General features: G+C 43.2%; 1 protein-coding gene and 1 pseudogene across 1 annotated transcript in view; one reads left to right on the top strand and one right to left on the bottom strand.

The window, feature by feature from the left end:
• LOC147747596 (uncharacterized) overlaps positions 1-15,377 on the top strand; it is a 16,886-nt gene extending 1,509 nt beyond the window's left edge. The window contains exons 3-6 of the mRNA XM_086936335.1: positions 3,492-3,527; positions 9,730-10,167; positions 13,384-13,599; positions 15,040-15,377. Of these exons, the coding sequence (XP_086792461.1) occupies positions 9,730-10,167; positions 13,384-13,599; positions 15,040-15,324 (939 nt within the window). The 5' untranslated portion in view covers positions 3,492-3,527 and the 3' untranslated portion in view covers positions 15,325-15,377. The remainder of the gene's footprint in view (positions 1-3,491; positions 3,528-9,729; positions 10,168-13,383; positions 13,600-15,039) is intronic.
• Positions 15,378-23,482: 8,105 nt separating this feature from the next.
• On the bottom strand, positions 23,483-57,631 carry LOC147747595 (uncharacterized; annotated as a pseudogene).
• Positions 57,632-72,089: the final 14,458 nt, after the last annotated feature.

Here is a 72,089-nt window from a genome sequence, read left to right as displayed (position 1 = left end):
CTCTAACTGTGTTCCTCCCTCTGTCTCACTCTCCCTCTTTTCTTCCTCCTCTCTCCCTCCCTCTCCGTCTCCCTCCCTATCACCCTTCATCTCACTCCCTTTCTCTTCCTCTCCCTCCACTTCCCTTCCTTTACCTAACTTTCCCTTCCTCTCTGTCTTTGTACATAACTCTCCATTTGTCTCCCATTTACTCCCTCTCTATCTTTCTACATTACTTGCACACTAACTGGGTACACCAACACTCCGCCACACCACAACAAAATTTTCAAACATACATTCCACGAACAAGGACACTTTCACACACACCTTCTATTACATGCCTACTCACAATCTTTCTCTCAGGGGCAAAATTTAATGTTTACTAAGTGTCCAAGGACCGCATCGGTGGGGGCAGGGTCAGTGGTTAAGGCTCGGGGCGTCAGCAACAACATAAAACTGACCATGAGGTTATTCACAGTACCCTGCAGCCGAAGGCTTCGTGCACTGAGCCCTCCCGGCATAGACATAATTTTCTCGCTCTCTTTCTCTCTTCGTCTCCCTCCCTCTCTATAGTACACTAATCACACACACCCTGTCACATTAGGCAAAACACTGAATCTTACACTAATCACACACAGCCTGTCACATTAGGCAAAACACTGACTGCCACCCTTATACAACACGTGCAACTCCTACGCAATGTAACATCATAGCACTTCGCCACTACAGCACCAAACTTTCAGTCAGAACTTCTAATTGCACATTAATTAGCACGTAAACAGGCAACAGTTTACAACATTTACGCACAATGCATTCATTCGTACATTTCCTTGCACAGTTAGTAATCCAAGTTACAAGCTGACACACAGAAACAGCCACTCGTACAACGACTAGTATTACATTTTCACATGCACACATCCAATAACACATTATCCAGGATTAGCTGCCTACCCAAAAAATAATGGACCTTACACTTACTACACTAGTCACAGGCACATTGGAACATTAGGGGGAATAGTACAGTCATAATCCGTTCGCAACACTTCGCCACACCACAACAAATTTTTCATACACACAATCCACTATCAAAGGGACTTTCGCACACACCCTCTATTACATGGCTACTCACAATCTTTCAAGCAGGTGAAAAATGTACTGTTTACTTTGTGTCCAAGGACCGCATCGGTGGGGGCAGGGTTAGTTGTTAAGGGTCGGGGCGACAGCAACAACATTAAACTGACCATGAGGTTAATCACAGGACCCTGCAGCCGAAGGCTTCGTGCACTGAGCCCTCCCGGCATACACATAATTTTCTAGCTCTCTTTCTCTTTCGGTCTCCCTACATCTCTATAGCTCTCTCTCCCTCTCTATAGCTCCCCCTCCCTCTCTCCTGTGTTCCTCTGTTTCACTCTAACTGTGTTCCTCCCTCTGTCTCACTCCCCCTTTTTTCTTCCTCCTCTCTCCCTCCCTCTCCGTCTCCCTCCCTATCACCCTGCATCTCACTCCCTTTCTCTTCCTCTCCCTCCATTTCCCTTCCTTTCCCTAACTTTCCCTTCCTCTCTGTCTTTGTACATAACTCTCCATTTGTCTCCCATTTACTACCCTCTCTATCTTTCTACATTACTTGCACACTAACTGTATACACTTTCAATATTACACGCACACCGCATTCATTTTCATATTCAATGCAATATAGGAAGTAATCTAAGTTACACGATGACACACACACACATTTTTCGGTACGTCTCGCACTATTAACTCTTCACGCACACACTCACTCCCTCTCCATCCCCAACAACAATTCCAGCTTTTAAAACTAACAACAGACACATTCAAGTCCCACATCCTCAGCAATTCTAAACTATTTTCCGAATACAAATAACGACACTACTTTAAGGGTGTCTTTACTTTTTGAAGCCACACACACACACTCACCCTCACTTACCCGCAACGCCTCACCCTCTCCCTCACTCACACTCAACACCTCACCCTCACTTACCCTCAACGCATCACCCTCAGTCACCTTTAACAGCTCACCCTCACTCACCCTCAACGCCTCTCCCTTTCTCACCCTCACCCTCACTCACCCTCAACGCCTCACCCTCACCCGCACTCACCCTCATTCTCACTCACCTTCACTCACCCTTAATACCTCACCAACACTCAACATCAATGCCTCGCTCTACCTCACCCTCCCTCACCCTCAGCCTCACTCACTCTTACTCACCCTCATCCACCATCACGCTCATCCTCACTCACCCTCACTTACCTTCACTTACCTTCACTCACCCTCAGTCACCCTCAGTCACCCTCACTCAATTCCTCACCCTCACTCACACTCACTCAACCTCTCACTCAACACCTCACTCTCACTCACCCTCAACACCTCACTCACCCTCAATTTCACTCACCCTTAATTTCACTCACCCTCACTCATCCTCAACACTTCACCCACCCTCACTAGCCCTCAACACCTCACACACACACCCTCAACACTTCTCCTTCAACTCCTCACTCACCCTCACTCTCACTCTCACTCAACACTTCAACACCTCAGCCTCACTCACCCTCAACACCTCACTCACCCTCAACACCTCACTCACCCACAACACCTCATTCCCACTCACCCACACTCACCCTCATCCTTACTCACCCTCAGGTTCTCACCATCACTCACCCTCAATCTCTAAGCCTAACCTACCTTCACTCACCCTCAACCCCTCACCCTCACTCACACTCACTCACACCATCCTCACTCACCCTCATGCTCACTCACCCTCATGCTCACTCACCCTCATGCTCACTCACCCTCATGCTCACTCACCCTCAACATGTCATCCTCACTCACCCTCACCATTACTCACCATCAAACAGTCACCCTCACTCTCACCCTCACTCATCCTCAATACCACTCACCCTCACTCACCCTCATCCCCTCCCCCTCACTCACCCTCACCCTCACCACCTCACCTCAACAACACTCAACACCTCACCCTCACACTCACACCCTCAACATTTCATCCTCATTCACCCTCAACCCCTCATCCACACTCACCCTCTCTCTCCTTTTCTAGCTCCCCCTCCCTCTCTCTTGCCTTCCTCTTTCTCACTCTAACTTTCTTAATCCCTCTGTCTCCCTCTCCCTCTCTCTCCCTCCCTCCATCCCCGTCTCCCTTCCTATCACTCTCCCTCTCACTCCCTTTCCTTTCCTCACACCTCATCCATTCTCTGATTCAATGCAACACATAACACACACACACATTTTTTAACGTCTCTCAGTATTAACTTTTCACGCACTCACTCACTCTCTCTCTGTCCCCCTTTTCCTCCCACTCCCTCTCTCTCCCTCTATCATCTCATCCCTGCCTGTGTGCCAGCCGTGGCACATACACTCACAGCAGCACTAGAGCTCTTAACAGGTCTTTAAAAGACTAATTACCTGCTAATGTGGCCTTTATGGCAAAAATTCGAAAAAATGTATTCTAAACAAAATTTTTCTTTTCTCCTTTCAGATTATTAAAACAACAACAAAAGAAACAGAAGTTAAGGTAAATACTACTTTGCCACTTAGTTTAAAATTTGTTAAAAGTTCATACCTTACAGTCCCCTAAAAAATTTGTTAGTTCACAAACCTTCTTAATTTACATTTGTTGATAACAACATTTCAGTATAACTTATAAGATGCAGAAATGCTTGAAAGCAAGTTACCATCAAGGGAATAGCAAATTTAATAGCAAATCACAAGGTAAGCAATGCTTACCAAATAGTGCTTTTGCTGTCTTGCACAATTTATGCAAGCCAGTAACTACTTGGAACTCTAATGATCTGCATTATATAATGGACCGTGGGGACGCTTTATATCTCCAAATGCATTCTATTAACAAAGAAACACTTATGCATCCAGATGACCTGCCAAGGTATATAGACCACAATCAAGAGATATATTCACTTTTGCTACGGAATGCTTACTACGGTGATGTCCTTAAACGTTTTGATAAAGCCTACCCAGATATTAGCACAGCATTAAATGTTACTATTAATAAGCACTGTGGTGTTCTACTTTGTATGAATGTTTATGTAATAGCTATTTTCAAACATATGCAATCATACTTTGTATTTGATTCACATAGTAGGGACCATGAAGGCATGCCTCATTCAAACGGAACATGTGTTACAATTGCATTTAATTCGTTTGAAGGGCTAATTCAATATGTTATGAAACTAGCATATAACTTTACACATCAGGCTGAGCAATGTGTCCAATTTGAATTAACACCAATAGATATAAAAGTCATTCAAAGGAAATCCTTTACAAAAGCACTTACTGTGCACAAAAAAAATAGTCACCTGCCGCAAGAAAGAAAAATTTGGGTACATACTACTGAATGTACTCCTAATCAGACGATAACATCAACATCAAGGTCTTCTGATCATTTACAGAATACAAGTAAGGGAGGGAATAGCAATAGCAATCATTTAGCACAATTACCAGGTAATAGTAAAGCTATCCAGGGAACAAATAAACAGTCTCGGAAAAGAAAAAGGGATTCAAGTACATGTCCAACTACAGTTGTACAAAGTAAAAAAGTTAATACAGCTGAAGAAGATATTACCAACAGTCAACTAAGTGCTACTGATAATAACATACCCATCTTCACGCAGGCCCAAAGACAGAAACGAGGTAAACAAATCCATACAATCATTCGCAAATTCCACCGGGAAATATTGCATGGGCCAGAGTACATTTGTACTCTTTGCAATCAACTGTGGCATAAACAAACGTTGCAAAATATACGCAGTGTTAGCCAATCCGAAATTTTCAACAAGTGTAACATTAGTAACAAGAAAACAAATTTTATTTGTAAGACTTGCTATTATTACATTAGAAAAAACAAAATACCACCATGTTCAATTGTAAATGGCATGGGCTTCCCAAATGTACCAGTTGAATTAGAATTATATGATTTAGAAGAAAGATTAGTTTCACCTAGGATACCATTCTTACAAATTCGGAGTCTGCCACGCGGTTTTCAAAAATCATTATCAGGTGCAGTAGTTAATGTACCTGCAGATGTTATGACAACTGTTACCATTTTACCAAGGCAAATTAATGACGCCATGACAATCCCAGTGAAATTAAAAAGGAAATTAATCTATAAATCATATACACATTATGAGAATATTAGACCAAATACTGTAAAAAAGGCAGCTACATGGCTAGCTAAAAATAGTACAATGTTTAATGAATATGGTGTTACCATTAACCCTGACTGGGAGTATATACCTCCAGAAATAGAATCTCACAATGAGACTTCTGAGACAAACAATTCATCTGATAGTTCTGACAACATAGAAGCTGGGAATTTGGATACTATGTTAACAAATGAAACTATTACTAGTAATTCGCTGAATGTGTTAAGTTTCGCTCCAGCTGAACATAACACGCCAAGAGGTTTATATGAGGATAAAGATTCAGAGTTTTTGGCTTTCCCTACTATTTTTTGTGGTGAACGAAGGCCTAACAATAAGGAAAGACACATACCGGTACATTATAGTACTATTTGCCAAGCAGAGTTAAGGAGTTATGATAGAAGAGTCGCTAAATCTATTACTAATGTCTTTTTTAAACTGAAGAAATTACATATTAAGCAGATCCATGGTAAAATCAACATTTCCGTCAGAAAACATTTTACAGATGGCAATAAAATAACTGCTAAAGACATTAAATGTAATATTGCCAATGTTTTACAGTTTAATGAGGGGTACAAAATATTAAAAACTATACGCAGTTCACCTCCATATTGGGAAGGTTGCAAAAAAGATATTTTTGCTATGATAAGGCAACTTGGCATTCCCACTTTCTTTTTGACATTATCTGCTGCAGAAACAAAATGGCACCATTTAATAAATATACTATTGAGAGTTAGAAACTTAAAGGAATGTACAGAGGAAGAATTCTTAAACATGTCTTGGGAAACTAAAAGTAAATTAATACAAGAAGATCCAATAACATGTGCAAGACAGTTTGACTATCAAGTTAGGAAATTCTTTAATTGTGTTTTGCTGAATGGCACTAATCCAATTGGGGAAATAGTAGACTACTTTTACAGAGTCGAATTCCAACAAAGAGGTTCTCCACATATACATGCATTACTCTGGGTAAACAAAGCACCATTATATGGTGTTTCACCAGTGGAAGAAGTCAATAGCTTTATTGACAAATATATCACTTGTCAGAAGTCTGAGAACCCTGTTTTACAACCGTTAATAAATCTACAAAGGCATGGTCACACCAAAAATTGCAGACGTAAACAGCAACGGACATGCAAATATCAATATCCCAAATATCCAATGTCAAGAACGCTCATATTAGAGCCATTAACACTGGAGGAGACAAATAACCAATGGCAAGATAATATGAAAATAATACATGAAGCTATGAATAATACTACTTTTAATACACTTTCTTTTGAGGAATTTTTGGACTTCATTAAAATGGATGATAAAGAATATATTACTTCTATACAAACTAGCTTACAAAAAACAACTATTTTTTTAAAAAGAACACCAGCCGAATGCTTCATCAATAACTACAATAGTACTCTTTTAGAAGCTTGGCGAGCAAACATAGACTTGCAGTTTATACTAGACCCTTATGCTTGTGCAGTCTATATTATCTCATATATCAGTAAATCGCAAAGAGGAATTAGCAAACTTCTAGCGCAAGCTGCTAAAGAGGTAACAAGCAATAGTAATATCAAAGATCAACTTAAACACATAGGGAACAAATTCCTCAACTGCACAGAAATTAGTGCTCAAGAAGCAGCATATCTAATTCTTCAAATACCATTACGGAAAAGCTCACGATCATTTGTATTTATTAATACTAGCCGTCCAGAGAAAAGAACTTATTTAATGCGTGATATCGAAACTATTAATAACTTGCCCGAAAATTCAACTGACATTCAATGTGAAAATATTATTATTAAGTACTGCAAAAGGCCACAATCATTAGAGATGTGCACTTTAGCAGACTATGCGGCTAATTTCAACTATGTGAAGAAAAAAACACATGGGAAAGAAATAAATGATTGCGAAGATTTACTAGCAGAACAAAACTTTTACAGCTCAGATGAGGAAGAATTAGAAATAGAATGTAGTGACGGAAATAAACAACAACAGAAACATAATTATGATTATGCTTTAAATAAGCGCAGACAAGGGAAAATAATACGCTTTTGCAGATTTAGCAAAAATAATGAACCAGAAGAGTATTATAGAGAAATCTTAATGTTGCACTATCCATGGAGGGAAGAAGAAAAAATACTAATCAACAAGGAAACTTACTATGATAGGTATCTGGAAGTTAAAAAATTTGTTGACACACAACTAAAAATCTATAACAAACAGCATGGCGAACTTACAAACATTATTCATGAACAGTCTCATGAAAATGTAATTTCACCTCCTCTATCACCAACTGTGAATATACAGACAGAAGACAAAAATCCAGAACATAATAATAGATATGATTTGGCTCTAGATTTAGGAATTAGAACTACAACTGAAGAACAAAGCTCAACTAACGTTATTTTGCCCAATGAAAAATACCAACAACTTATGCAAAACTTAACGGAAGAACAACTTAAATTTGTTTACCATCACTTGCATTGGTTTAAAACTACTAGCACTCCATGCTATACTTTTTGCACTGGAGGGGCTGGTGTTGGGAAAAGTTTTGTAATATCTGCACTATATCAAACTTTACTACGCTACTATAACACTAAGGCCGGTGAAAATCCTGATAATGTTTATATCTTACTTACTGCTCCAACAGGAAAGGCTGCCCATAATATTAATGGCAAAACACTGCATAGCACTTTCAAAATACCTGTGTCGCAAAGTTTGACTTATAAACAACTGAGTCATGAACATAGAACTGCTCTACAAATGGAAATGATGCATGTTAGAGTTGTTATTATTGATGAAATTTCAATGGTAGGACACAATATGTTGAATTTTATACATAACAGGCTTCAAGAAATTAAATCATCTAATGAACCATTTGGAGGAATTTCTATTTTAGCCATTGGTGATTTTTACCAATTAAAACCTGTATTTGACAGATACATTTTTCAGGATTCTACACAAATGTATGGTCCTTTAAGTGCTAACTTATGGAAAGAACATTTTAAAATTTTTGAATTAACAAAAATTATGCGCCAAAAAGAAGATCTACAATTTGCTGAATTACTAAACAGATTGAGAGAAGGCAAGCATACTGAAGAAGATATTTCACAAATTAAGCAAAGGGAAATACAACCTGATGAGACTTTATTAGAAACAATTCCATATATCATGTCAACTAATCTAGAAGTTAATGAAATTAACAAAAAGGTTTTAGAACAACATTGCAAAGATTATCCTGTCTACATAACAGTAGCAAGCGATACTGTTAGTTCTGATTTGTCTGAAAGTGTGAAAAAAACGATTCTTAAGCAACTGCCCAAAGATCCACAGAAAACAATGGGCCTTTCACATACATTACACATTGCCTTACAACTTCGTTATGATTTAAGTTGCAATGTGGATGTCAATGATGGTTTAACAAATGGCGCAACTGGTGTTGTACAATTAGTAGAATTGATTAACAATACACCTATTATTGTTTGGTTGTTATTTGACAATCCCACTATAGGACAAACAACCAGACAACAATATAAACACTTATTTCATTCACAAATACAAAATACATGGACACCAATACATGCTATTGCTAGACATTTCCAATACACTAAGAAATTTATTACCATTATACGGAAGCAATTTCCTTTACGCCAAGCATCAGCACGCACTATACATCGCACACAAGGTGCAACTCTCGAACCACTTTATATACACTTTAATAACAGCAAGATTCATCATTTGCATTATGTTGCTATTAGCAGGGCAAAATCAATACAAAATGTCTATGTACACAATTTTGATGAACGTAAAATTGTAGTACATCCACAAGTTAATGAGGAAATGCACAGATTAAGGACAGAAATGCCACTTGAAATACATATCCCACAGTTACATACATACAGTGCACATTTCAATATCATTGCACACAATATAAGATCACTACAGAAAAATTTTTCATCTATGGTAGCGGATAGGAATATATTACAAGCAGACATTATTTGCTTAACTGAGATCAACACTACAAGAAATGCTACAGCTAATGATTTCACGATAGAACAATATCATCACATTATATTTGATAAATTTCATACATACAACACAAACCATGGAATGATTATGTACTACAAAAAAGATTTATTTATATTGCCTATTTATGAGACACTTGAAGGGATAGACATTTTACATTTTACTCTACAGATTGATGACACAGATTACCTTATTATTATTTTATACAAACCACCCCTAAAAAGTATAACTTCTCTTTTTGATTTCATCACAAATATTACTGATTTTTACCCCATGCACAAATTGATTATTATAGGGGATTTCAATGTGGATGTATCTCAAACAAATGCAAACAGCAAGCAATTACTTGGATTCTTTGAAACAAAATTACAATGTCAACAACTCATTAACAGTTATACAACTAACTACCAATCCATTTTAGATCATATATATACAAATGACCAACTACACAACTATGGTACTTTAGAATGCTATTACAGTGATCATAAACCAATATGGGTTTGTATTTAACATGTTATATCACATTTTCTATTTCAGATGATGTCTATTGAAGAAATAATGAACATTAATACTGATGACAACAAACCATACCAGAAACCAATAAGAGTTAATGTCATCAGCTGCTCAGGGAAAACTACATACAAAAATGCTAAACAAGAGCAGAAAATATTATTCCATTTGGCTTTAGCAGATAAAACTGGAACAATTAAATGTACTTGTTACCAAGAAAATTTATATGAGCAAACGAAAATAAACTGTGGACTACTGATACGAAACTTTATTCTCAAAAACAAAACAATTTTAATTACAAAACAAACTAAAGTAACCAAATTTCCCGCAATGACAATCGAGGAGGGCCTGATCCAACAAGCAAACAACATTTTGCATCCGCCTGCACCATCGGCTTCTCCCATCAAGGAAATAAAACGGGCAAGTTTAAAAAGCCTGATGACCGTTTCAGGGACAATAATTGCCGTAAGTATGAACACAAACAAGTTATCATGTCAACTAAAAAAAAACTATTGTCTTGCAGTGGAAAAGTTGGACTTATTAGTATTGAAAATGACATATCTTATGTATTTTTGCTTTTTCGAAATTGCAAGTCTAAATAGTCTGATGACTGTTTCAGGGACAATATGTGCCAGAAGTATGAACACAAACATGTCATCATGTCTACTAAAAAAATGCATAGTTGGCTTACACACAAATTACACATTTAGGGGCACGATGTAGGTAGCCCTTTAGCGATCCCAATCGGCCAAAAATACCGATTTTGGGCCGTTTCAGATCGGTAAAGGGCTATTGAGATGTAGGGGCACATTTTAGGTAACTTTAGCAAATTTGTTTAATTACCGAATCGGTACTTTTACAGATTCAATAAAATTAACTGAAATGTAATGTAGGTATGCAATTTACCTTCTGCACATGGCTTACACGATCGGTATTTTACCATGGAATACAAATCCAGGGTAAAATACCTATGGCATGTGACAGGCAGACCTGCCCTTAGGGCAGGTATGCTTGCCACATGGCACCTGTGCCTTTTTTGGGGGTGCCAGAGGGTGTCAAAGTGACACCCCCTGCACCCTTCATAATTCTTTAATTACAGATTCTGTAAATACCGAATCGGTAAGGCCTAATCATTCCTATGGGCTTCAAAGCCCATAGGAATGAATGGGCATTACCTATTCGGTATTTACCGATTCGGTAATTAAAGATTTGTTAAGGATTCTGTAATGAATCCAGATGTTGGTACCTACATACAAAAATGGGATTTACCTACATCGGGCCCTTAGGAACTTCACTAACAACCTCAAAAAAGCTTGCATTAGACACTCTTTCACACTATGTCTAAAGTAATAGTTTTGAGAAATATAATAGGCCAGTGCTTTGGGGTATAGTACAAATTCAAGTACTCTCCACAAAGCCAATTTTTACTAAAACAAAAATGCACTATGGTAGAAAGTATGTTCATTTGGGTCGTGGAATATAATACATTATATTACCAGTCATACAACGCACTACTACTATGTGTTTTTACTGTCACTATTTTGTAGAATTGTTCTTTTTAGGTTTACCAAAAGTACGCAAATACTGTCTTTACATCAATGCCTCACCGTCAGTCAACATCACTCAGCCGCACCACCCAACCCTCACTCTCCCTCAACATCTCACCCTCAACTATTTGATCTTAATGCCTCACTCAACCTCAATCTCACTCACCCGAGATCACCCACAACACCTCCTCCTCACTCACCCTCAATCACCCTCACTAGCCCTCCACACCTCCCACTCTAAAACTCTACCCTTCTCCCTCAAATACTCACTCACTCTCACTCAACACCTCAACACCTCAGCCTCACACTCAACATCAATCACTCACCCTCACTCAGCCTCATCCTTACTCACCCTCAACTTCTCACCCTCAATAACTCTCAACACCTCACCCTCACTCACCCTCAACACCTCACCCTCAACAATTCACCCTTAATGCCTCACTCAGCCTTAATCTCACTCACCCTCAATCACCCTCAACACCTCTCACTCAATCACCCTCACTCGCCCTCAACACCTCCCCCTCAAAAAGTCAACACTTCTCACTCAACTCCTCAGTCACCCTCACTCTCACTCAACACCTCAACACCTCAGCCTCAACATCAACACCTCACCCTCACTCAATCAATCACCCTCACTCACCCACACTCACACTCATCCTTACTCACCCTCAACTTCTCACACTCAATCTTTCACCCTCAACACTCCCTCACTCTCACTCACCCTCAACCCCTCACCCTAACTCTGCCTCACTCACACTCACCCTCATGTAACACCTCGTCCTCACTCACCCTCAACCCCACCCTCACTCACCCTAACCCTCAACACCTCACCCTCAATCACTCACCCTCACCCACACCCTCACTCATGTCATCAGGTCTACTAAAAAAATGCATACTTGCCTTACACACACAGCACACATTTAGTAAGTTAATTAACAATTAAACAAAAAACACGCCTTTTGAAAACTATAATATGGCAGCACTTTCCGGTATACTACAAATACAAGTACTCTCTACAAAGCCAGTTTTTTCTAAAAATATTGCTATCATTTAGGAAGGATGTTCATTTGGGTCGCTAAATATAATACATTATATGGCCATTCATACAACGCAATAGTAAGATGTATTTTGACAGTAAATATTTTATACAATGCTTAGTTTTTGTTTAGGAATAGAACTAAAAAAACACTGTCTTTACCTCAATGACTCACCCTTAGTCACCCTCACTCATTCTCAAAACGTCACCCTGACTCACCCTCAACACCTCACCCTTAACACCTCAGCCTCAACGCCTCACTCACCCTCAATCACACTAAACTACTCACCCTCACTCACCCTCACTAGCCATTAACACCTCCCCCTCAAAAACTTAACACTTCTCCCTCAACTCCTCAGTCAACCTCACTCTCACTCAACACCTCAGCCTCAGCCTCACCCTCCCCCTCACTCACCCTCAACACCTCACCCTCACCCAATAACTCACCCTTTCTCACCCACACTCACCCTCATCCTTACTCACCATCAACTTCTCAACATCAATCACCCACAATCTCTCACCCTCAACACTCACTCACTCTCACACTCAACTCCTCACCCGAAATAACCCTCACTCAGCCTCAGTCACACTCACGCTCATCGTTACTCACCCTCAACTTCTCACCCTCACTCACCTTCAATCTCTCACCCTCACCCTCTCACCCTCACCCTCACTCACCCTCACTTACATTCAACCTCACCCTCACGTAACACCTCATCCTCACTCACCCTCACTCCCCAACAACTCCTCACACTCAACACCTCACACTCAATAACTCACCATCACCCTCACTCATGTCATCATGTCTACTTAAAAAATGCATAGTTCACTTACACACACATTACACCTTTAGTAACTTCAATAACTAACTGGAAAAATTTTGAATTATACACTCTTCAAAGATAGCAGTGCGTTGGTGTATACTACAAAAACAAGTACGATCTACAAGGCCATTTTTTACAATAAACAATTCAATCTTTTAGAAAGGACGTTCATTTGGGACGTTAAATATGATACATTATATAGCCTTTCATACAATGCACTAGTAATATCTGTTTTTACTATCACTATTTAATAGAATGCTTTCTTTTTGTGTAGGAAGAGGACGCAAAAACGGTGTTTATCAATGGGCAAGATACCCCACTCAAATCCATTACAATAAAAGATGCAACTGATGATATAAAAGTGACACTGTGGAGAGAAGCGTCACTATTTAAAATACATCTTGGGAAATATGTGACCCTGACTCATGTCACTGTACATGAATTCAATTGCCAAAAAATATTGAATACAACGCGCCATAGCAAAATGGAGGTAAGCACAACAAACCAAACATTTTGCAATTATCTCTTTTCAGCCACTCTTGGAATTTCACCCAGTCTTGCCCTTTCAACAACTCTGCCCCTTCCACCCACTCTGGACATTTTACCCACTCGGGACATTTCAGCCACTTGGGACCTTTGACCCACTCGGGAGCTTTCACCCACTCGGGAGCTTTCATCCACTCGGGACCTTTCAACAACTCTGGCTCTTTCACACACTCTAGGCCTATCACCCAATCTAGACTTATCACCCACTCTAGACTTATCACCCACTCTCATACTCACTCACCCTCAACAACTCACCATCAACACCTCACCCTCATACTCACTCACCCTCAAATCCTCGCGCTCATTCACCCTCACTCACCGTCAACACACTATCACACTACAACAACAAACAAATACTTACCACCACAGCAACACTTCATTCACCCTAAACACCTCACCCTTAACTCCTCACCCACCCTCAATCTCAATCATCATCAATCACCTTCAACATCTCACACTCAACACCACTCTCATACTCACTCACCCTCACAACATCACCCTCATTTACCCTCACTTACCGTCAACACACTATCACACTACAACTACAAAAAAACACTTACCACCACAGCAACACTTCACTCACCCTAAACACCTCACCCTTAACTCCTCACTCTCACTCATCCTCAATCACCCTCAACACCTCACCCTCACTCACCTTCAACGCCTCACCCACACTCACCCTCACACTCAGCTTCTCACCCTCAGCCTCAACACCTCACTCTCACTCACCCTCAACGCCTCACCCTCAGTCAATCTCAACACATCACTCACCATCACTCTCACTCATCCTCAATCACATTCAACACCTCACCCTCAACACCTCGCTCACCCTCAGCCCCTCACCCTCACTCACCCTCAACTCCTCACCCTCACTCATCCTCACTCACCCTCAACACCTCCCCCTCATTCTCACTCACTCTCCCTCTCACTCACACTCATACTCACTCACCCTCAACACACTATCACACTACAACAACACACAAAAACTTACCACCACAACACCACTTCAATCACGCTCAACACCTCCCCATCAGCCCCTTACTTACCCTCACTCTCACTCATCCTCAAACACTGACTCACCCTCAATCTCACTCACCCTCAACGCCTCACCCTCACTCACCCTTAACATCTCACCCTCACTCACCCTCAACACACTATCACACTACAACCACACAAAAAAAATATTACCACCACCTATCACCCACTCTCGACCTATCACCCACTCAAACCCTATCAACAACTGGGACCCTTTCACCTACTCAGTCCATTTCACCCAATGTGTCCCTTTCAACAACTCTGTCCCTTTCAACCACTATAGGCCTTACACAAAAAATAAAGTATACAAATTTAAAAAATAATTGTTGCTTGTATTTTCTCTCAACAGGTAACAGCCCCACCAGAGGAAAAGATGGACATTCTAATTTATGGCGTTGAAAGCTCTACTGAGCAAACCAGTATTATCACAATAAAAGTGACAAACACAGACGAATTGCAATCCATGCCCATCGAAAACGAGATCTTAATTAAATGGTTTATGTTAGATGAGGAAGTTGACAACATCGGAGATGCCCTTGTCCATTTTTTGCCACAAACTTTTGAAGTTGTCTTTTGTAATGGGCAAATCATAAAGATTTTGAAAGAAAAAGACGATGAAATATTTTCTGACTAAATTTTGCATGTTGCCAGGATATCTTTTTTTTGTACAAAGTTAAACAATAAATATTTGTGATTTTTTTTACAAAATAAAAAAGTGTGTAATACAAATTTTACAACTTCTATGGTCATTTTTTCTATACGAAAGGCAAATTATAACTAAGACACTCAATTTATACAACATAGTCACACCCACATACAACATTCAGCCAATCCATTTGACATTACAAAAACATATACAAAATACACATACTTTGTAGCTTCCACGCACTACAGTATTAGGTATGAATGAGACTGTTGAGCTAAATACGCCTGTGCTGCTGCAGAGTTATGCTGTGTTGTTGAGCAATGTTACTGTGGGGGGCCGAATGTTAAGGTGGTATTGATGCGTGTTCCATTGGTGGACATCACAAAGTAGGTTGTTGGGAGAAGTGCAACTGTTGTTGGGATGAGTTATGCTGTGGTGGTAATAGTTGAACACTAACACAGCACAACTCATCATCAACACATCACAACAACAGCATTAGGAAGCACCACACTAACAACACTCATCAACACACCAACATCACTCTACACCACCACAACAGCATCATTCTACAACAACAACATACAAAAACACAAACACACTTACTTTACAATAACGAGTCACACATGCAAAACACTCACATTTGCCAATCACACCCTCACTCACACTCACTCACTCTTAACTCATCACCCACCCTAAATTACACTCACTCACCCTCAACACCTCATCCTCACTCTCCCTCAACACCTCATCCTCACTCACCATCAACACATCACCATCACCCTCACCCACCTTCACTCACCATCAACACCTCACCCTCACTCACCATCCACCCTGCACCCTCAAACACTCAATCACCCTCGCTCTCAACACCTCTCCCTCAACGCCTCACCCTTAACCCCTCACTCACCCTCACGCTTAACAATCCTCAATCACCATCAACACATCACCCTCAACGCCTTACCAACACTCACCCTCAGCCCCTCACCCTCAGCAACAACACGTCACTCTCACTCACCCTCAACACCTCACCCTCAACAACTCATCATCAACACATCACTCACCCTCACTCTCACTCATCCTCAATACTCTCAACACCTCACCCTCGATACCTCACTCACCCTCAGTCCCTCACCCTCAACTCCTCACCCTCAACACCTCACCCACACTCATCCTCACTCACCCTCAAAAAATCACCATCAACACCTCACCCTCATACTCACTCACCCTCAACACCTCACCCTCATTTACCCTCACTCTCCGTCAACACACTATCACACTACAACAACAAAAAATACTTACCAACACAGCAACACTTCACTCACCCTCACTTCACTCACCCTCAACACCTCACCCTTAACTCCTCACTCACCCTCAATCTCAATCATCATCAATCACCCTCTACACCTCACACTCAACACCTCACTCTCATACTCACTCACACTCACTCACACTCAAAACATCACCCTCATTCATCGTCAACACACTATCACACTACAACTATAAACAAACACTTACCACCACACGAACACTTCACTCACCCTAAACACCTCACCCTTAACTCCTCACTCACACTCATCCTCATTCACCCTCAACACCTCACCCTCACTCACCCTCAACGCCTCACCCACACTCACACCCTCACCCTCAGCACCTCACTCTCTCTCATCCTCAATGCCTCACCCTCAACGCCTCACCCACTCACCCTCAGCTCCTCACCCTCAGCCTCAACACCTCACCCTCACTCACCCTCAACGCCTCACCCTCAGTCAACATCCACACATCACGCACCCTCACTATCACTCATCCTCAATCACACTCAACAGCTCACCCTCAACACCTCACTCACCCTCAGCCTCTCACCCTCACTCACCCTCAACTCCTCACCCTCACTCATCCTCACTCACCATCAACACCTCCCCCTCAGTCTCACTCACTCTCACCCTCACTCACCCTCATACTCACTCACCCTCAACACACTATCACACTACAACCACACACAAACACTTACCACCACAACACCACTTCAATCACGCACAACACCTCCCCATCAACACCTTCCTTGCTCTCACTCTCACTCATCCTCAATCACCCTCAACACCTCACCCTCACTCACCCTCAACGCCTCACTCACCCTCATAGCCTCACCCACCCTCAACACCTCACACTGACTCACCCTCAATCTCACTCACCCTCAACGCCTCACCCTCAATCACCCTCAACACCTCACCCTCACTCACCCTCAACACACTATCACACTACAACCACACAAAAAAACAATTAACACAACAACACCACTCATCACCACTGCAGCAAACAAAGGTCATACAATCAAAACATGTACCCTTTTAACAGTCACTCACACAACAACAGCTATTAATGGCCACTTTCACCAGGCATACACACACAACAGTCATCAGTACTGCAGTACTATGTCTAAATGAGACTGTTGGTGTGCAAAATACGGATGTGGAAGTGCAGAGTAATGCAGTGTAGTTGCTCAATGGTACTGTGGGGCTGCAGAAAGATAAAGTGGTATTGCTGCATGTTGCATTCGTGGACATCAGTGATGCCATTGTTGGTAGAAGTGCAACTGTTGTGGTGCAAAGTTATGCTGTGGTGGTAATTATTAAACATCAACACAGCACCACTCATCACTAGCACAAAACAACACATCACAACTACAGCATTACTAAGCACCACACACTAACATGCCCACACGCTCACACACCACCACCCTCACACACATCCACACTCAAACACTATCACACATCCTCGCACACCCACTCACATTCTCAATAAGCCTCATACCCTCACGCTCGCCAACAATCACTCAACCTCACCCTCACACCGTCACCCTCACACCATCATCCTCTCACCCTCAACACCTCACCCTCAACACCTCACCCTCAACACCTCACCCTCACTCACCATCAACACACTATCACACTACAACTACACACAAACACTTACAACAACAGCACCACTCATTACCACTACAGCATTACACATCAGACAAACTACATACAATCCAAACATGTGCGCTTTTAACATGCACACACACTAAGAGCTAGCAATGGACACTTTCACAAGCCGTACACACACAACAGTCATCAGTGCATCCTTTCACCATGCATACACCCACACAAACAGCCATAAAGCCACGAATTCAACAGTCACACACACCAACTGGCCAAAGTGCACGCTGTAGAACAACTTTTGGTACGTTGCACACACAATCACAGCAATACAAGCATGCTTTGGTGCTATACAGTACTGCAGTTCTATGTCTAAATGAGACTGGGGGAGTTCTAAATACAGCTCTACTGGCAAAGAGTGATGATCTCATGTTGCTCAATTGTAGTGTGGGGGTGCCGAATGTTAATAATGTGCTATTGCTGGCGAAATGGACATAAGGGAGGCCGTGCAAGAGAAAATTACTACACACAAGGCAAGTGCGACCGTAAAACACGTACGGCAAAACGAAACTCAATCCATGTCAAAGAATAAAACTAAATAGCAGCCATTGATAACATACAAAACACACTCAAATGAGAGGAGCCAGACAGGAAATACGTCCTAGCAAAGCAAGACCGAAAAGAATAATTACAGTAACATCAAGAAAAGGAAATGCATAAACAAATGTATAAGAACTCATAAAGGCACTCTTTCATAATAAGGGAATAAAATTGTCATTACCTGTCGATCGTAGCAGCTCATTCCCTGAAATGAAGAAGTTATAAAAGAAACACAGCAAAAAAGAAAACATACACAGTGCATACATAATACTTTTAACTACAACAAGCAAAATAAATGAATAGCGGCGAAAGAAGTCACATACGGGTACAAATGACACAAGAAAAAGCTAAGTCAGAGGGAAAATAAACATCACAGTGCCACCTCAGGCGAAACGAAACTCCGGAAAATACATTCAAGGAAGACACTAGCAAAGATTACACAATGCATCCCGAACTATCAACTTAAACACGAGCCAACATTCGCATAAAGATCAAGAAATATTGCAAAACACAAGGAAAGTCAGCGCGAAATCACAACGGACGCAATGTCAAAAACATAATACATAATAAAATAAACATTGCTTTATGTAACATTTCGAAAAAAAAACATTTTACAAACATATATCTTTTACAACAGTACTAAAGAATATTGTAACTCGAAAATCGATAATACACAAGGCGCAATACAAATAAAACACTCATACATCCTAATAAAACATTATGAATAATACGTATATACACACAAGTATTAATACATTCAAATTCATGTAATCAATGTTAATAAATGTACATCTTACCAGTCCAACGACGCAGCAACAACGACGGAGGAATAACACACCTTTACCGCACGAACATTCACACCAATGTAGAAAACGCCCCGTTAACGCACGTCAAATGCAACGCTACGTCACACAACGTAGAGCTGCGATTGGCTAAAAATTACGTAGCGCTCAACATTACATCACCATCAACTAAAAAATAGAACGCTAACATCCCTTACGTAACAAACGTAAAGGGAATACATTGCGTAATACCCTTTACTACAACAGAAATAAAACACATTTTAAGGACATACACTAAATAATTTTACAAACGTATACACATACGAAAATAGTTTTTTTTAACATTATAATCAACATTAACACATGGGCGAGACTCACATATGCCAATCACACCCTCAGTCACCCTCACTCACATTCACTCAAGCTCACTCACCCTCAGCACCTCACCCTCACTCACCCTTAACAACTCACCCTCACTCACCCTCAAAATACACCCTCACTCACACTCAATACCTCACCCTCACTCACCCACAATACCTCACCCTCACTCACCCTCACCAACTCACTCGCACTCAGCCCCTCTTCCTCAACTCTTACTCACCCGCACTCACACTCAACACCTCACCCTCACCTTTACTCACCTTCACCCTCATTCACCCTCAACACCTCACCCTCAACAACGCAATCACTCACTCACACTCATTCTCACTCACCCTCAAGACCTCACACTCACTGACCCTCAACACCTCACCCTCATTCACCCTCAGCCCCTCACCCTCAACACCTCAGCCTTACTCACCCTCAACACCTCAAAACAATCACTATCCCTCACTCACACTCAGCCCCTCACCCTCAACAACTTAATCCTCACTCACCCTCACCCTCACCCTCAAAACCTCAACACAATAACTAGCCCTCACTCACACTCAGCCCCTCACCCTCAACAACCCACCCTCACTGACACAATAAACCTCACTCACAACACATCACCCTCACTCAACTTCAACACATCACCCTCAACAAGTCAATCACCCTCAATAACTAACGCTCAACAAGTCTCATCATCACTCAGCCTCAACACCTCACACTCACTGACCCTCTACGCTTCGCCCTCAATCTAACTCACGCACCCTCACCCACCCCCACCCTCACACACATTCACACCCTCAACATAACAAATCCTCACTCACCCTCACACACCCTCACTCAACATCATGGCTTCAACAACACCCTCACATGCCCCCACCCTCACACACCCCCCACCCTTACACACACCCAAACTCACACACTATCACACATCCTCATACACCCACACACATTCTCAATAAGACTCACACCCTCACCCTAACACACAATCACTCACCCTCACCCTCACACCATCATCCACTCACCCTCAATCACCCTCAACGTCACTCACCATCACTCACAAAACATCACCCTCAACTTCACTCACCCTCACACTCATTCACCCTCAACACCTCACCCTCATTCACCCTCAGCCCCTCACCCTCAACACCTCACCCTTACTCACCCACATCCTCAAAAACTCAACCACAATCAGCCTCCCTCACTCACCCTCAGGCCCTCACCCTCATCACCTCACCCTCACTCACCCTCACCCTCACTCACCCTCAACTACTCACCCTAACTCAACCACAACACATCACCCTCACTCAACATCAACACATCACCCTCATCAACTCAATCACCCTCACTCACTAACGCTCACCCACCCTCACCCTTACTAAGCCTCAACACCTCACCCTCACTCACCCTCAACGCTTCACCCTCAATCACACTCAGGCACCCTCAACCACCCCCACCTTCACACACCTTCACATCCTCAACATCACACATCCTCACTCACCCTCACACACTCACACACCCTCAATCAACTTCATAAGCTCTACCACACACTCACATGCCAACACGCTCACACACCCCCACCCTCACACACATCCACACTCACACAATCTCACACATCCTCGCACACCCACTCACATTCTCAATAAGACTCAGAGCCTCACCCTCGCCAACAATCACTCACCCTCACCCTCACACCGTCACCATCACACCATCATCCCCTCACCCTCAACACCTCACCCACACTCACCATCAACACACTATCACACTACAACGACACAAAAATTTACCACCACAGCACCACTCATCACCACCACAGCATGACTCAGCAGACAAAGGTCATACAATACAAACTTCAACGCTTTTAACAGTCAGACACAACAACAGCTATCAATGTGAAATATCACCAGGCATACACACATAACAGTCATCAGTACTGCTGTAGTAGGTATAAATGAGACTGTTGTTGTGTGAACAACACATGTGGTAGTGCAAGGTGATGCTGAGTTGTTGCTCAATGGTACTGTGGGGGTGCAGAAAGATAAAGTGGTATTGCTGCGCGTTGCATTCGTGGACATCAGTGATGGTGTTGTTGGGAGAAGTGCAACTGTAGGGGTGATGAGTTATGCTGTACTGGTAATTATTAAACACCAACACAGCACCACTCATCACTAGCACAGAAAAACACATCACAACAACAGCATTACTAAGCACCACACTAACATCACTCAGCAACACACCAACATCACTCTGCCCCACCACAACAGCATCATTCAACAACAACACACTATCACACTACAACTACACACAAAAACAATTACCACAACAGCACCACTCATCACCACTACAGCATTACTCAGCAGACAAACTTCATACAATAAAAAAATGGATTCTTTTAACAAGCACACACACACACACATCAATGTACTCTATCACAAGGCGTATATACACAAGTCATCAGTATTGCTGTAGTATGTATGAATTACACTGTTCGGTAGCTAAATGGGGCTGTGGTGGGGCAGAGTGATGCTGTATTGTTGCTCAATGGTACTGCGGGGGTGCAGAATGATAAAGTGGAATTGCTGCGTGTTGCATTCGTGGACATCAGTGATGCCATTGTTGGGAGAAGTGCAACTGTTCTGGTGCTGAGATATGCTGTGCTGGTAATTATTAAACACCAACACAGCACCACTCATCACTAGCACAGAACAACACATCACAACAACAGCATTACTAAGCACCACACTAACATCACTCAGCAACACACCAACATCACTCTAGACCAACCAAACAGTATCATTCAACTAAAACACACTATCACACTACAACCACACACAAACATTTAACACCAAAGCACCAATCATTACCACTACAGCATTACTCAACAGGCAAATGTCATACAAAAAAAAAATGTGCTCTTTTAACAGGCACATACACCAATAGATAGCAATGGCCACTTTCACCAGGCGTACACACACATCAGTCAGCAGTGCATCCTTTCAACATGCATACATGCACACAAACAGGCATCAGTCCACGCTTTCAACAGTCACACACACCACCAGCCAGAAGTGCACGCTTTAGGACATTTTTTTTTACCTTCAACACACAATTACAGCAAAAGAAGCATGCTTTGCAGCTGTACAGTACTGCAGTACTATATCTAAATGACACTGGGGGTGTACTAAATACGGCTCTAGTGGGCAAAAGTGATAATGTGATGTTGCTCAATGGTACTGTGGGGGTGCCAAATATTAATAATGTGCGATTGCTGTGTGCTGCAGAAATGGACTTCAGGAATCCCTTGGACAAGAAAAATACTAAATACAAGCCAAAACTGACCAAAAAACACGTACGGCAAAACGGAACTCAATCCATGGCAACAAATACACCGAAATAGCAGCCGGTATGAAAATGCACAAAAACAGTCTAATGCAAGAACGAAGTCAGAAAGTAAATTTCGAGCACAAAGACCTAAAACTATAATTACATTAGCTTTACAATAAGCAAATGCATAAACACAAGTATCAAAGTCACAAAGACACTCTTTCATAATTTAAAAAATTAATTGTCATTACCTGTCGATCGTAGAAGCTCATTGCCTGAAATAAAGAAAAGAAAAAAAAGAAAACATACAAATAGAACAGCATTCAACAACACCCTCACATGCCCCCACCCTCACACACCCCCCACCCTTACACACACCCAAACTCACACACTATCACACATCCTCATACACCCACACACATTCTCAATAAGACTCACACCCTCACCCTAACACACAATCACTCACCCTCACCCTCACACCATCATCCACTCACCCTCAATCACCCTCAACGTCACTCACCATCACTCACAAAACATCACCCTCAACTTCACTCACCCTCACACTCATTCACCGTCAACACCTCACCCTCATTCACCCTCAGCCCCTCACCCTCATCACCTCACCCTTACTCACCCTCACCCTCACTCACCCTCAACTACTCACCCTAACTCAACCACAACACATCACCCTCACTCAACATCAACACATCACCCTCATCAACTCAATCACCCTCACTCACTAACGCTCACCCACCCTCACCCTTACTGAGCCTCAACACCTCACCCTCACTCACCCTCAACGCTTCACCCTCAATCACACTCAGGCACCCTCAACCACCCCCACCTTCACACACCTTCACATCCTCAACATCACACATCCTCACTCACCCTCACACACTCACACACCCTCAATCAACTTCATAAGCTCTACCACACACTCACATGCCAACACGCTCACACACCACCACCCTCACACACATCCACACTCACACAATCTCACACATCCTCGCACACCCACTCACATTCTCAATAAGACTCAGAGCCTCACCCTCGCCAACAATCACTCACCCTCACCCTCACACCGTCACCATCACACCATCATCCCCTCACCCTCAACACCTCACCCACACTCACCATCAACACACTATCACACTACAACGACACAAAAACTTACCACCACAGCACCACTCATCACCACCACAGCATGACTCAGCAGACAAAGGTCATACAATACAAACTTCAACGCTTTTAACAGTCAGACACAACAACAGCTATCAATGTGAAATATCACCAGGCATACACACATAACAGTCATCAGTACTGCTGTAGTAGGTATAAATGAGACTGTTGTTGTGTGAACAACACATGTGGTAGTGCAAGGTGATGCTGAGTTGTTGCTCAATGGTACTGTGGGGGTGCAGAAAGATAAAGTGGTATTGCTGCGCGTTGCATTCGTGGACATCAGTGATGGCGTTGTTGGGAGAAGTGCAACTGTAGGGGTGATGAGTTATGCTGTACTGGTAATTATTAAACACCAACACAGCACCACTCATCACTAGCACAGAAAAACACATCACAACAACAGCATTACTAAGCACCACACTAACATCACTCAGCAACACACCAACATCACTCTGCCCCACCACAACAGCATCATTCAACAACAACACACTATCACACTACAACTACACACAAAAACAATTACCACAACAGCACCACTCATCACCACTACAGCATTACTCAGCAGACAAACTTCATACAATAAAAAAATTGATTCTTTTAACAAGCACACACACACACACATCAATGTACTCTATCACAAGGCGTATATACACAAGTCATCAGTACTGCTGTAGTATGTATGAATTACACTGTTCGGTAGCTAAATGGGGCTGTGGTGGGGCAGAGTGATGCTGTATTGTTGCTCAATGGTACTGCGGGGGTGCAGAATGATAAAGTGGAATTGCTGCGTGTTGCATTCGTGGACATCAGTGATGCCATTGTTGGGAGAAGTGCAACTGTTCTGGTGCTGAGATATGCTGTGCTGGTAATTATTAAACACCAACACAGCACCACTCATCACTAGCACAGAACAACACATCACAACAACAGCATTACTAAGCACCACACTAACATCACTCAGCAACACACCAACATCACTCTAGACCAACCAAACAGTATCATTCAACAAAAACACACTATCACACTACAACCACACACAAACATTTAACACCAAAGCACCAATCATTACCACTACAGCATTACTCAACAGGCAAATGTCATACAAAAAAAAAAATGTGCTCTTTTAACAGGCACATACACCAATAGATAGCAATGGCCACTTTCACCAGGCGTACACACACATCAGTCAGCAGTGCATCCTTTCAACATGCATACATGCACACAAACAGGCATCAGTCCACGCTTTCAACAGTCACACACACCACCAGCCAGAAGTGCACGCTTTAGGACATTTTTTTTTACCTTCAATACACAATTACAGCAAAAGAAGCATGCTTTGCAGCTGTACAGTACTGCAGTACTATATCTAAATGACACTGGGGGTGTACTAAATACGGCTCTAGTGGGCAAAAGTGATAATGTGATGTTGCTCAATGGTACTGTGGGGGTGCCAAATATTAATAATGTGCAATTGCTGTGTGCTGCAGAAATGGACTTCAGGGATCCCTTGGACAAGAAAAATACTAAATACAAGCCAAAACTGACCAAAAAACACGTACGGCAAAACGGAACTCAATCCATGGCAACAAATACACCGAAATAGCAGCCGGTATGAAAATGCACAAAAACAGTCTAATGCAAGAACGAAGTCAGAAAGTAAATTTCGAGCACAAAGACCTAAAACTATAATTACATTAGCTTTACAATAAGCAAATGCATAAACACAAGTATCAAAGTCACAAAGACACTCTTTCATAATTTAAAAAATTAATTGTCATTACCTGTCGATCGTAGAAGCTCATTGCCTGAAATAAAGAAAAGAAAAAAAAGAAAACATACAAATAGAACATAAACTTTGCATACATAACAATTTTCACTACAACAAGACACACACACAAAAAAATGCATCACGGCGAAAAAATTCACATACTGTTCAAAAAAACACAAAACTAAGCAAAATCACACGAAAATAACACATCAACGTGCTAACTCACTACATCACCCTCACTCACCCTCAACACCTCACCCTCATTCACCCTCATACCCTCACCCTCAACACCTCACCCTCACTAACTTCACCCTCAACACCTCACCCACAATTCAACACCCTCACTCACCCTCACCATCACTCACCCTCACTCAACATCAAGCCCTCACCCTCAGTCACACACACTCACCCTCAACATCTCACCCGCAATAACGCTCAACTTCAATCAACCTCAACAACTCACCCTCAATAACCCTCAACACCTCACCCTCACTCACCCACAGCACCTTACCCTCACCCTCACTCACCCTCAACACTTCACACTCATCTACACTCACTATCACCCTCAAATTCACTCACACTCACTCACCCTCAACACCTCACCCTCTTTCACACTCACCCACACTCACCTAAATGACCACTAAAAAACACCTGCACATGCTACAACACTCACACACCCCCACCCTCACACACACACGGCCTCACAAACAATTACACTTCCGCACACACCCACACACATTCTCAAAAAGTCTCACTAACTCACACTCGCCCACCATCATTCACCCTCACCATCACACCATCATCCCGTAATACTAACTCACCCTCAACATCAACACCTCATCCTCAACTACTCATTCAACACTCATCCTCAATCACCCTCAACTCCTCACCCATCTGCATCATTCACCCACTCTGCAGCATTCACCCACTCTGCAGCATTCACCCACTCTGACATTTTACTAATGTTAGCCCTTTTTCTTACACATAAAGAAATTTCAGAACGGAAAACAATGGGGTCGACCGAGTACTGCAGCACATACGTTAGACACAAAAAAAAATTAACATAATTGACCTAAAAGGATGCAAGGATGTTAATGAGTCTTCGGCCCAAAAACAAAATCTAATTCGTACGATATTACAACAATAATACACAAAGGAAACAATTATAAATATGTGTCAGTAAGGGAGAACGAGGATGTACAAAGACACCAGTGAAACAGCCAACTTTTTCAACGGACAATAAAGAATCACTATTCATCCGGAAAATGGGACGGATTAAAGACAATAGTCAACAGTTACACCAACAAAAACCGGACGCATACAACAATAGCACTTCTTCACACGGAATTCCATGTAATAAAAATATAATATAACTAAAAAAAACACATTCAGAAACAGTCAAATTTTTGTGAGGGAAACAAACAAGAACGATTCATCCGGAAAATGGGACGCATTCAATACAATAGTCTACAGTTACACAAAAAGAGATACGCATATCACAATTGCATTTATCCTGACAAAATTTGTTCGGATTGAAGAAACATATTACAAACATAGAACTATTTAGTCACAAAAAGCAAACGAATAACACATTACTTCACTGTACATGTCGTTCATACATTGCTAAAAATACTACAGTCAGCAAATACACAAACTTTCATTTCATACTTCAAGTACGTCACTAACAAATTATCCGACTACTTCACCATCACATACATAGATAATGCAAACACAACTTACATCAATATATTTAAACACATTTAGCACTTCAAATTAAACAAACACCTTATGTACGTCAAATTACCAACAAAAAGCAAAATAATACATTCCATTACTGTTTAAGAATACATATCACATCGATTATGCAAACACAACTTACATCAATATATTATAAAACACATTTAGCACGTGAAAAATATACAAACACCTTTTGTTCGTCAAATTAGCACAAAAAACAAATTAATACTTTACATTACAGTTTAACAATACATATGCTTTACATATCGCCAATAAAAAACAAATTTTTACGTTACATTACAAACATTTTATAATATTACGAGCTAAATAAATACATTTCGCAAATAATTAACTTTAACATACTATATATACTACAGTACATTACATTAAAAGAAACTTAGAATTACATTCTTACCTGTCAAACGACGCACCAACACCACAGGAACAAGAACACGCCTTCCGCGCACCAACATTCGCGATCTATGGGGAATTCCACAGTTGACGTATGCAAATCGGAACGCTACGTCAAAAACGTCGCGCTCCGATTGGCTAAAAAAAAACGTAAACAAAATACACACACAAGTCAAAAAAAAACTAGACCGCTAAACATAACAGACGTCGACGTGACGCAATACGTCGGCCATTTTAACATGAAAATAAAAAAGGGACTCCACATACACGTAAACACAAAATAACACACTTACTACAATACATACACACGTACATTACATACTAATATACACATTAAACAGAAGCCATAGAAAGGGGACATGTGACACCTTTTATTAAAAACAGCACATAACTTTTTTAATATTAACATAGACACACACTCATAACATCACCCTCACACAACAAAACAATCACACTCTTTCACACCCGCTCAATGACGCTAACACAACATCTCCCTCATACACCCTCACACACCTTCAGCCTCACACACACTTACTCACCCTCAAACTCACACACTCACACACTCACACACTCACACCCCCTCACCCTCACACCCCATCACCCTCACACACCCACTCACTCCCAATGACTCAAATTCACACTCACACAACCTCACCCTCACACACCGTCAAACACCTTCAGACACACTCTAAAAAAAAACTCCACACACACCCTCAATGACCCTCACACACACACACCCCCTCAGCCTCAAAAAACGTACCCTCACACAAACACGCTCCCCTAAAAATCAGCACAACACTCTCACACTCACAACACTTCAAACACTCTCTAACGCAAACAACTTCGCTCATCCTCACCCCCTCATACCCCCTAACACTCACCCCCTCACACTCATCCCCTCTACATCACCCCTCACACACTCACACTCACTCCCTCAACACCCCACCCTCACCCCCCTCACACCCCCTCATTCACCCTCAATCACCCTAACACACACTCACATTCTCACACACCCTCTCACACACCCCTCACACACCCCATCACTCACGCTCTCACACAACACCTCACACACTCCCTCACTCACACTCTCAAAAACTCCATCACTAACCCGCTCACACCCGCTCAGTCTCACCCTCACTCTCCCTTACACTCCCTTACCCCATCAACATCACTCACTATGCCTACCCTCCCATCACACTCACCCTCACCCCCTCACCCTCAAATACCTCATACTAACACCCCTCATACACAACACCCTTAACACTAACACCACTCACCCACACACTCTCACACACAACCTTCACACACCCGCAACATCTCACCCTCACTAAGACTCAAAGACTCACCCTCACTCACCCTCACTCACCCTCAAACTCTCACCCTCACCCTCACTCATCCTCACACTTATCTCCCTATCACTCACCCTCACCCTCACTCACCCTCACTCACCCTCAACACATCACCCTCACTCACCCTCACCCTCACTCACCCTCAACGCCTCGCCCTCAACACCTCACCTTCAACACCTCACCCTTAACACCTCACTCACACTCACTCTCAATCATCCCCACTCAACAACTATCAACAACACTCACCCTCAACAGCTCACCCTCAACACCTCACCATCAACACCTCACTCTCAACACCTCACTCTCAACACCTCACTCACACTCACTCTCAATCATCCGCACTCAACAACTAGCAACAACACTCACCCTCAACAGCTCAACCTCAACACCTCACCCTCAACACCTCACCGTCAACACACCACCCTCACTCACTCACGCTCAATGCCTCACACTCAAAAAATCTACCTCACTCAACTACCCTCAACGCCTCACCATCACTCACTCACCCTCAACACCTTACCCTCACTTACTCACCCTCACTCACCTTCAACGCCTCCCCTTCAACTGCACACCCTCACTCACCCTCAGTCACCATCAACCCCTCACTCACACTCAACACCTCACCCTCAACACCTCATCCACCCTCACCCTCAGTTACCCTCAACACCTCACCCGCAACTACTCACTCACCCTCACTCTCACTCTCACTCATCCTCACTCAACAACACTCAACTTCACTCACCCTCAACGCCTCACCCAACACCTCACCTTCAATGACCATCAACATCTCACCCTCACTCACCCACAAAACATCAGCCTCAACACCTCACCCTCAATCACTCACCCTCAAACATTCACCCACAATCACCCTCCCTCACCCTCAATTCCTCACCCACACCCTCAACACTTCACCCTAAACACCTCACTCATCCTCAACGCCTCAACGTCCCCCTCACTCACCCTCACCCTCACTCACCCTCAACACCTCACCATCAATAACCCTCAACACCTCACCCTCACTAACTCTCAATACCACAATAACACTTCCCCTCAATCACCCTCAATACCTCACCCTCACTAACACTAAAAAACTCAATGACCCTCACTCTTACTCTCACTCACACTCTACACTTCAGAGTCACGCTCAATGACACACCCTCAACACCTCACCCTCACCCCCTCAACACCTCACCCCCTCAACATCAGTCGCCCGCACCCTCAAACACTCACCGTCAACACCTCACACCCTCACCCTCAAATCCGCACCCTCAACACCTCAACCTCACTCACTCACAACACCTCACCGTCACTCACTCACCCTCAACACCTCACCCTCACTCACTCACACTCAATAACCCACAAAACCTCACCCTCAACACCTCACCCTCAACACCTCACCATCAACACATCACCCTCAACACCTCACACACAACACCTCACCCTCACTCACTATGACTCACCCTCACCCTCACTCACCCTCACTCATCCTCACTCACAATAACTCACACTCAGTCACCCTCACTCACCCTCGACCCCACACTCACCCTCACTCATCCTCACTCATCCTCAACACCTCACCCTCCCCCTCATCCACCCTCAACCCCTCACCCTAAATCACTATAACACTCTCTCATCCTCACCCTCACTCACTCTCACTCACACTCACCCTCAACACCTCACTCACCCTCAACACCTCACTCACACTCAACTCCTCACTCACCCCCACCCTCACTCACCCTCAACCCCTCACCCTCACACAGTGCTATAGGTCTCGCAGGATTTTTAGTTAAAGCTTTTACATTTGCTTATTGCTTTTTTGAATTGTAATTCTTTTGCATTGCCTAAAAAAAAAAAAAATGCAAAAGATTTACAACAAAAAACCTAATAACAATTCTAAAAGCACTAACTCTAATGCTGCGAGACCTATTGCATTTCTAATGCTTGTTCCTTTGGACTTTGAGAGGTGTAGTCCTCTAGGATTATCCCCTTTGACTTTTTGCTGAGTTTGACTTAGGCTAACACTTACACCCAGTATCTCAAGAAGACTCTTAACTGAGCTTCTAAAATCCTGACACCTTCCCACATTTTCCTGCATTTTCAATGTTTCTGTATTTCCCTGATTTTTTAGATTGTTAAAGGTTCTAAAGCATCCTTTTTAGTTTGGACTTTAATTTAGAGGATTTTAGACTTCACTCATGTATAGACGAGAGAATCAGAAACCCTTCTCTGAGCATTAAATTCTGTCATTGATCTTTTGTATTGCTGTAACTGAACTTCTTGTTTGCCTGATACTGGTACACCTGAACCTCATTATCCAGTTGTTATTCTGTATTTCCACAGCATGATATTAAGATTTGTTTACCTGAACTTGATTCTAATTTGTTATAAACCTTCATAACTATAGTCACTGATTCGGATCCTTCTTGTGTAGCCAAATGGGTTGCACTGTTAATTAAATTTCTTTGATTAACTGCTAACTCCCTTTACCTCTCAGTCAGCAGAAAAGTTTTTATCAGTTAACAAATGGTAAGAGGGTTGACACAGCACTGGATCACAGTCTGAACTCTGCATACAACCTACACACAACACCTATACAGTGAGCAGTCTACTTCATCTGCATCAGTCACAATTCTTTAAAATAGGCCTTCAGTGTTAGCCAAGAACATTTTAAAAATGGCTTCCTTTGGCAAATTGTATATGGTATGTCCCCACTGGCTTTCCTGGAAATTACATGCCCACGTTCTCAAGCCAGAGGAGTGGCATCAGGGCCCAGTAGCCTAATGAGGCCGCCAGTCCCCGTCAACTACTTTTACCCTACGACAGGGGGCCCTAATTATTTTTTTTTATTAATTGCTTCTATGCTTTATTATGGCCCTTTATGGTGCTAGGAGTCGGACCAATACTTGGCACCCTGTCGGTAGGCACGTGAGCTTTGTTCAATCTCCTTTACTTGATTAAACTGATAACACAATTTCATCCTTTCACTCGCCCCTTCCATTCCCTAACACCGTGTTCCAGACACCCGAGAATAGCTCCAGGCACCTCTTATTTTCTTCTCACTTGAAAGGCATTTCTTTCAAACCCATTCAGGTTCTTACTGTGGCTGCAGGTTAAGTGTTCGCTCTACAAATCTCCTTGAAACCCCTGATAAACCATATGTGCTAACGGTTTATTAACCAGATTTCCTGGTGCAGAGGTATAACACCTTTTGATTTATGTCAGCCTCAGTTTTTCTAGCCTTCCTCGTTAATGCACTGCTTAAATATGCTGGTAAGGTTATTAACTCCCACAAAACAAAAACAGATGCCTGTCTTGTTACAACATGAGACATATGATTTACATAGCACACTTGAGCTCGGCAGACGCCGATAATTTTAATTTGTGGTAGGTTTCCAACAGCCTGATCTGGATTTTGTAAGCACTGGAACACGCTGAACAAAATTAGCAGTTTGTGCTTGATATGATTAAAGATGCAATTCCCTTTCGGGTAGTAAGAAACGTTGAAATCTGTTTTTTTCATGTACGGATGTGCCTATTATGAGCACTAAAATTACAGTTTATAGGCTTCGTTGTAATAATGTTGTTGTTTTTCAGTCTGTAATCCAGAAATTCTGTTTCACTGTAATCACTGATGTAGATTGTGCCAGAGGAAAGCAGCAAGATGAAAAGTAATACATGTGAAATAGCCTTCACACTTTGCAGGAATGCAACCAGAGTTGATTGACAGATTTTAAAACTTGCCGCAACAAGGACAAGCATATTTCTGATATGATAAGAATAGTATTTCAGCAAAGGGTTATATTTGGGACGGGAGAGGTCCCCTGGATGGCCCTGAAGAGTGTGCACGCCTGCCCTTCCTTCTCAAAGCAAGTTTTTGATGCCTTGTTGACAGGCTGTGGAGGACTGAGTGTGGTGGATGCAGCGGATTATGGTGGCAGCACAGACCTTTTTACCTGTCATGTCAGGGAAACTTGCCTACTGATCACTGCAGCTTTAAATTGGCCTGTCAATCTCCGGTGACCAGTTCCTTCAGTTTATCCATAAGGCACATGGATTGAGAATGTATGATTACCATTAGTATGTTCAGTAGGATGTCCGTAGAGTGTGTGTGCTGTGCATGACTGCCAAGGGCTCATTTTGATTCCCTACATACGAGTGGTACCTAAGAGAGTGGGTGGAGCGAGCCAGCCAGACAGGAGTGTGAATTTCGGTGCTTCTCCAAATCCTTCCTGAGGTCTTTTTCAGTGGACCAGATCATACTGAAATAGCAGCACTGGAAAAGTCGATTCAGTGAAGATTGAGTAAAAACTTAGGGGCAGGTTTACAAGAACTGACGCATCTCTGCATTACAGCAGAGATGCGTTGGTTAATTTGCGTCACACAAAAAAACCCTTGCGCCGCCATGGATGCATAGCATTTACAATGCGGTGCACCTTGGAGCAAAGATTGACAGATGCGTGACTCATCTGTGGGCTTAAAGGCAATGCAGTGCTGCAGTTGTGTCACAAGTGCTATGCAACTCCAGCAATGGTTAGGAATGCCTTTTCCAATTATGCTGCATCACTCCTTACACCAGCTTCAAGCAGGCGTAAGGTTTTGACGCAGTGGCATCATAGAAGTGACGCAGTGAAATCTTGTAGATTTCACTGTGTCACTTTTACAAGGCTTTCTTACTTCGGAACGCCCACCCTGCATACATTATACCTGACGCAGGTATAATCTAGCGCAAGTCTTTACAACGTGACATATCCCCCTAGATGCATCACGTTGTAAATGTGTTGCAACGTGGTGCATTGTTTGCGACGCCGTTACATCACAAAAGTGGCGCAACAGCGGCGTAAAAGTGTCGCAAGGGGCTTGTAAATCTGCCCCCTATTAAGTAATTTTATGCTAAAAGACTATTCGAAATATTTAAAATGTTACACAGCCTTGAACACTCATGAGTTCACAAAAATACTGTACAGCCTACTTAAAGAAATGCTTAGCCTCACACTGTAAAGCTGCATACCTATTACAACCAACTATGATGAAATCAGTGTTTAAATTAACTTAAAAAACTGGAAAGAGCATAACCCATAAATTCCCAGAATCGTGATCAATTTAATTAATGTTGCTAATAAAATATATACAACTAATCGAGCAATTCATTAAATCAAGAAGACCCCAAATTGAGATTCTTCGATATATGACAGATCTACTGCTGTAAGTGCTACGAACCAGCAAATAGTTAGGGATGAAAAGATTGGCTTTGGTTTGTTTTAAAAAAAACTTTGGGATTTTTTTCATTTTTCACTAGAAAAGCAAAGCCATTTAGGAAGGATATTATGACTATCACAGAGCCTTGCAATAGAGGACAAAGTCGGAGTAATGTGCGTATGCCAATCACAAGGCAAGTATTACAAGCAGTAGGTGCAATGAACGTTTAATGAAATGTGATTTAGTGCAATAGTCTTAGTTCAGAATACTTCAGGTTCTGCTAGCTCCTGTATTGGTTGCTTGAAACTGGTTCCAAACAGGTCGCAGTTAATCTCTCCTCGCTAAGAATTTCTAAACCTACAAACGGTCTAGGCTTGCTTGATTTTATACACAGTATAGACTACCTTTTTGTTCAGCGTCAAATCAGAGGTAACAATTACATTGCCCTCGAAATGGTAATAGCCGACCTTGCCAGGATTTGAACCAGTTAGGTGCAGGTTGCAGATGGATCTCAGCTGTGAAAACTTAACTTGCTGGGCTATTGTTAGAAATGGGGGTCTCCAGTTTCCAATGGTTTGCACCTTTGTTAAAGTAGGGACCCTTGCTTCTAGTCAGGGTAAGGGAGTTGCGCCCTTAGACAACCCCTGCTTACCCCCTCGGTAGCTTGGCACGAGCAGGCAGGCTTATCTCAGAGGCAGTGTGCAAAGCATTTGTGCACACAGATGGTAATACAGTGAAAACACAACAAATGGACACCACACTGGTTAAAAAATATAAGTAAAATCCAACATACAGTAATCAAGATATCATCAAAAATAGATTATTCAAAACAATAAACCTTGTACCAACATATAGCTCCACCGAGAGCTATTATGGCTTGTGACAGATGAAAATCCCAAAGAACAGCGCCAACTGCGAGGTGCGTGGTGTCGGGCCCGGTGTCACACAGAACCAAAAGATCAGTACCTTGGTAAATGATGAAAACAAAGGTGGTGCACAGCGTCAGGGAGGTGATGCTTCAAACCTGTTCTCGGACGCTTGTTTCCAGTCCAGGGAGGACCTGGCCTGGCAGTTTGGGCTGGACTGTTCCTACTGGGCACAGGGTCAAGACTAATTTGAATTTGGCTGGGTCCAAATTGGAATGGCATGGTGAGCAAAAAACGATGGACTTAGGCCCAGATTGGTGTACTGGGGTGCATGTATGACATTGTTCTGCATTCTGTCCATCAATTGTTCTTTTCTCCTTGGCGCCGGATGGCATTGGTTCGTTATGACCACAGAGGAGGTGAGGAGTCGGTTCCTTACTGTTGCCGGGGAGGTGACGTTGCAGTAGCGTTGAAGTGTCGTTTTGGGAGGTCACACCCATCTAGTATTGCCTCCGCGATGTTATGTTAATGGCAACTTATAAAGTGCACATTCACCAGATGGTGTCTCTTAGTGCTGGGTTGCTAATACAGCCTTGGTCCATAGTTATTGATAAGCCTGTTTGAATAACCATGTCTTCAGTAGCTGTCTGAAACTGGTGTAGTTAGAAGTGGACCTAAGATCCAACGGCAGAGTATTCCAAACTTGAGGGACAATGACGGAATACCTACGTCCTCCAGCCCATTTTTTTTGCACCGAGGCACCACCAAATAATGTAGATGGCTAGACCTCAGATCTCTGTTAGGACGATACTTGCTGATCCGTGTTTTGACAAAGGCAGGACAGTTCAGATACAAGTCCTTAAAGGCCGTACAGCACACCTTGAACATTGTTCTCTGTGCGATTGGTAGCCAGTGAAGGTCCGTCGTCACTTTGGTGATGTGGCCATATTTAGGCAGATAATATATCAACCGAGTGGCCTGGTTATGGATTAACTGGAGCCTCCGCAATAGGACTTTGGGAAGACCCATGTAAAGAGAATTGGTGTAGTCAACTTTAGACTTGACTGTGGTTATTACTACTTAGGTCAGAGCCTCCCTGGTAAGGAAGTTCCTTATCTTTTTTGTGCACAGCAGTTGGCAGAAACTTGCCGATGTCATAGCTCCTACCTGCTGCTTAAACAATAACTCCTCATCAATGATGACCACAAGACTTTTTACCATCTTTTCAGGAAAGAGAGAGGGACCCAACTTGCTGGGCCAAAGTGATGGAATCCAATGGTCCACCTTACTTTTTGTATAACTATCTCAGTTTTGTCAGAGTTCAACTTCAACTGATTACAGTTCATCCAATCCCGGAAGAACAGCATAGTGTCCTGAAATTGTTGTCTAGACTTGGGGCTATCATTGATAGTGAATAGTAATTGCATATTACCAGAATATTTAAAGATGTTAATTTCCTTGTTCTTAAGGGAACCGACCAAGGGTCGGAAGTAGATATTAAAAAGGTGAGGAGAAAGAGAGGAACGATGATGAAGCACCGACGTCGGTGAGGTCAGGGCTGCGGTGTGGCAGAGAGGCTATGTGCTCAGTCCAAACCAGTTCTGTCCTTTTTGGCTCAACTTCCTGGCAGGTGGTGGAGACAGCATTGTGTAAGGCAGACCACGCCTATTCAGCTGCACACAAATCTCCTCCCACTACTCTAAATTCAGCCCAAGTCTATTCCGTCCAGCCTGACTAATTCAGGAATGGCAGGACACACCTCACCCCCCAGTGGCTGTCTTAGAGAATGCTCATCACAAGCCCCTGTGACTCCAAAGCCAGACAGTCAATCCACAAACCAGAGAGGCACCCAGGATGGTTAGGCAAGAAAATACCCACTTTCTAAAAATTGTATTTTAAAACACAAAATACAAAAATCAATGTTACTAAAAGATGCCTTTTTATATTCAGGCATACTAAGCTCCATGTTCCTACCTGGTCCCAATGGGAAGGTATACCCATAAAGATGTTATAAATGAACTCCCATTCTATCCTATGGGACAGAAGTCTTTCCACAGTGAAAAACAAAATACACTGTATTTCACTATCAAGACTTGTCACACAGACCAGCACATGTCCTAGCTTTCACATACACTGCACCCTGCCAAAATAGAGATACCGTTGAAATACCCTAGGGGTTTCTTACATGTAAGAAAAGGGAAGGGTAGGACCTGGCAAGTTGGTGCACTTGCCAGGTTGACATGGCAGTAGAAACTGAATGCTGACACTGCAGTGGCAGGTCTGAGACCCTTTTAAAAGGTTTCTTGCATAGGTGGCACAGTCAGTGCTGCGGGTCCACTGGCAGCATTAAGACTTGCAGTCCCTGTGCACACACAGAGCACTGTACAATGGGCTTAGTGGTAAGTCAAATAAGCCAATCATGGAAACACCAATACATAAGCACAATTTACATGGAGAGCATATGCACTTTAGCACTGAGCAGCAGTGTTAAAGTGCCCAGAGTCATAAAACCAACAAGAAGTCAGAAACAAGAGGCCAAAAAGCAAAACGTCTGGGGATAAATCCCACTGAAAAAGCCAGGTCTACCAGCTAGCTTACTAGCACTTGCTGTTAGTCAGTGATGAACAAAATAATCTCAGAATTGTGTACAAAATGCTGTTAGGATTCCTTAGTCTTTGTAACCACTGTCCCAAGGACTTGACTTGAACTCTGTGCATCACCAAATAACTTAACCACTGCTTTTTTCCATTGCTAGAATACATCTGGGATTGTGGTTTGAAAGAAAGAACCTTGGGTTTACATTGAACATTTTTCTGTGTATTACTGTGTCACACTGTTTCTGAATACAAAGCCATACCACCTCTTCCAGTACGCCTTAACCGCTTGATCAGGCTAGCATGAGAGTGATTTATGTGTATAACGAAAACTCTTGGCTAATCACTTACAGGGTGACAGCACTCACAGTGATGACAAACTAGTGGTAAGCAATAATCATTACTAAGGGTATTGCTCAGTAACCTCTAACGTCTGCAAGACATGGAGAAAGTGCTAACAGAAGCCATTCCAGTGAGTAGCTATACCTTGGATGTATCCTGAATCATATTGGTCACTGATATAAGAGCAGTGAGTGACAATGATAAGCCTATTGTGAGATATAAGTTAACTTGGCTCGTCATATTTGCAGATAATAGTCACGCCAAGGGATGGTTTGCGTGCTACCTTATTGGCAAGACAAGAATGTACCTTGGTGTAGGAAGCTGGTTCTGCATATACTATATCAAAGTAACGTGTAGTGTGTACAGATTCCAGTGGAACCCTAAAATGAGATAATACCTTAGTCTCTATTTGTGGCAGTGTGGGCGAGCAGTAAGGCTTTATCAGAGGTAGTGAAAAACATTTATTGTACGCAGTCAGGCAAGAAATGATGTCACAGAGTCAAAGACTGAATTCCAATTTGGTTGTGTAACATTTTTTATTTAGTTATATTTTATTTTCTAGAACCAAGCCAGGGATGGTACATGTAAGTATGATAATACTTTGCAAGATTTATGCAGTGAAATACAAGCTGAATGCAGTTTGATAGGTCAGCAGTCAAAATTACTTTTCGGTTACTTTGTAGATTACTCTGTATGTTACTTTTCAGATTACTTTTTTTAGTTACTTTTGCTGCTCAGTGTGATATACCAAAATATCACACTGGGACATTTCCTAGAAAAAGTAATTCAGTTTTTACACATATGCAGTTTCTTACGGTTTTCATACAAATCAACTCTTAAAAGATTTTGCACAGAAAAGCAGTCAATGCAATCCTATGGGAGAAAACAGTGTTATCGGTTTATAGGTAAGTACTTAGGTTTTGGAGTTGGTATTCTGAGTTTAGAACCAGGGTTCTCCCAGGGTCGAGGGTGCACTCTCAAAGCCACCTCAGCAGCATGAGGGCAACTGGGTGCAGAGTGCTGAGGCCCAATGTTACCCCATGGGGAATAGGGGGCCTCCGGTTGGTGGCTGCTCACGAGCAGGCCATAAGGTTGTTGGAGCAATGCCCTGGTGTTGGGCTCAGGGCAAAGGGGGATCCGGTTTAGCACACAAGGTGCACCCACAGCGGCACAGGGGTGGCCGGGTACAAGGTGCTGTTTTGGCTTCGGTGCCTTGTTGTTTTCAACAGGAGTTGCCGGTTTTGGATTTTGGCTACAGGCTCAGTCCAGGACATTTTCCGGAAGGAACCAACAGCTGGGCAGGTAAGTTGGGGTGCTCGGTGACGTAGTGGCACTTTGGGTTCTCTTCTCCAGGGCACCGGGTGGCTGGATACAGGGCTGTCTTTCAAGGTCGGATTTCACCTTACTGGGCCACTCATGGTTGGGTGGGTCTCCGTGCAGAGGCTGCAGGCAATGTCGGGGAGTCCTGGAGGGGTCAACCCATGGTGGATTCAGACTCTGCAGCACTGGGGAACCTAATTGAGACCGGTGGGCCTCTTGGACTCTGGCTTCGGGTGCAGTGGTGGTTCCAGGCGTCGGATTTCTTTGCCCTCAGCAGGCTCAGAGTTTTTCTTGGCTGTTTGTTTTGAACTGAGCTGCTTTTCACAGGAGAGCTGGTCTTTATTGAAGGCAGTCAGTCCTCCCAGGGGTTCTGGAGGTTGCTGGGTGCAGGACAAGGTGGCTTTTGGTGCAGAATCTCTGGAAACTGCAGACGGGCCTGTTGGGCTGGGGCCAAGTCAGTTTTTCTCTGCAGTCTCCTCTGCTGGGCATCTTCTTTCGTCCTTCTTCTTCGTATGTTGAGGGAATCTGCATTCTTGGTTAAGGACTGTCCCCTAAATGCTGTATTTATGGGGCAGGTTAGAGGTCTCGAGGTCAGTAGCCAATGGGCTACTGACCTTCTTAAGGTGACTATACAAAACTCTTTAAAAAACTCTTAAAATAAAGACTACACCCTTTGTGTGCTCACTCCACGTGGGGGAGTGGGCACAAACCCCAATCCTGATTGGAGAATGCCTGCCATCTGCAATATGTTGGGCACTGAAGAGTGGGCTTCACCTCACCTCCCCCACCTGAGGGGTGGGGTTGTCAGAGGTGGGCACACCTTCTGGGCTGTTCTAATTTTTCCCACCTGTCTTCCCTCCGAAAAGGAGGAGCGACAGGAAAGGGGCCTGCTCCTGATAGTTGGAGAGACTGGGGGTTGTGTTACAAAAACAGCAAGGCCCTTGAAGCTCCCCTGCCACAGAGTGTTCTTTCTGACCTGGGGGAGGTGTGAGCACTTCTACCCAGGAAGGGCTATGTTTCTAGGCTCAGGGAATAAAGGCTCCCACCCCAGGAGCCAGAAACATGTCTCATGGTGGCAGGCTGGTGTTTACCAGTCATGGAACCCACCAGAGGCTGGGCGTTTTTCAGGGGGCATCTCGAAGATGCTTTCTGAGTGCATTGTATAATAAATCCCACACTGGAATCAGTGTGGGTTCATTATGCTGAAACGTTTGATACCAAACTTCTCAGAATTCAGTAAAGCCATTATGGTGCTGTGGAGTTCGTAATGACAAACTCCCAGACCATATACTCTTTATGGCTTCACTGCACTTACAATGTCTAAGAATGGACTTAGACACTATAGGGGTACAGTGCTCATGCACCTGTACCCTCACCAGTGGTATAGTCCAACCAACTAGAGGGGTGTCTTACCTGTACCATAGGCAGTGGGTTGCAGGTATGGCACACAGGAATGTGTGCCATGTTGACCCTTCACTTTTCTCTGCACCAAAACACACAGCCTGCAATGGCAGTGTGTGTGTGTTAAGGTACAGGACCTCTAAGGGTGGACCAATATGTGCTGCAGGCCTTAGGGGCCTTACCCAGTCACAGTGCCCTTGGTACCCATGGTACCTTTTGCAAGGGACTTACATTTGACCACAGAGGTGCCAATTGGGAGTTCAAAGGCACAGTTTTGGGAAAGAACACGGGCCCTGGGAACCTGATTGGCAGGGACACATGGCACATCAAGTCAAAGTGCATCAGAAATCTGGCAAATATTGGGAGGGTTACTGCAACAGAAACCCAGCTTCCTACACTTTGCAAAAGGTACGTTTCTTTGTTGCATTATAGCAAGTCATGTAAGGCTGATAATGTTTCAATTCACAATTATTCTCACTATAACAATGTCAATCCAGCCAGTTGCTTAATGAAGAACACTACTTGAAAATGGATGCCCTAATTCAAAAATAGCCTAGTTAAAATAGAATAATGGAAATAACAAACCATCACCTTGGGGGTAGTGAACATAGGAGCAGACAAGAGGTATGGTGGTGGCACCATTGGAAATGCCATCAGTTCCATATCTGACAAGCGAGGAGAGAGATAACGTATCTTCACTTGAGAGCAAAAGGAGGGCAGATATGGAGGTATTCTGGGATGTGGGTGCCTATGGGGTCAATAGACTTATAAGCCCAGAGCTGGTCTCACTTGACCTCTTTGTTCCTGTGTGCCCCTACATCCCCACAACATCGACATTCTAACCTTCCCTCTAATTTTTCAGAAAAAAACTGAAGCAGGCTAAAAGGCTACTCAATAGCAGCCTAATACTACTTCTGCTATCTACCCAGGGAATCCTCCGGAGCGCCAACCACTTCTAGCACCCCCTCAAGGGGTCATCATTCCCCTTCCTTTATGGGCCTCAGCCCTTACTGGGTCACCTAGTGCACTCAAATATGATTGTGATACCTCCTCAAGATATGGAAAATCCAAATTCAGCTTCAGCTTCACCTGTGATTGCTTCCTCCCAGGACCATAGCTAGAATACTACTCTATTGAGTAATCTGGCATAGGGCTTACCATGGTTGTCACAATTGCCCAACCACATGAGCTCAGCCAATGCTACAGACTATAAAAACAGACTATACTATACTGTTTTTAATTGAGAATTGTCTCTACTGATTTAAGAACATTTTGACAATCTGAAGATATTTGATGATCTGTGAAGCGTCTGTATGACAACAAAGCTGTCGGATTGATTGACCTTGTGCTTTGGTCCACTATCCTGTGGCAATTATTTATCCCACCCACCATGAAGAATTAGTGTATCCCTGGGTTTCACTTTTTTGTCCTGATGAAGACCCCAGTGTAAGGTCTACAGTTGTAGTCTTGGGGTCGAAACGTCGACGGCTACTTTCTCTTACATCAGTTGACGCCAACCCTATTTTGGATATTGAGTACCAGCGTCATATACATGATAATTGTTTGACTTTTCGGAAATTAGTTATTCCATTGTTTGGCTCAGGGATCTGAAGCCAATTTACTTTTGTATGTTAAATTTGAAATAATTTGTGGTTGCACTAACTATTTATCTTTGCACATCCTTTTTCCCTTTTCACTACATCACGCTACTCTTTCCCTACACTCCCTGGGGCACTATGATGAATATGTTGTTATTATTGTCTCCGAATGTACAGTGGAGTCAGCTCATTGTGATTAATTAGCAGTGCGCTTTGACAAAATGATGTGCTTAATGGTATTGTGAATAAATTTGATAAATGTATCACGGTTCACTGGGACCCTCCTTTATGTATACAGACTATACTGAATCAGTAGCCAGTTACTCCCTTGCTCTGGCCCAAAGCCAAAATAAGTAAGCAAGGAATTAACAATGTTGGTCTTGTAATTCATCGGCGTCTTCTTCAAGCGATTGGAAGTCTTCTCCTTGGTGCTCGTACTTGGATGGTCCGTCTCTCAGGGACTTGTGAAACCAAAACAAACAAAAATAAATGAACTAGTCTTAGTTCTGGGTATAGGCGTCCTGCGGGAACCGGTGGTGAGGAGGTGTGCATCCGGCTGATAGGGAGTGTGGGGTGAAGGAAGGGCCGACACCAGGCAAGAGAGGCAAGGAAGAAGGTGCGCAGAGCTTCACAGAACAGTTCAGCCCACACTCATACGCTTCCCGACCCCATTGGTTGACACGAACTTCCCCGCCCCACTCCCTACTCCCCGAATCCTGGCACACACCTGTTGGAGCCATGTCCATCCAGGGCCGTGGCTGGGCGCAGCAACCTCCGGTTGTTCTCCTGTCGTCTCTGACTCACAGCAGCCAGGGCGCTTCCTCCTCGTGTCTTTAGCACTCCGGGCTTCCTCCGCTTCCTCCTTCAGGTCATGGACCCACCTCTCGCAGGTTTCTTGCCTCTTATCCGGATTTGGCCTGTAGTCGTCCGTCCCCTTGGGGGCCTGGCTTCTCTCGTCAATGGAGGAATTAAAGGGCCAGTCCAGGGAGGTACTGTGGTGATCCCGGTCTCCCAGGTTGAAGTCTGCATCAGGCCACTGGACAGAAGAGAGAGAGCTGGTTTGTTGAGAGGGTGATTTATGAACTGAATCGGGGTTCGTGGGTAGCTGATTCCGACACACCCCACTCCTAGAGTCTTCCCGCTCGTGGATGAACAGAAACGGGGACAGAAAGTCAGCGTTGTAATTAAGAGTTCCTTTTCGATGTCGAACGTCAAAAGCGAACGGCTGTAAGGAAAGGACCTAGCGCATCACCCGGGGATTGTTCCCTTTGTTCCTGCTCATCCACACAAGTGGAGTGTGGTCAGTATAGAGTGTGAACATGTTCCCCTCCAAGTAATACCTCAACTTCTCGATGGCCCATTTGACAGCCAGACATTCCTTCTTGAGGACAGGATATTGTTGTTCCCGAGGGAAGAGCTTATGGCTGACAAACAGGACGGGATGTTCCAACCCATCACCAGAGTTGGGGAAGAACCGCCCTGATACCAGCATCGGAGGCATCGGTCTGTAGGGCATGTGTGTTCCGGTGGAATGAGAACAGGACTCTGGGTAATGGCATCATTCAGATTCTGGAACGTTGCTTTGACTGACGAAGGTGGGGACAATAGAATATGTTTGGGGGTTCCCTTTATGAACAGATCTGTGAGAGGGGCAGTTTTGTCTAAGTACCGTGGGATGAACCTCTCAACAGACCCAGAAATGCCCAAACTTCTTTTTTTGTTGTAGGGAGAGGGCCCTCAGTGATAGCCTTGATCTTTTCTCTCTGAGGTTCGATGCAACCATTTCCCAATAAGTATTCCAGGTATTTCACTTTAGAAAACCCCATACAAAACTTTTTGGCGTTGATGTGGAGGCCTGCCCTTTTCAGCTCTTGGAATATTAGGTGACAGTGTTCCAAATGCTTTTCCCACGTGGGGCTGAAGATGAGGCCGAGGAGTACGTATGATGGGAATACAGGACTCTATTCATAAGCTTCTGGAAAATGGCGGGAGCCCAGTGTAGACCAAAGGGTTATACCATAAATTCAAAAAGACCGTCTGGGGTGGTGAAGGCGTTTTTCTTTTGGTCGGTATTGCGCAAGGGAACCTGCCAGTACCCCTTGGTCAGGTCTAGAGTGGTAATGTACCTGGTGTCTCCCAACCTTTCTATTAGCTCGTCGACTCGGGTAGTGGATATGCGTCCAGGTTGGAGATGGAATTTACCTGTCGGAAGTCTATACAAAATCTGATACTTCTGTCCGGCTTGGGGACTAGGACTATGGGCGACGACCATTCACTCTGAGAGGGGCGTATTACTCCCATCTTCAGCATGCTCTTAACTTCAGCCGATACTGCCTCCCTTCGGGCGGCCAGTATCCTGTAAGGTCGCAAGCGGACCACCTTACCGGGAGGGGTTTCGATACAGTGTTCCACTAAGGTGGTTTTTCCCAGAAGGTCTGAAAAAAGGGGTACGTGCTCCTAAAGCATGTCTAAAAGGGATTCCCGTAGCTGCACTGACAAAAGCTAATTCACTATAAGATGCTCTAGTGTACAAGTCTCCTCATTTGGGACAAGAGCAATCTGATTGGTGGTGGATGGAGGGCCTAGACATTTTTTTAGAAGATTGATGTGGAACGACTGTAACCGGTTAGGACTCAGCTGGATTCAGTAGGTGGTGTTACCAATGGTGTCCATTCGCTTTTTACTTTGGCTAATGAGGTGGGTAGGAGTACCAAGGCCCATTCACCCACCTGCAAGCTTCTCCACTTTTTTACTTTATCATAGTGCCGTTTTTGTTGTTTCTGACTGTTCTCGAGGTTGGCATGTGCTAGTTCTCTTAACTTCCCTAACCGTGACTTAAGATGCTGGGAATATTTGAGAAGCTTGGTGGTACTATTAGGATCCTTTTCCCAGGCTTCCTTGGTAATTTCCAACAGCGTCCGGGGTTGCCTGCCATATAACATCTCGATGGATGAACAGCCAAAGCTATTCTGGACCTGTGCCCTTATGACAAACAGGGCGAGGGGTAGGAGCCGGTCCCAGTGTCTTCCTTCATCTGTCAGCATCTGTCAGTTACGTCTGGGTTGGCTTAAATAAAAAGAAAGCAAGTAAACAATTTAATTATTTTAAAACTATAGAGAGTCTGGGACCGTACTGAAAGCTTAATAAGGAGGCCTCTTAAAAGGTGGGGGCCCTGGGCCAGAGCCCACTTTGCCAATGTCTTAGAACGTTACTAGCGCAATTACAGAAAGGGGGCTACTACGGCCGGATATATGTTGAATATTGGTGTAACTTCTAAAAAGTACATTTAACCCCTTCGCAGCTGGGCAAATTCCCATGTTGTGTTGGGGCGGGGGGCGCGCACAGCGCCCCTGTGCTCATGACGAGGTCAGCTCGTCATGAGCCACGGTGGTCGTGTGCTCATGACGAGCTGAGCTCGTCATGACCACACCAGTTTCTTTAGAACGTTCGCACAGCAGGGGAATTAGCCCAGCGTGAGGGCGTTCTAAAGGTCATGACGAGCTCAGCTCGTTATGAGCACACGAGCACCGTGGCTCATGACGAGCTGAGCTCGTCACGAGATTCGAAGGGGTTAAATAATATGAGTAAATCACATGTATGTAAGACACTTGCTGCTTTTCCCCAACAATGAAAATGGTGAGGGGGCATAAAAATCCCCCTCACAAAATATCAGAAAACCATACTATGTTGACGTTCATATTTTGTATCTCATGCAGGTATGGTACTGCAGTTTAGTCTATGAATGAAATATTAATAATTTATAAACAGATAATCCTATTCAGTCTTAATTACAGTTTAAATAGCAAAGTTCCAAACGCTCTTGTACTGCTAATGATGGTTTTACTGGCTGAATATACCCTTTACATCATCAGCAGCATCTGTAACAGCAGAATCCCAACCACTGCAATTTAGAGCTGCAAGATCCATTCCAGTGGTGTTAAAGCAACAGCAGCTTTGGTTTCAAAATGGGTCTTCAAGGCCCAGAGCCATGTTTGGGAAGCCGTTCACATCTCAGCCACAGGCTGAATTTCTCAACAACAAAAAATTCATATCAGTTTTCCCTTTCCTCACCCATTACAGTATTCTCCATTTACCACCAATGCGATTTTCTGCATGTGCGGAGAGCGGCTTGATGCTTACTGGCTTCAGTCATGACGTCTACTGCTTTTTCATTACAGCTGGGATGGGGCAGTGAGATAAATAACGGTGATGGATCAAGCCCTGATCTTTGGACTGGGTAAGAGTGGTCTGCTTAATTCAGACACTCTGTTCATCACCACCCCCTTTTCTGAATCGTTTTTGGCCACTATAGGTGTGGCAGGGTATACTCAGACATGAGTCCCTTTCTCACTGCTCCATCAGGATTCAAGCAAGCCGGGCCGAAGACGGCTGAAAAGCCAGAAACCGGTCCCCGGTAGCTTGTCTCCTTTCTGGTGAAGAATTGGCTTGGTAGTTTAGTCTGCCCTGTTCCCATGATGCACTGGGCCAGGGACAGACTGATTTGCATATAGCCAGGTTCTGAGCTGGGATGGGGCAGTGAGATAAATAACGGTGATGGATCAAGCCCTGATCTTTGGACTGGGTAAGAGTGGTCTGCTTAATTCAGACACTCTGTTCATCACCACCCCCTTTTCTGAATCGCTTTTTCATTACAAGCATGCGTTAATTAAGTACTGCTATGGGCAATGCTTACATTTTTTTAAAAACATAACTGAAGGGGCCAAAGATTTTCTTACCAGGTTGCCGCTAACATTGTTAAACAGCAACTTTTCAGAAAACAAGACTGTCTAGTTTCGATTCCATTGCAGGCATCTTTCTTCCACAACCATACAGTGTTTGTCTCTTTATCTCTCTCTTGTCACTTCTCCTTTATCTCTGTTTCTCTCCCTTCTTCATCATGCATGTTCTCTCATAATCTCTCTTGCTCTGGATAAAGAATTTATAAGCCATGTTCAACAAAAAACAAGTGCAAGTGCCCACCTCCTACAACTACACATGAGACGTAAGCAGTGACCGTGACCATGAGCTAATCCATCACCTGGTCCTGCTAAATCTGGCACAGAGTCATTGGCATCTTGAGTTTAACTTTCTATGCATATGCTGTTTCTTCTCCAACAAATACATACTTGGAAAACTCTGCGTGTCCTGCACCCCTGTGGCTGCACTGGAAGAATGGCCTCTTACAATATTCCTAAGTGTGTGCACTCATTCACTAGTATCTGGTAAAGACGAGACCAATGCCAGCTCCTCTCCGCAGCTGTTAAACTAAGTATATGTCATACTCATATAACGACTACATGCATTCCATCATGTTGGCAACACAAGCACCACCTTCAAGTGCTGCAAGTGACTGTGAAACCACACTCCATGCAGGACATTGGCTGCAACATAGAAATGATTTAACAGAAGCAGATCTTATGAAAAACAGGACATATTCTAATTGGCTTACAATATCCCATTAAATGCACCTATATAACATAAAGTACCTAGATATAGTAGGGCGAAGTCATTATTTGAAATTAAATGAGGAATTTGTATAGCGCTACTTATACCCGGAGGTGTATAGGCTCTTAATCAGCTTACAGATGGCTACAGTGGAGGCACCACAAAATAGCCAGGTTTTCAATCCCTTCCTAAATTGAAGAAAATTGGGTTCTTTTTTTAGAGATATAGGAAGCGAATTCCAGAGCTTAGTGGTAGTGTAGGCAAAGCTTTTTCCTCCCCATTTTACTTTGTGTGCCTTGGGGATGATCAAATTACCACTGTCTGACGATGTAAATTTAGCCAATTTAGAGCGAATCTATGAAACTGAAACATTAGAACAGATACACAGCCTGCTCAAACGAAATGGTCTGGTCCTCCTGCAGGTCGTGCAAATTATTTATTGCATTGTGGAACTTTTAATACATTAATTTCACAGTTGTATGTCAAAATATCAAGATCAATTATATCGACCAGTACATATATCAACTATCAACATGTGAACTAGCAGTGTGTCTTTACGCTAAGCATGTACAGGGAAGTATACCTATAATATTCTTAGCTTCATATCTACTTGCCTTGATTATATGTTGGTAGTCAATATTATGGAGTAGACATAATGGCAGCAGTGGCAGATGGTGGGGACTGGGGTTGGCAGGGTGGGCAGAGGGGTGTGGACATTTAAAAAAAGAAACAACACCTTTAGCCGGCCGCCGTCTGTCCTCTGATTCGGTCCCTTCCCACACAGCCTTCTCCTCAGCTTCTGTCAAAACAGGAAGCACGCCAGCTCCCCCCCCCTAAGACAATTACAAGGCTGTACCATGATTCGGTGCTCAGACGGGGAATGGGAGCCTGGGCATTTTCCTCACACGGCTATGTAATGCAGCTTGGTGGGGAACATGCAAAGTGCGCATGACTGGCCTGCCCAAGAGAGCCAACCAAAAAGTCATGCACACTTAGAGAGTGCAAACCACTCCACCCCCTGTGACCCCAGCCCAGCCCCAACCTAGCCCCATAGTGAAAAATAAAATAATAATAACGGTGTTTTTATAATTTTATTTTTCCTTTCTCCGGCCCTTTCTCCGGCCCTAATAGCAGTGGGGCGACCCTCCCTAAATGGCAGGTCTATATTAAAAGCACGACTTGTAGTAAAATACGCAACTTCATGCACAAATCCATTTGCTGCTCGGAATCCTCGCCTTCCTTGGACCCCTGTGTTATATAGTACTGCTCGCTGTGGACAAACGGAAAGATGGGTGACTTAACAGCGTCTTGTACTGGTCTCTACTTTATCCACCACATGTAACAAACAGGCCAGCCGTCAAGTGAGCTAGCAGTCTCTGAATTGTACAGTGCCTTCTCCACGGCACGTCAATTGTTGGTACAGTCGTGGAAATGCCTTTCTGCCAAGATACCTGTGGCTCACTGTGCTGCTGACATCAGCGCCGCTCTCAGTAGTAGAAAGAGTTATTAGTGCTGACACTCACAGCAGGTTTTTCACAACTTCCTTCGGTCTGTTTTTTTTTTCTTACTGAGGAAGGATTTTTCGGATTCCTTGTGTCATTCAATTTATGTCGACATGAAGTGTAGAGTGCAATTGGCTACACAATTTAATATGAACCATACGGAGCTATGGATGTTTTCGTTTTAATAGCTGCAAACGTCCTTGTTTTTCAGATTTCCAGCTGCTCATTAAAATGCAGACTGATTTCTGTGATCCTCAAGCCAGATAACTTCATCTCCAGACCTGTATTTCTAACCTGCAAACTTGGCTACCCCGACTGCAGCCCTGCTTTTCGTCTATGGAACCCTGCCTACCTCATCTTCAATATTGCCTGTTTCAAATACAGTGTTAACTGCCTCTATTGCAATCCTGCTTGCCTCATCTGCGTTCCTGCCTGCCTCCACTGCAACCTTGCTTGTTTTTTTAATTTCCTAATTCAAAATAAGCTGGTCTGCAACAACAGCATTCCTGTTTTTTTCAACTATAATATTGGATGTTGTGACTGCAACCCTGCCTCACATGCCAGCCTACCTGCCTCAAGCTTTAATTTGGCTACCTAACCTGAAAAGAAGCTTGCATCAAATGCAACAGTGCCTGCCTCAAATTCAAGCCAGTCTATCCCAACTTCAACCCAGTCTCTCTTAACATAAAACCTGACAAAATCAATTACAAGCCTATTCCCTTTGAATACTATACTGCCAGCCTACTTTAGTGTACATTTTGAATGTAGTATTTTCAGCCCTGCCTGTCTCCTCTGCAACTCTGCCTAACTCAGCTGCAAACCTCATTACATTATCTTCAAAACTGCTTACGCCAACTGTTTCCATGTCCGCCACAAATGCAACTATGCTCAACTCAATATTATTCATTGTGTAACATTAATTGCATTTCAGAGTGCCTTAAATGCTGTCATCTGTTGCCCTAAGTGGGAACGATATGCCCAGGGATGTACGTCAGTACAACGCGATCATTTTTATTGCCGTGCTTTAAGACACAGCCATTACAACGCAAGTCGTTACAACGACTTGCGTTGGAGGGCGCTGGATTGTGGATTAATTTAATTTTCTATTCCAACTCCAGCCCACGTAACAGTAGGGAAGGTGTTGGAAAAGAAAATCAAACTATTCCTTAATCAAGAGCGCCCTCCAGCGCAAGTCGTAGTAATGACTTGCGTTGTAATGGCTGTGTCGTAAAGGTCGTGCGGTGTAAACACTGTGTTGTAAAGGATGTTTCCCATGCCCAGACGTGGATCCCTTGCTCATTGCGTCACTGGATTCAAGCTAGCCTAGCTGATGAGAGCGGGGTGACGCTCTGAATCCGGTCCCAGGATGCTTGTTTCCTGTCCAGGGAGGACCTGGCTTGGCAGTTCGGGCTGACTGTTCCCATGAGGAACAGGGTCAAGACTGATTTTCATATAGCTGGGTCCAAAGTGGGGTGGCATGGAGAGCAAAAGAACGATGGATTAAACCCAGATCTTTGTGATTGGGGGTGAATGTTTGCATTGTTCAGCATTCCGTCCATTGTTTCTTCCTTTTACTTTTAAATGCTGTTGTGGCCCTCTTCCTTGTAGTCATGGGTGTGGTACCTTAAATCCTGTTTGCCTCAGCTACAATCCTGTCTGCCTCTACCTCACTTTGCATCCTGCCTATCTCTGTTCTACCCCTGTAAGTCTATTTTCACATGCAGCCTTGCCTACTTCAGCTCCAGTTGTCTGCATGGTATGCCCATGCTCCTCCCTTCATAAAGTGCTGCATACTGTAACAGCAATACTTCCTATCACCATTTCAACACCGCCTTCTTCATCTGCAATCTTCTCTGTCTCCGATTTGACCATTGACAAATAAGTGAGGCCTGGAAATGCTGGAGCCACCAGGAAATCTTCTGGAAAACATGCCATTCCAGAATATCATCCCTTATCTGGGCAATAAGAGAGGATATCCAGCTAAGTAAATCTGTATTTGTCTCATCCTAAATTAAGTTGCAATCTGCCTCCGTAAAGTGCAACTCTGCCTACCTCGCCTCCAACTCTGCTTAGATCAACTGTTTCTCTGTCTGCAATAAATGAAGCTATTCCTTCCAGTGCTCGCCTGCTCGCCTACCTCCACCTCTGCCCAAAATACCTTTAACGGTGACCACTCCTGCAGTTGCCCCTAAAGCAGCCTTCCTCATCGCTCTGTATCACACACGGTGGACAAGGGCATAACACAGGCCCCTGCAGCCCCCTGTGGCGTAGGTGGGCCCCTAGTACTACAGTGGCCCCTAACGCCTCAGCGGGCCCCCATTCGGCCCAAGACCAATGAATATCGGTGAGACATGGGAGGCTCAGGGGCCCGCATCCCGTTGTGCTGGGGGCCCATCATTATGTGTTATGCCACTGACAGTGGAATGGCTACAGTCGTAGCATCTTTCATACTCTCACAGTCTGCAGCAACGTTCATTCAAACCGGTGATGCATGTGTGAATATACACACCCAGAGGTGAATACTGCTCCACTCGGTAGAATAAATGTTCCCATCCTGAGAACAAAGGAAACTGTTTATGTAATACCGTGCTTTTCTATAATTCCATTTTTGGTCACGGGAGTTCTGTGGTGTGTGTGCATTGTGCTATGATTTAATTGGTAAGACTGAAGCAGACATAAATGTTTGCATTCAAGGGCGCTCCCACCTCACAGGCCTACCCGGGAATAGAGTTGTTCACAAAGTGAATGTGGCAAATGCGTTCTCTGGCGGTTCTGCAATCTTTCTAAATGTGTCATTGTTTGGTTGTGGGATTAGCAACCGCTGCTTCTGAATGGCTCTTGATAAACTGCTGGCCTGACCGTGGCAGACAACCGAAAGGGGCTGGCGCTGGTGTGAATATTGCAGCAACTGATGAAGTGGAGAGAAAGGAAATTAACTGTGCTGAGTGACGTGTCGATCTGTGTCAACCACTAAGTGCAGGAAGTGGGAGAGAATGAACATAATGCCTGTGCCCTGGGGTGTTGCACCTTTAAGGACAGGACACAAGCTGCTCTGTGAACAGGCGGTTTCTGTTCTAAGGGCGGGCGCGCTGCTCCAATCAGAGCTCCAGTCACTTTGCCTGCAAGGAACGCTTCAGCAATCAATCATCCAGACAGATGCTTTTGACTTCCTGGTGATTGTGTTGTTTCCTCTGGTCCCTAATTATTAACACTGATGTTTGGGCACTGCTCGATGGGCCAGAGAGGGCCAATTTATTCCCAATTCTGGTTTCATCTGATTACAACTCAAGGCAGTCAGGAAATGTGGGTGTGCGCACTGCAGACATTGGCAAAGTTTTTTGCTCCAGGTCGCCATTACATCAGCTCTGATCTATCAGTGTGTTAGGGGGTCATGACATTGCAATGCATCGGTACTTATAAATTGAAACGCGCACCACCATGACTGTTCCCCGACTGCGAGGCTGCGCCATCTCAGATTGGGAAGAGATAATCATGAGTCGATGCCACATACATCCCTATGTATCTTTCATTTCCTCCCCTAGATGCTCGGCCTGAATGAACCACAGGCAGAGTTGATGTTTTTGAAATGGAGCAAAACCAGAGTTTTGTCCGGTTTCCGTTTTCCAACATGTCTGCTATTTTTATTGTTCACAAGCGTAGCTCTTTTTGGCATTTATTGTATCTTTTATTTTTTTGTAAATAGTTTTATAAAGCACTAGCCAAGCCTCTAATGGCATAAAAGCACAGCTCATGGGAACAGCAGTTGCAAATTAATATAAACCAACTGGTCATATTGCAAAGGTTTCTTTAGATGCCCACCTGAAAAATCCCATATTACGTTTCCTTCAGAAATAAATACACTATGACTCTTTATGAAGAAAGTTTCTCTCTGACCACAGCAAATGTGTATTCAGATCTGAACACAAGCAGGTCAGACTGGTCATTGGCAGTTTAATGATTTCTTTGACCTGAACACATCTTGCCAAACTCAGACTCTTGGGGATGTATCACAAACATTTTTGACTTGAACTGTTAAATATCCTTGGTGGTTTGCAAGGCAGTGCTTGGTGCAAACAACCGATTTATGAAAAGCAGATTTCTGAAGGTGGAAATTTGTGGTAAGAGTTTTGTGTGTATTTTTTGTGATCCGATTTGTTGTGGTGTTGATGTGTTGTGCTTTTCAGTGATGTGTTTGTGTTGCAGTTTTGCATTGTATTGTTGAGCTGTGATTTACTGAGGTTGGTGTATTGAGCCCTGTCATGTTGTTGATTTGCTTTATGTTGTGTTATAGTGATGTGTTGTGTTCTGTGTTAATACTTTAGAGATGTAAACATATAATGCTATATTTCCAACCAAACGTTGCTCATTTCTTCATAGTTCTAGTGACAAATGGCCGTTTAGCTCTGTCTTAGGTGGTAAAATACCAGGGCTCTAGCTCTTTATCTTTTTAAGAGTCCATAATTGTGCCAGTCAGTCCAAAACTGTGGCATGGGGAGTATCACATAGAGTTACCGCTGCAGCTGCTGATTGTACACACAGCATCTGCCACACTTTCTGACTAACTGGTGTCTTAAATAGTTGAAGAACTGGAGCAGTGCTACACTCCTAGTGCATAGAAGAGTGCTAGGCGGTTTCCTGTCACAGAAACTTTGAAGAGATGCTGCTTTTGGCTAGAGATGTATCAGCGTTTGTTGACATATTTAAAGTAAACAAGATAACATACACAAAGCAATAAAAGGGCACCCCAATTAAAACATAACAGAGCACAACACAACAAAAGTGAGTACAGAACACAACAACCACAGCACAACACAACAACATTACATTCCAAAACACAGCAGTACAAAAATCAATTTAAAAAAATCACCACCACAACAAAATGATATAAAACAAATATGCACAAGTATTCCGGCCACACATTACCACCTCCACCTGGCTTTTCTTTCATACTGATTCTAGGTGTAACCCATCACCTTGAAGTCAGCCTCGAAGCCTCTGCACCAGTTGTTTCTTGTCCTTCCTCTTTTCCTAATCTCTTGAGGGTTCCAAGTTACGGCTTGCCTGGTGATGCTTAATGCAGGCTTGCAGAGGGTGTGACCTATCCAGCCACAGTGTCTTTTCATGATTTCTACATGAACAGGGATCTTGAAAGACTGCTGCCATATGTTGTTGTTGCTTATGGTACTTGGCCAGCGACTTTGTAAGATTTTCCTCAGGAAGGCGTTGATGACGATCTGGACTTTGTTGGTGGTGGTCACTGTTGTCCTCCAAGTTTCTGCAGCATACTGAATGACCGATTTTACATTGGTGTTAAAAAGCCTGATTTTGGTTTGCAGTGTAAGGTGCTTGGAGCTCCAGAACTTCTTTAGCTGAATCAATCCGGCCCTTGCTTTACTGATTCATGCCTTGATGTTGGCATCTGTGTGCTTGTCTTCCAGTGCATCGCCTGCAATAGTGACTGCAGTTGTGATTGTCATATTAGCCTTCAGGATCTTGTTTTTTTCCCTGTGAATGCTGAGGCCAAGGTGTGCTGATGCAGCTGCCACTTTGTCGGTCTTCTTTTGCATCTGCAGGTGGATATTGTAGAGTAAGGCCAGGTCATCTACAAAGTTCAGGACATCGAGCTGCAACCAAGGTGTCCACTGGATCCCATTTCTTCTCCTTGCAGTGGATGCCTTCATAATCCAGTCTATGTTGAGCAGGAAAAGAAAATGTAAGAACAAACAAGACTGACGGGCTCCGGTCCTCATTGGAAGGCTTCAGTGAGTTGTCCTCTATTGACTATTTTGCAGGTCATTCCCTCATAAGAGTTCCTGATGATTCTTATGAGTTTATCTGGCACACGTTAGTGGCGGAGAAGTTTACAAAGGGTCTCTTTGTCCACGCAGTCAAATGCCTTCTCGTAGTCATTGAAGTTCACATAGAGGGGGGAGTTCCATTCCATCAACTATTCTTTGATGATGCTCAGTGTTGCAATCTGCTCTGTACAGGATCTCTCTGTAGAAACCACCTTACTGATCTCGCAACTGATTGTCGACTTGTTCATTCATTCTGTTCAGGATGACTCTGTTGAACACTAAGCCTTGGGTTAATAGAAGAGTTATCCCTCTGTAGTGTGCACAGTTACTCAGGACACCTGTCTTGGGGATCGTGATGATATATCCCCCCTTCCATTATTTCATTCTAACAGTATATTTTCCTCTTCCCAGATCCTTTGACACATGGGGAAGAACATGTCTTCTGATTGTTCAATGTCTGCCTGCTGTGCCTCTGATGGAGTGCTTTTGGGTCCTGCTGCCTTCTCATTTATCGGCTGTTTGATGGCTTGCTGTATTTCTTCCTTGGTTGGTCTGCTGCAGCCGATTGGCAAATCCTTGTCAGTTCGCTGTTTGTCTGGTGGAGACTCCAGCTCAGGCTAGGTCACCAGCTCTTTAAATCTCTCCTCCCATCTTCATTTTGGCTTTCGTTACCCATGATTGTGTTCCCAGCTATGTTTTTAACAGGTCTTTCTGGCTTGCTGTATCTTCGGGAAAATTCCTTTGTTAAGTCATAGAGTTCTTTTAAGTTTCCATGGCTTGCCGCTTTCTGGGTTTCTGTAGCTCAACTATTGATGAATATTTGCCTGTCTGCTCTTAAGCTTCTCTTTACTTCCTTGTTGGTTTTGGCGTATTCCCCTGAGCTTTTTCTTTTTCTGCTATTTTTCGGCTGGTGTTGACTGCAGCTTTCTTTTCCTTTCTCTCCTGGATTTTGTAGAGAGTCTTGGTGGGGATCCATTTTTATGCTAGTGTTACTTGGGATCCAGTACCTCCTGGCAGCTCAATGTCACTATATCTTTGACCTTCTCCGACTGACTTTCTACTGGGTCTCTTTTGACCACTAGTTCTTGCAAGAATTGAAACTTGTTACTGAGGGTGACTGAGTATTCACTCCTCTTCTGTGCATCTTTCAGGAGGGTGTTGTAATATGGCAGGCGTTGGTTTGTCGGTTCCATCCATGCTTCATGTTTATCTTTAGCCTGGTCATAACAAGGTGATGATCTGATGGCACGTTTGCTCCTCTCACTACTCTTACTTTCCGCAGGGAACTCTGGAACTCTGGAACTTCTTGGAAATGCAGACATGGTCGATCTGATTCTCTGTTGAATGGCCTGGTGGCACCACATTGCCCTGTGTATTATTTTGCATGGGAATACACTACAGTCTATCACCAAACTGTTCAGGGCGTAGAGATCTGCAAGCCTTTCACCATTCTTGTTAATGTCACCAAGGCCATAGTTGCCCATGACTTCTTTGTACTCAGTGTTGTTGCTTCCAGTTTTGGCATTGAGTTTCCCCGTCAAGATGGTGATGTCTCTCTCAAGAATCCAAAAATGGAGGTCGGGGTACGCACTCCTTGGTGTAATGATAAGATTTAACAGAGTAGGTGGTGCCCGTGGGGTGAAACCCTCTGTACTTGGGTAAAGTTTGATGCGTAGATGCACTGATCTGTCAAGAAAAGTGTCTCCCCAGAGCACTCAGTGTCAAACAATTTCAATAAAGTTCAAAATAAAGGTACAATGTGTGTGAATCAGTTTCAATGTTATTCTTTACTTGTGCATTTTTTTCCCATGATTCTTCTCATTATTTACAAGTGTTTTAACTCGTTGGCCCAATGCATTTCAGGCGGAGCCCTTCCTCGGGGGCCCTGTACAATCCTGTTCAGGCGAATATAGTAGTCACGCTGTGATAGGAAAAATATCGAGTAAAATAGTCGCGATGCTCCGTGGTGGAGTCCGGTGGAAATGTTAGCGTTCCGACTAGTTTCCGCGTTTTGGTGTGTCTCTCAAGACATTTCTCTCAGATGGACTGCAGTCTGTTGTAAAATTGTTCTTTTTCCTTTTCTTTGCTGTCATTTTTAGGTGCATTGCACTGGATAAAATTCATATTGGTCCTCTTTTTCTTTGTGCCCAAGGATGATGTGACGATTCTGGGACTGTGGGCTTCCCATCCAATCAGAGCTCTGTTGACTGCTGGCATTAGCATCAGTGCTACTCCCTGAGTATGTAGGGGATTCTCTTCTACATGGTCGGAATACAACAGAATTTCTCCTGGAGCCAGTCTTTTCTGTCCAAACTGTGTCCATCTGGCCTCACTGTTGCCAAGCAGAGCAAAGTTGTATTTTTTCATCTCTGCTGCCACTTGGGCTGTCTTGCCTGTCTTGTACATGGTCCTCACATTCCATGTCCTGATGGTCTTGGTCGAAAGCAGGTGGTTTGACTTTGTGGCTTCCAGGGATCTCTGGCTTTCACTACAAGGCATCATAGCTGTCCGTGAAGGAGATTCTTCTATCCCCAAGGCCTGGATGTCTTTTGGCCTTTTTTCTACCATGGCTGGTCCAAATCCCAGCTGCGAAAGGAGGAGGGTTATGTGCTGGGCTAGCTAAAAAACCATGTAAAAAAACCCTAACTACAAAAACTTAAACCAAAAGACCAAATCACCACACCACTTAATTGGCTGTTTCTCGGAATATCATGAAATGTCGTTATAAACATGGAACAACTTCCTAGCATGGTTCACGGAGAAGGCTTCAAATGCAAGCGCTTGAATGAGCTGTCAGAGATTTATCCGTTTTCACAGTCTTGCTAAAAAGAAAGAGTTCATTTTAAGTAGTGCAGGGGGCAGCACATTCGACATTAAAGACTTGTACAAACTGAGTAATTGTGACAATAAATGGAATTCAATTTGACAATATGTCAGTTTAAGGACGTTATAAAATGTGTTCTGTGGCTGGCTCAGAATGCGCCCTTCCTACCTGGGCTGTTTTGTGATTGCTTGGAATTGTTTTAGCTGGACATTTATCGTAAATCTTCGATTTTGTTAGAGCAGCGCTTTTGTCAACTTTATTGTCAGGTTTTCATTGTCATAAAGCACAGGTTTAATCAATACAGATAAGCAGTGAACAGAGACAAAGGGAACTTTACCGTTGGCGGTCGATTCAGTTAACTAATATTTGTTACTGCCAGAAATGACAGAGAGTAGACAATGAATGGGCATTTAGTTTTGAAAATATCCGGTGGGAATGTTGTGAGCTATCTACCTCTACAGAATAATTAGTTAGACTGCAGCCTGTACACATTAGTGATTTATTAATGTTTTCGCAAGCCCAGTCGATCACTGGTCACCTCACAATCTTAACAGGAAGATATTTAATTTTTGGTTACATTTAATTCCTTTCAAAATCTGTCCAAATCTTTTTGAATTACGACCATCTATCCTACCCTCATACCCTACAGATCAAAGGGGTAACGCAGGCCCCTGCAGCTTTTGTGGCACGCGGGGGGGGGGGCACTCTTCAGGGGTCCCCCATCCAGTTCATGGCCATATATTTGCAAGGCATGAAGTGGCTGTGGCCCCTCACTGCAGTCTTCGGGGGTGGGGCATCATTTTGCACTTGCCACTGCTACAGACCTGCCTTTTATGGAATTTGATGGTATTCAGCAAATTTGGAATGCTGTGGGGAGGGAGGGGCCTGTGCATCCTTAGTGCTGGGCTGAAAAGTTGCATGAATGTCTTCACTAGGTTAACAACATCTATCATTTCAAATCATATCCATTGTATTGAACTTTAGCTGTAAAAAAGGGGAGGGCAATGTTAGCACAAAGTTCATTGGCCTACATATCATAACCAACAAGAGCCATTTTTGAGGCAGTTCCTTAACATACGTCCTAAGTTCATCTGAGTTACAGAACCCCTAGCAGCTTACGGAATAGAAAGAACCACAGCTGATAAAAAAAACCAGGTATTTCAGTAATTGTGCATTTTATGTTATTCGTCCTTGGGAAATGTACTGCCAGGTCTTTGTACAGTGGAGTAGTTGCCAGTGCGCCAAAACTGTCTCTAGCTCTTCAGCATCTCGTCATGAGTAGTAAGCGCTATTTATAGCCAATTAAAATTACAGTTCTAGTTGCCAAATGCAGGGTTTATTTATTGGTGTGTGCCATGCGAAGGCCAGGGAAATATCAGAGGTCTCAGAAGTGAGAAACAGAAAGGAGGTTCACTAAGAAACTCTTATGACAGACATACAATCGAGGCACTAAATCAGGCCTGAGAGACGGGCATGGAGTGGCAGCAGAGGTGGCGACGAAGATTGAAATGCAGTGTAGGGGAAATTGAGCTAGATTAGGAATGGTGCAATGGCCCAGTGCAGGACACAAGTGTGACAGTCCCAGAGTTGACAGAAAACTAGAGACAGTCTTGGGCGATAGGTGGAGAAGTGAGAAAAATATAGGGGAATGTGGGGCTTTGCTGATAACGAGGCACCTCGAGGTTCGGTGTCATCCTGAGGGAGAAGTGCCTGATATTTTAATTCAGCTGCAAACAACTGAGTAGAAGGTATGTTGTCCATCTTGTTATGATAAAAGTAGTTTGTCTTAGATTACTTTTCGGACAGGTCTTTGAAGTCCTGATAGGTGCATCTTGAGAGGCTCCGAAAAAAATGAGAGGGGCACTTTCTAAAACTAGCACTAGCGCAAATCCTTCAATTTGTAGCTTGAGCATCGAGGGGTCCATTCACAACACTGTTTGGGCACTTACATAAATCATGTACCGAAAGTGCCACTTTCTATCTTTAAATTCTCAGATTCAGATTTACATCTGTGGAATTGTGTGATCACAGATTATACTTAAAACTGCAGGAAATAAACTAAGCGTCGAGACTTTTACAGTGTATGCTTATGGTACAGGTGAAGTGGGTGTGCCCATGACAATGTCAGTGCTGGCATTGCAAATGTGAACATTTATGAAGTTTTAAATTCGGGGAATATACAATGGTTTGTTATGTCCTTTTACTACTCTCATTGCTCTTCTTGGCAAACACCTAGCTATGTCAATAATAATAATAACTCCCATCCCCTCTAAAAACATCTCACCATCTTGACAAGGTGCTGTATAGTACGGTTGGTGACATTGGTTTCTTTCGATAGCAATGCCATTTTTCACTTCTGGATCTGGGAGAGGGTTTTGGTTTTCGTCGAGGTCCAAAGGAGGCCTACAATGGCACACTAGGGCAGCAGAGCCTTGCCGTGGACTCTGGGCAGCCTCACTGCCATGCTAGGTAGCAACCTGTTAATATGAGTCCACTCCCTTTGGGCAGCTCTACCTTCAGGCAACTATGACTGGGCCTCTCCTGATGCAGACTCCTTTCTGCAGGGATACCGCCTATACCTCTCTCTCAACAGGAATGGCAGAATCTCTTCTAAGCATCTCCACCGCTCCTCCAGCAAATTATTGCATACTCCTTCAGATGATGTTCCCTTACCTCTGGTGAGTCAGCTGGTAAGGACTCCAGCTCTGGATCTCAGAATATTTCCCCTGGTCAGTGAGCACTTCTGGAACACTGACTGGCAGTTGTAGTTCTTCTCTTCTATTCTTTTCTCACAGAAAGTTTGTGTATTTGACATCTACTCTCCTCCAAGTGGTTGGAGTCAGTTCCTTCACACTGTACATCATTCTCGTTCCACAGCAAACACACCCTTTTTTTGATTCTGGAAGTCTTCAGTAGGAGAAATCCACAAAGAAGATGGAAGGCATCTGTGGTATCTATGGTTTAGAGTTTTGGGTTATCTATATTCTTTACTTGTCTCTATTGCTTAGAATGCCTTTTGGGTTCCATGCTTCATGTTCTATCTGTTGTCAGTTATTGCTTGACTTCTGTTCCTAGCTGACGTGCTTCGTGTATGCTGTGAAGGATCAACATTAAAGAACCTTTATTCTTTACCAGTCTTCTCTCCGCCTTTCATTGAAGACAGGATTTAACATTATCACACTTAACACCCATGAACCCACAGCAAGCCGTACCTCTAGGTTTACAAGAGGGGCAGGGCCTTTTAAAGTCTAACCATTAACTACAGAAGAGACTGCTATCTCCAGGCTCCCTAGACACACAGAACAAGCAAAAGTTATTTTCTACACTTCTAAAAGAAACATTGGCTCACTCATCCACATATATCAGATCACAAAAGCTGAAGAAATGCTAGCACTACACAGTATGTGTGGCCAGGCTACCACCGACCTCTATCTTGTAACTTGTACCTCCTGCTTTCAGTGTCAATCCAATATGGATTCCCCTGTGCCCCCATCCACACAGCAGAAATATTCTAAGCACCTACTATTACACACCTACGCTCATAAATGGGTTAGCCAGACACACTGGATCTAGCAAAGGAACCAGCATGGCGTAATTCATCAGAACGTTAAAGAGGACCACCAAAGTGCAAGAATAGGAAAAAAGACTGCTCTGTGAATATGAATTAAAAACACACTGCCAAACTCATGTACCTGCTAAGGAAGGAATAGCGTGCCTTTCTAGATCTCAGAGCCCATCTCTGTGCCTCATAATCCAATCAGTTGTAGTGGTACTCAGCGTACACGCATGATAGTCATGTGTGCTAAGAACAAGATTTCAAAACACACATACATTGTGGTTGCTCAGTTCAAAGGTTCAAACAGGTAACATTATGCAGGAGGCGTTCTTGTTCCAACAACTCTTTGTTGATCAAGTTGCTCTCAATGTTAGAATAATGCGTCTATAAAACCTATGTCGCCATCATTCCAACTCATGCTCATTTTGCTCTGAAAGCTGTGGCTCATGGGTAGGCCTTTTTCATAATTACATTAAATGGGGACGCTTTTCTGAGAATTCAAAATTTGCTCTGTTCAATGTGACTGACCAAATCAAAATTAGTGGTGACATTTCTGCATGCTTTACATCATCCTAAAGTGGTCTGAAGAAACCTAAAAAACAACATAAAGATACCAAAATAAACAAATACAAAATCTCAAAGGAAATTGATATGTCCACAGGAGCAGGCATGCACATCAATCAGCTTCGTGAAACGTAATTTAACACATTAAGTGAGTGGAACTGGATAATTGATGCAGTGGATAGAAAAGTGCTGTAGAAGGTAGTGGTCTTCACAAATGGGCCCCAATACTCCTCTAATCAGGTTCTTCATTCAGATAGCAAGAATTAGATATATATTTTGAATTTGGTAAATGTGGCATATAAATATGTGTGGAAGGAAGCGGTTTATTCAGTCATTCACTTGGTCCAGCTCTTAAAAACATCAGTTACTCACAGCAAAGTAAACACTTTAATAAGATGTAACAAACAAGTCTCTGAGTAAACTGATCTAACGACTAATGTTCTTTTGGGTTAAGTAGCAGGCTCAAATTTATTACAAGGTACAAAATGACAATTGCAACATCGGGGAAGGGAAGAAAAATTGATACGAGCAAATAAATCCCATAAAACACAGCACTGGCCTATCACCTGCTAAGTTCCACAATGTCAGATCCATCCTCCAAGGGCTGCAAGCAAGCAGTTGGGCAGCTAACAACTCATGGACCAGGGCAGGTGCAGTCAAGGAGCCCACAGGCTAAGCTCTGCTTCACCCAAAGGTGTCCTAGGCTGCATGCTAGCAACTATTACCTATATGCACCCTGCCTAGCTAGAGCCACCTACCCTTCATCTCCAAAACCTCCCAAAATATTGGCAAACCCCTATTACAATTGGTCTTCCATTTACTCTTACACTGAATTAAATAGCTGAACACTACCTCGACAAGAATCTATACTCTGTCCTAATCCTCTATCCACATATTTTGAGATCACCCCTCCGATTCAGTTCACCACTGAAAACTCTTTAACAACTGTGTATGGCTTAAGCTTTACGAGCCTTACATGCTTCCAATTCCTCTCACACCCGTCAGACTGGTCCTACTCTGCACTCTAATGCTCCTCCATATTTAAGACTATGTCTCCTACTCAGTCAAACAATCAATCTCTTTATTTGAATGCCAACGACAATCTTCAAAGATAAACATACACAATTTAAAATCATACATAACAATTAATAATGGCAAAACAGAGATATTACAACTTAAAAATCAAGATTTTTTCTACGATAACACACAGCTGCCTTGAGAAAACTACTTACATAGCATGTTTCCTACTCTATCAGTGGACATTCCATAGGGAGATGTATCTAGCCCATTCCTCTTATCTATGTACACAACCTCTCTTGATGACATCATCTGTTATGTTATGTTATGTTAATATGTTATGTTATGTTAATAACATTTATTAGGCGCAACAGCTGCCCCAGCGAAGGGGCGTCATTCAGCTAGAACCACAATTCCTCTGTTTATGACACGTAGAGCATTGTTTGGGGGTATTTGAGCCCAGCTTCACAGAGGTGGGCTCACGCTACGCCAAACTCCCACTTCCACCACCCATTTTGAGAGTGGGAATGTTAGCCCTGCCTTTTCCACCAGGTTTATGTCAGACTTTTTGCTTTTGGGCCTCCTGTTTTTCACCCTGTTTTTGTTGGTTTTAGGAATCTGGGCACTTTACCACTTCTGATCAGTGGTAAAGTGCATATGCTCTCTGTGTAAATTGTTATAATGGATTGGTGTTTACATGATTAGCTTATTTGATTTACTACTAAGTCCCTAAGACAGTGCACTGTATGTGCCTAGGGCCTGCACATCAAATGCTGCTAGTGGGCCTGCAGCACAGATTGTACCACCCATGCAAGCAGACTTTTAAAAGGGTCTCAGACCTGCCACTGCAGTGTCTGCATGCACTTTCTACTCCCATGTCAACCTGGCAAGTGCACCCACTTGCCAGGCCCTAACCTTCCCTTTTCTTACACGTAAGACACCACTACGGTGGTACGCACAAGGTACTACTGTGGGCAGGGTGTAGTGTATGTGAAAGGTAGGACATGTACTGATGTGTGTGACATGTCCTGATAGTGAAATGCAGTGTATTTTATTTTTCACTGTGAAAAGGCTATTTGTCCCATAGGATCGAATGGGAGTTTATGTATAACATCTTATAAGTACAACTTCCCATTGGGACAAGATAGAAAGTTGGAGTTTAGTATGCCTGAACTCAGAATGTAAAAATGCATCTTTTAGTAACAATGATTTTCATATTGTGGGTTTGAAAATACCACTTTTAGAAAGTAGGTATCTTCTTGCTTAGCCATCCTATGTGCCTCTGCAAGTTTGTGGATTGACTGTTTGACTTTGAAGTGACAGGGGCTGGGGATGTGCATTCTCTCAGACAGGCACTAGGAGTGGTTGATGTGTGTCCTGCCTTTCCTGAATGATCAGGGCTCGGTCGAATAGACCTTGGATGCATTTAGAGTAGGGGAGGAGATTTCCTTGAACCTGAATAGGCCTGGTCTGCCATACACAATGCTGTCTCCATCTCCTGCTAGGAAGCTGGACCGGAAAGAACTGAACTGGTTTTGACTGAGCACAGAGCATCTCTGCCACCAGAGAACAATGGAAAATGCTGTATAAATATTGGGACCCAGACCCCAGAATATTAGAATACTTCTGAACTCAAGTACTTTGCTGTGTGCAGTGTATCCTGCTTGAAGAAGATCTCCAAGGGCTTGAAGTAGAACTTGCCTCCTGTTCTAAAGTCTCAGGAACGCAAAGACTTCACCACCAGCTCCCCTAAACTTCCTTGCTGGGAGTTCTGATCTGCCAAGAGGTACCTGTTGCTGAGTTGGGCTTCTGAAGGTTGTTCTTGCTGTTGAGAGTTGAAAATTGAGATGCAACTACGAGAAGCACGACGCAACCACACCTGTTTCAATACATCGCCGTCTTCGGCTGAAGAAATCAATACAGGGCTTGCCCGCGGCTGGAGAAATCGCTGCATGTTAAATCCCGTGGCCCGATCTCCAAAGTCGAGATCACCTCACCAATTCGGACGCAGGCCTTGCTTTGCCTCTGCAAGAACCAAGTCATCATGGGACCGTGGCAGGAGAGACCAATGCTGTGCCATTGCCGCCACCACAACATTGAGAACCGACCCATCCCTGATCCACATGCATTGAACCGGGCAGCCAAATCTACACAGACCCTCCAGCATTTCGCGATTTCGCGATTCACGAAAAAATTGCAAAATCAGCTGGCAAGCGCGACGGGCGCGATATTTACCTAACTGCCCGCGAAAATAACTCTCCCGGTAGGCATGAAAAAAATGATGCAATTTCATTGGTTGTGCGCCCATACGTCATCCCGTCAAACGGCGCTAATAGATGCCTGCTTCCTCCTTTCTTTACAAAAGTTATGAAAGAGGAGCGAGGCGAGGAAAGTATCACTTCTCTTCAGCTTGCAGGGACTGGAAAGAATAAAAAATTACGATTCCAGCTTGGGGACGGGAGGGGCGCGCAGAGAAGGGAAAGGACTGTCTTTTCCTTCTTGCGCACAGAATACACTGTGTCTGCTTTGCCGCTTCAACTGCCCTCCCCCTTTCTTTTTTCCTCCCTTTTCTTCCCTCTCTTTGTGTAGCAGCTTCTCTCCTTCTGAAATCCCTGTCTACAGAAACGGTTCTCCCAGTCTCTTTTCTTCGTTCCTTGATTTGTGCCCTTGTGAAATGGATCCAAAAAAGAAAAACATGTAATTGACGTCTTTTTGTGATATTTTACTATTCCAAAGCAGTGCTTGAAATAGATAAATAGAAGTGCAGGTACTCTGTAACAGAGTACCTGCTTGTTTCTGAGAAGTGCCGGTACTCTCTCTCTCTCAATATATAAAAGTGCTGTGTACTACGTACTGGACAGTACCAGCCCAATGAAAGCAGTGTTCCAAAGTGAAGCTGTGGGAAAGAAAGGTTCAAAACATGAAAAATAACTAAATAAAGCCAAACAGAGTGATAGCAAAGTGGGCAGATTGATTTTATTCATACCCAAACACATTTGCGCCACTCTACAGAGTTTGCCAGTGAAGCTCTTCTTTTGTTTACTTGTCTTTCTTTGAATAGCGTGTTCCCCAGGCGGGGAACTAGAGGCACTGCAACACTTGGGTTGGAAAACAAAATGTGTACTGCGTCTCGGTGTTCAGGGAATTGGTCTTTTTATTATACTGCTTACATTCTGTAAGGATATAAGCAATGGACATTGAAATGGGTCCATTCTGTGCCCTTAACTTTTCAGGCAAAAGCACTCACTGATTTCTGAATAGTGAGTGTAAAAGCGTTAAAGTAACCATGTTTTTCCTGCTAACATTTCACATGCTTTACTTAATTTTGTATTCCCTATGAGTATTTGCTTTTTCCAGGATAATGTTACTTTTTTTTGTAGGCAGGATATTGCTCTCGTCTAGTGTGTCATTTAAATTGAGCCGCATCCAGGTGTTTATAGCGGGCACAATTGGGTTATAGTTGAGGCAGTGCGAGTTTCTCTCAGTGGGGGAGAGGATGTGACACCATGGTCAGAGCTACTGAATTTGGAACTGGGGAACCCGGTTCTGAAGGATGATTATTGCGAGATGTCTGCCCTGTCAGCACTACCCATAAAAGGGAGTCAGTGCACGCAACACAAGAAGAGGCTGTACCTCTGCACCCAGGGAGAGATGGGGGTCTGTGTGACTGCACCCAGGGAGCAAATGGGGGCTGTGTGACTGCACACATGGAGCAAAGGGGAGCTGTGCGACTGCACCCAGGGTGCGGTGAAAGTGGTGCCCCGGCAGGGGTGCACTCAGGGGCGCTAGAAAATCCCAGGGAGAAATACGCCCCCTCCCACAAGGTTAGTAGGTTAGTAGATAGGAGCTGTGCTTCTGTAGAGCTGCAGAAACTTTAACCACGCCTATTTCAAAGAGGAATACTATGCTAAAACAGGTTTTATTGATTTAGGGCTGAAAATGAATTATTTCGAGTAAAATAAAGTGCCGCAATAATGCCGCTAAATTTACATTTTTGTGCCGCTAAATTTACATTTTTCTGCCGCAAAATTTGCACTTTTATGCCGCTATATCCTGGGGGGTCTGTCTACATAGCGGGCCGCAGTAAGAAACCAATGCATCACCTCCACGCACAGTAAGTAACCAACGCATCAACTCCCCTTCAGTAAAGAACAGATGCAGGACCTCCTCTGTGTGGCAGTAAAGAACAGACGCATCACCACCCCTGGAGTAAGGAACCAATTCATCACCTTTCCTGCATGTAAGGAATGAACACATCACCTTCCCTGCAGTAGTTTTTATTTATGATTGTGACGCATCAAAGGTACTTTGGGTTGACAGTGTTGCATCTATACTGTTATATGGACATGGACACATAAAATAATCACCTTTTAATTATAGAAGGGTGGATTTTTGTCATTTAAGTCTTGTTTGGTTTAGATAAAGATTACTTATTTTTCTATACTGGTGGGGTGTTCATTTGTAGGGTTTTCACTGTATTACTGTATGTGTGCACAAATGCTTTACACACTGCCTCTAAGATAAGCCTTTCTGCTCATGCCAAGCTACCATGGTAGTGAGCAGAGGTCATTTTAGAAGTGTATACCCCTTACCATGACTAGGAAGAAGGGTCCCCACTTGGACAAACGTGTAAATCATTGCCAACTAAAGACCCCCATTTTTAACAGGGAAGTACTAGCTTTATATCTGCAGTGCTCCAATAGGCCAACTAGTGATGGTTGACCTACCTTATTTAGGGCAGGGTAACCATCACGTAATTTCCATGGCTAAGACCACCACATGAGACCAGGCAGTCGTGAGCAGGGAAATTAACGGCTTTAAAGATTAGGAAAAACCTCCTTGTGTGCAAAGGCAATACGTTTTTGTGTTCAGGAAAAACCCTCCGCTTTAGTTGTTTGTTTCTTGAAAACAAAAAGGTTTTGCTGAACAGGCAAAGTTAAGCTCTTTTAGTGGAGCCTCCATACTGACTGCTCAACTGAAGTCTTAGAGATCCCTTTCTGTCTGGCAAGGATCTTTAAGTGTGACAGTTGGTTCTCAGCCAGGAAAGCAGAGATCATTGCCAGCAGTCATCCTGCTAATGTCTAAATGACCCCCTCAATTATTATTCTACTTCCACTCACTTAACTGCATCAGTCCAGGCAAAAGGTTTATACTAACTGCCAACATTTTTCTTACATTTGTTTTATTACTATAATATTGAAATTGAAAACTCTATATTTCATGTTTCAGAAAATAAGTTTCTTTTTACTCTTACTAACTACTCAGTGTGACATAAACATGAACCAGCTGCTTACACATCTAACCACCCACTAAATTAACCAATATAAAATCCATGGGGCAGAGTTACAAGAAACTAACGTAGCGCAGTGCTGCAAGTCATTTTGTTGTGCTACGTTAGTTTCAAAGCACAGGGATGCAACATATTTACAACAATATGTTGCATCTCTGTGCTTCCTCTGCGTTGGCGATCTCACTGCTGCCATGCGCTGGCGCAGGGACCCTTGCACCATGGTGCAAGGATGCCTGTGTCATGGGGAGATTGTTTTTGTACAGGAAGGGGCAACGTCCTGCACAAAAACAATCAATTGAGGTGATTTCCTCTTCCAATGCATCCTGTAGAATGCAGCACGTATTGAAAGAGGAAGTACTGAGGAGTAATGAAAACATTTCTCCTCATTGCACCTTCTGACGCATTTCCAGTTTGCGATTGCCCGTAAATTTGAAAATGCAACAGTGGACATGGGTGTTGCATGGGAACACCCACAACAACGCCCCTAACATGCAAAGTGATGCCTGAAAAGGGGTGATATTTACAAGCACAGGTAAAGCCATGCTTTACCTGTGCTTGTAAACATCAGACAGCAGTTTGCGCTGCCGGTGTGTTACGCAACATGACCCACCGGTGGCTCCAGGGGCTTGTAAATCTGCCCCTAAATGTATGAATAGAGGCATTAAGCAGCACAGAGAGAGTTTACCCCATTGTCCGGGACTGAGAAAATACTGTGAAAAGTTATAATAAAACAGGTAATCTTGTGATATAGGCAAGAGAATTTTCTAGATTCATATTTTGTCAGGTGGTTCTTCAGCACCCAAGAGAAGGTAATAATAAAGCTTACAGTCATGATTTCCTGGATCCCCGGAACCTAGGGAGCCCCTCTAATCTCCCACACAGCTGTGCCTCCATGCCACTGTTCAGCACATTCTTAGTTGGAAGGTAAGTGTTCTTTAGAAACAGAATCACCCTGGAACCCCTGTATGGGCGCGAGGCAGAAAAGGGACATCAGCTAGCTGCTATACGGACCAATGTGCTGGTGTCTATCACAAACTGACTGTGCCTAACACTTAGAGGATTTACCGGTGGCAATCAAGGTGGAAGTGTGGCAGTATGGCGATTGGGATTAGGCTTCGGAATAGCTACAGTATCAGCTCAGTTTTAAATAGACTTCTAAGCTCAAGAACTATGATTCACCTCAGACTCCAGAAAAGAAGGACTGATTAGAAAATATTTAGAGCCTCACTAAAAAGTAATTTTTTCAAAGCTCCTCTATATCAACCCACCTTAAAAAATGATACCGAATTCCATTTTCTTAATCCACTTCAATCTGTCTGTCTTCTTCTTAACCACAGAAATATAACTGCCTGTCAAAGTTTCGAAAGATTAAATTGAAGAAGTTACAGGTGATGCACCCTTATTGGTTCTAATGAATCTGAAAATGGTCTTGAGACACCAAAAAATCCTGCCTAACTATCTGTTCCATTAAACAGGTATCACCGACTCCCTAGTCTCATAATTCAATGCCCTCCTTTACTACATCACAGACAAACCCATATTGGGATTTTTTGTAAGTGACTCCTGTGATAACTTCTGTTGTGTGATACAGATATCTTCTCCTCCCACCTCTTTAACATATACAGTCTACCCTTCTGAAATTCATGGACCAGTGCAACCTGGTTTAAAAGTTTTATATAGATGATCTCCAATTTGACCTGTCAGTTACTTGGCCAAATCAATGTAAGCCAAACGAATTGGGCCAAGATTACATCAATCTTTCCTCGGAATTCATTTACTATATAGCCACTGAACTCTCTGAAACTTTTTGAGTTTTATTGTTCCTGATTTAAATATGTTTTCACTAATCCCTTTTGTTCCTCTGATGCTGGAAAACTTGTTCTGTGCTTGTCCATTTTCAAGCAAACTCTTAAAATCATGTAATACCCTCTTTTGAGTTTTGGCTATTCCCACTTTCATACTAACTAGTAGAAATGTACACCCTACTATGTTATTGCCCTTCATAGTTTTGCTTTCACTTAGCACCTCAGGGGATGCAAATATTGTACTGGCTGGTACAAGTGTTGCTGTCATTTTAGATTCTGGAACAGTCTGTCCTCATATAAATTCGAAGAAGGTGTAGCAATACAAGAAAGCTAAATAAAGAATCCTTTTCATTGAAGTTGAAAATAATGAGTGTCCCCATTCATAATCTTCATGGCAAGTTGTCTTCTTTGTTATTTCTCATCATGTGTTCCTCTATTTTTACCTTTTACTATGCGTTGTGAAATTGTTTGCTATAAAATCAAAATTATATATGGGATAAATTACCCCCTTCATACATTATAAGGATTTTGTAAATCACTGAAGAGTTCCATGACCATATAGAGGAATGAGGCCGAATGCTGAGATCCTTTCTATGACCTTATAGAGGAGTGAGGCCGAAGGCTGAGATCCTTTACAAAGTTCTGGAACTTCAAGCTGACTTGCAATAACCTTATCATGTACTCCAGGGGGTACTCTATCCCTTACAAATACATGGTCACACCATCACTTTTTCCACAAACCATTTAAATCGTCGGTGCTTAGTTCTTTCATATGAAACAGAGAGCATGTTTGCAAACATGAAGAATACAGATAGTATCTCTATTGGAAAATTAAATACATCAAAAATCTGTTAGATATGTCCTGCCAAAAAGATTTTAGAAGTCAGTTAAAAAAAGAAAGGCGCAATAGCTCTGAATGTGTAGAAACATTTAGAAAGATTCCACATTTTCTATAATTAGTGTTACATCTGGGGGTCTCTAGTTGGCAATGGTATTCACCTTTGTCCAAATAGGGACCCTTACTTCTAAGTCAGGATAAGGAAATTACACTCCTTAATAACCCCTGCTCACCCCCTTGATTGATTGGCACAAGCAGACAGGCTTATCTCAGAGGCAGTGTGTTAAGCGTTTGTGAATATACACAGTAATACAGTGGAAACACTACAGATGGACACAACACAGGTTTTATTAAAATAAGTAT

This window comes from Lissotriton vulgaris, chromosome 1_1 (genome assembly GCF_964263255.1).
Source record: "Lissotriton vulgaris chromosome 1_1, aLisVul1.2, whole genome shotgun sequence".
NCBI classification, from domain to species: Eukaryota; Metazoa; Chordata; class Amphibia; order Caudata; family Salamandridae; genus Lissotriton; species Lissotriton vulgaris.
The sequence above is the reverse complement of the archived record's forward strand: the minus strand, read 5'-3'. Positions and strand labels throughout refer to the sequence as shown.